The following is a 72,089-nucleotide window of genomic DNA, read 5'->3' as shown; positions in this document are numbered from 1 at the left end:
TTGTTTGGAGGTTTTATAGTTGTAGTTTTTCTTAATATGAAATTTATTGCCACATTGGTTTCCTTTTTCAACATTTCTTTGGCTATTTCGATTCTTTTGCGTTTCCATGCAAATTTTATGATTGCTTGCTCTAGCTCTGTGAAGAATGCTGGTGTTATTTTGATGGGATTGCATTTAATGTGAGGATGGCTTTGGGTAGTACCTACATTTTAACAATATTTGTTCTTCCAACCCATGGACATGGAATAATTTTTCCATTTCCATTATTCCATGGAATAATTCTTCCATTTCCTTCATAAGCTTTCTATAGTTTTCAGTGTACGGGTATTTTACCTTTTTGGCTAGGTTTATTCCTAGGCATCTTATGGTTTTTGGTGAAATTGTAAATGGGATTAATTTTTTGATATCTCTTTCTGCTGCTTCCTAATTGGTGTAAAGATATGGAGCTAATTTCTGTACCTCGATTTTATATCCTGCAACATTGGTGAATTCACATATCAGTTCTTGCAGGTTTTTGGTAGAGTCTTTTGGATTTTCCTATAGAGTATCATGTCATCTGTGAAGAGTGAATGTTTGACTTCTTCCTTGCCAGTTTGCATGCCTTTTCTTTCTTAATTTTGTCTGATTGCTGAGGCTAGGGATCCCAGTACTATGTTGAACAACAGTGGTGAGAGTGGACAGCCCTGTCATGTTCCTGACCTTAGGGGGAAAACTCTCAGCTTTCCCCCATCAAGGATGATATTAGCTGAGGTCTTTCATATATGGCCTCTGTGATGTGGATGTAAGTTCCTTCTATCCCTACTTTCTTAAGGGTTTTTATGAAGAAAGTATGCTGTATTTTGTCCAATGTACTTTTCTGCATCTATTGACGCAATCGTATGGTTCTTATCCTTTCTTTTATTCATGTGGTGTATCACATTAATTGGTTTGTGGATATTGAACCAAACCTGCAGCCCAGGAATAAATATTACTTGATTATGGTGAATAATTCTTTCAATGTATTGTTGAATTCAATTTGCTGGTATCTTGTTGAGAATTTTTGCATACATGTTCATCAGGGATTTTGGTCTATAATTCTCTATTTTAGAGGGGTCTTTGTCTGGTTTTGGAATCAAGGTAATTCTGGCTTCATAGAATGAGTTTGTAAGTTTACCTTCCATTTCTATTTTTTTTAACGGTTTCAAGATAATTGGTATTAATTCTTCTTTAAAATTTTGGTATAATTCCCCTGGGAAGTCATCTGGTCCTGAACTCTTGTTTGTTGGGAGATTTTTGAAAACTGATTCAGTTTCTTTACTGCTTACGGTCTCTTCAAATGTTCTATTTCTTCTTGTTTCAGTTTTCAGTAGTTCATAGATTTCTATGAATTTATCAAAATCCTCCTGATAGCCCAATTGGTTGGCATTTAATTGACCATAATATTCTCTTGTAATTGTTTGTATTTCTTTGGTGTTAGTTGTGATCTCTCCTCTTTCATTCATGACTTTATCTATTTGAGTCTTCTCTCTTTTCTATTTGAGAAGTCTGGCTAGGGATTATCAATTTTGTTCATTATTTCAAAAAATCGTATCTTAGATTTATTGATCTATTCTGTTTCTTTATTCTATGTCATTATTTCTGCTCTAATCTATTTTTCTTCTGCTTCTGGCTTTGGGCTTTATTTGCTGCTTCTTTTCCAGAAACCTAATCTAATATTGTGTACCTATCTTGCTTCTTGAGATAGAGGCCTGAGTTGCAATGTATTTTCCTCTGGAGGACTGCCTTTGCTGCATCCAAGGGGTTTGGACTGTCATTTTCATTTTCATTTGCTACCATGGATTTTTTAAAAATTTTCCTTTAATTTCCTGGCTGACCCATTCATTCTTTAATAGAATTTTCTTTAAACTCGATGTATTTGAGGGATTTCCAATTTTTTTCTTGGGGTTGATTTCAAGTTTTATAGTGTTGTGATCTGAAAATATGCATGATATGATCTCAGTTTTTTTGTTCCAGTTGAAGGCTGATTTGTGATGCAAGATGGGATCTATTCTGTATAATTCCATGTGCACTCAAAAAGAATGTGTATTCTGTTGCTTTAGGATGAAGTGGTCTGAATATATCTGTCAAGTCCCTCTGTCCCAATGTCCCTCTGTCCCTCTGTCCCTTATTCAGATTCACTGTTTTTTTTTTATTGATTATCTCTTAGATGATCTGTCCATTGTTGCAAATGGAGTATTAAAGTCTCCTATAATTATGGTATTATCGTCAACAAGTTTGCTTGTTTTTGATCAATTGATCTATATATTTTGGTTCATATATATGTTGGGGGCATAAATACCTACAATTGTTATCTCTTCTTGATGGATAGACCCCTTAATTATGATATAATGCCCTTATTCATCTCTTGTTACAGTGTGTTTTAATATCTAGTTTGATATAAGTATGGCTACTCTGGCTTTTTTTAGTAGCAGTTAAGCTTAAAAGTTTATTACACTTTATAAAATGCTGATGAATGTTCACATGAATAAAAGACCTCATGGTGTCAAATAAGGAAATTACAACTCTGGCTTTCTTTTGATGTCCATTAGCATTACAGATTATTCTCCATCCCCTCATTCTAAATCTGCAAGTGTCCTCTGGTCTAAATAGAGTCTCAGGTGGGTAGCATATAGATGGATCTTGTCTTTTACCCATTCTCATATCCTGTGTCTTTTGACTGGGGCAGTTAGTCCATTTACATTCAGATATGTATTGGAAGACATGAATTACTGTGTAAGCTGTAGATTTCATTTGTGTGGTATTGTTTCTGGTCCTTTGTATGTTTGCTGCTTTCCACTCGTCGAGTTCCCCCTTAGAATTTCTTGCAGGGCTGGTGTAGTGATCACTATCTCCTTTAGCTTTTGTTTGTCTGGGAGGGTCTTTATCTATTCTTCTATTCTGAATAACAGGCTTATTGGGTAAAGAATTCTTGGCTGCATATTTTTCCTATTCATTACATTGAATATTTCCTGCCACTCCCTTCTGGCCTGCCAAGTTTCAGTGGGCAGGTCTGCTACTAACCTTATGTGTCTATCCTTGCAGGTTAAGGACTGTTTGTCCCTAGCTGCTTTCAGAATTTTCTCTTTGTCCTTGTATTTTGCTAGTTTCACTATGATATATCTTGGTGTTAAGTTGTTTTTGTTGATTTTAAAGGGAGTTCTCTGTGCCTCTTGGACTTTGATGCCTGTTTCCTTCCCTACATTAAGGAAGTTCTCAGGTATAATTTTTTCAAATAAACCTTCTAAGTCTTCCCTCATTATTTGGCTATTTCCTTTTCCTATTTTGTTTTCAGCTCTATTATTTTCCATCATTTTAACTTCTATTGCACCTACTCTATCCTCTACTTCTTCAGTCTTCACTGTCACTGTATCTAGTTTAGTTTCCATCTCACTTATAGTATTTTTGAAATCATCCTAACTAGTTCTTAGGTCTTTGATCTCTGCAACAAGGATTTCTCTGGTGTCTTCTATGCTTTTCTTCAAGCCAAGCTAGTAATCTTTTGACTGTTTTTCTAAATTATGGCTCACATATATTGCTTTTATCCGCTTTGAGTAAATCCTTGGCTGTGATTTCTGCTTGACATATGACAGGGGCAGAAAGGAAGAATGCCTTTGTCCTTGTTACTTTGGCTAGGTTTCTGTGTTTTAAGTGTTTTGAAAGCTTATCTTTCCTGCACCTGAGAATACTACTATATTTAAAAGGGGTCATACACTTCTAGGGCCTGGCACTTCAGGAAGTGTTTCTGGTGTATGCTGTGTGCATTCTGTTGCATTTAGCGGTTCTTACCCTTTTATGAGTCCTCTGTAGGGTTCCTCCTTGTTTGCAGAGGTGGAATGTTTGCACCTTTAACTAGGTCTGCTTTGATTTGTTTGTTGAGTAACCTTAGGGGGAAAAAGGAGGGGGGAAGGCTGATCCCATAAAAAGGGAAAAGGAACGGAAACAAACAAACAAAAAACAGAAAAAATTAAGAGGTTGGTTCCAAGCAAAAAGAAAGTAAAAACGAGAAAAAGGCAGAAGGGAAAAGAAGGAAAAGGAAAAGAATAAAAAAACAGATTTTAAAAAGATAAAAGGAAATGCCAGAAAATAAGCCAGAAACTATGCGCCTAATTCCAAATCAAGAGGAAGAAGAAGGAGGAGGAGTAGGAGAAGGAGAAGAAGGAGAAGCGAAGAAGAAGAAGAAGAAGAAGAAGAAGAAGAAGAAGAAGAAGAAGAAGAAAGAGAGAAAAAGAAAGAAAAAGAAAGAAAGAAAGAAGAAAGAGAAAGAGTTGTTTGTTCATGCCTGGCTGTTGGTGGCTGTGTAGGTCCCGAGGAGAGGCCAGCTGTTTTGGGTCAGTGTCAGTCTTGCCCAAGTAAATAAGCAGTTGCAGGCATGGAGGGGCAGGGTTTGGTGTAAGCAGATCTTGCCTCACTGTGTTGGTGTGTGAGGGGGATAATGGGGAATATTGCCACCCCATTCTCTAGTCCTTTGACTTGGGATCTCATCCCCCACTGAATATTCAATGTGGTAGCCCTCACTGAATACAAGGGAAGTCAGCTTGCCCTGCACTGAAACTGTCTTCTGTATTTTTTCTTTGTTGTGCAGCTGATTCAAAACCCAAAGTCTTGAAACCAGCATTGCTTGGATCCACTCCCCTCCTCCAGAGTAAAGACTCTCCACCTTGCTGATAAAAGCCTTTGGCTGGCAACTGCAGGGTCTTTTGTCCATGGGAGGCAGTAAACCCTCTTCCAAAAGTATTCCAGGAAAGGGACTGTTCTCTCCCAGGGCACCTCAAGATTTCTACACCACAATATGCACTCTGGGACCAGCTGTCTCCTCTCCAGGAACATAAACCACGCCTCTACTCTGAAGAAAGTCAAGTACTTCCAAAACCTCAGTTTGGGCTACAGAAACTGTTTGCAAAAAAAGAACTGGGACACACAGTACTCTCACTCCCCAGTCTTTGGTCCAGAGAGGTTTTTCTCTTGTGCTAACTCAATGCTGCACTTTCTCATCTACTCTCTTTCTCTCCCTTTTGTCTCTCCACAGAAAGGATCCCTCCCCTCTGCATCTCTGCTGTTTTCTCTCCCCCAATTCACATCCACACACCTTGAATTAGCCAAACTGTGTCCTTCTAACTGTGGAGATCCTTCTGCCACTCCACAGATCTATTTCCTGGCTGTTCCAAGTTATCTGACGTTAATACAGCTGTGTTTGAGGATTGAGAAAACCCAGAGTCCCGTTATTCTCCACCATCTTAACTCTTCCCAGCTTTTCTATTTTAAATTTTGTTTCACCACTTGAAGAAAGCCCTCCCACCTGGGTTGAAATTTAGGAAGCTGCTATTTGGTATTATTATTATTATGTTTACTTTTTAAGGGCAGACGAAACTCACTTTACATCAAATATTTCTGAAGAATTAAGGCTAAAATCTTGCATTAAATACCCAGTTGGAATTCTGTCTACTTACCTCATGAGCAGAGTATGGTCACTTACCAAGAAACATAAGTGAGTCTTCATACAGGAACCATGCTTGTAGCCCCGCCCCTGCAAGGCTGGGTGGAGGATGCCCCAGTCGACACTACATCTGTACATCCACCCGGAGAGTGAAAGAAATGAGGCTCCCACTGGCTTTGTTACAGAAGGCATCTTGACTAGGCTCCAGACCCACGGGGTCATGCAGATTCTGGACACACAGCTCTCTGGGAAAAGCCCTGGTTCACAGCATTCACCAATGCCCATGGTGTAAACTTGCCTGCTGTGGCCCCCATGGGGACACAGAGCACAGATTTGACTCAGTCTGACCTCAGTCAACTTGGCATGTCTCCCACCAAGAATATGGCCAGGTAGTGAGACGATAGCCAGGACTCCCAATTGTACTTGTTTCCAAACATACATGCAGGCCTCCGGGCTGAGGTTTGCCAATACAATATTCAAAATATCACATTAAACTATTATTCATCTTGATGACTAAGTCTTTGGTGCTCCATTAGATATTGTGCCTGAGGTAGGTAGACTTCACTTGTCCCACCCTTCTCCCACTCCAGCAGCTGCAGGCCTCCCACCTGCAGGCATCACTACAAACATCAGGGCTGGACCAGCTGTGAGGGTACCAGGAACTCTGGGGCCACATATCCCCCAAGCTCCTCTCAAGCAGAGGTCTGTGCACCCACTGAGTATGGCCACATGGCCACTTCCTCCTGATGACTGCTCCTCCCATGATATATGAGGGGGCAGGAGAATGGACCCTCACCCCAGGCCCTGCCCCTGCTGGACCTGGCTTCCAGAGTGGGAAGATGCCCCTCACCTTTCCCCCAACCATGAGCAGGAGGTATGAACTCACTATACAGCACATCTGCACATGGGAGAAGGCAGTGGGGATGGGAAGGAGAGGGAGGGCAGCCAGTGGTGGCATGGGCTAAAGAAAAGGGCAAGAACTTTTGGGTGGGAGGACCACACCACAGACCCCACTCTGTACCACCATCTATGGAACTGCTGGCCTATTGTTAACCCCTGTGCACCAACCCCATCCCTCATTTCTGCTCAGGGAAAGGGTTAGAGCTAGTTGGGCAGAGAGCATTGCACATATTTCACCCCTCAACAAACATTGTCTTCTTTCCTCTCTCTTCTGCATGCATGGAGGAGGCAGTATCTTACTCCCAGGGATATCTCTGGGGTACATTTTTATGGAGGTCACAGAGGAAATCCCAGCCAGCCTTTGTCTGGAATCACCCCAAAATGGAATCTCTGAACTGTCTACTATTCAGGATTGAATCACTGGAATCAGCCAGGGGAATGAGGCAAGCAGGCTCTCTTGCCTCACCCTCACCCCGATTCCAGAGAAAGCCTACTACCAAGCTCAGGGTTGGAGAGCTATTCTCCTTTGGGATATCAGATGGCAATGGCTGTCACTGAGTGCAGGACAGAGTGGAAACATCCACCTATCCCTTGGTGCCAGCTGAGTGAGTTCCAACTTCTTGGCTCCAAAGAGGAAGGAAAGACACAGTCCCAAGTGCAGTAAGGGGAAAGAAATGGCTGCGGGGGGGGGTGGGGGGTGGGCAAAATTTCTTTGACATTTCCATCCAATGGGAATGTGGTCAATGTGGAGAGGAGATGTTTAACTTCATTTCCCTTCAGCCAGAATATGGGCCACCTGGCTCCTAATCCCTCTGGCTCAGCCTCCACACAAACAGTTCTCTGCTAGATCTCTTCCACTGCCTTAGGGCTCTGGATGTCTATGTAGTTATGAAAGCAAAATATCAGGGGAACGTTGGCTCAACCTATCTCATAGTCATAAGGGCTTGACTAGATTCAACATTTGCAAACAGAGGATATTACTCCAAAACCTGAATTTGTATGCACCCAAGAAAAACCTAGATTGATAATAAAGCAATGCAGTGAAAATGGATACATGGAGGGCCAGAGTTCTTCATTACAGGTGAGAATTTGATAATGTTGATAATAAAGTGACTAGCAGAATGTGTAAGCAAGGTGGTTGGCCCAGGAATAAGAAGAATCTTTCTGGGCTTTGGCTAAGGGAGTCCTCTACAGGCTGTCTCTTGGCTCCCTGTGAGCAAGAGGCCCATATTCTGCCTTAAGAAAGAGAGGAAAACCTTTGGCTTTGGGGGTGTTTCTGCCTATCAGATCAGTAGATAAGGGCATGGGTGATTGAGGGGCATGAAGTATTTGCTTCCATCTGATGACCAGAGTGGTGGGGTTGAGGCCTGGGTTCTCTCTTTCTTCAAAGGGTGATTTGTGCACTGATCGGGTCCTGAGCATACTGTACATACAAAGACTGGCTGTTCTTCCAAATGAGAGTATCTCCATCAGTTATGGGTGGGAGTAAATGTGGCCACATAGTCCCATGATGACTGTATTCTGCTGAGTAATGAGCAATCAGGGAAAGTAGGGTCAGCTGTTCTCTGGGATATCAGACTCTGAGAGCCCTCCATTGGATCAAGAACTGACTGGAATATCTCCACAAATCCTTGGACCCTGGTTGTGTATGTGACAGCCCCCATAGTCTTGGAGTGTGAACTGACACCAAGGTAGAAATGCAAATGGGATAGGAAAGACTATGAGGTGAGTCATAGCTGTGCATTTCAAATTGGCATGGGTCAAATCTAGGAAGGACATATCTATCTTTCCTTTCTCTTGTATCACAGGGGAGGCGGGATCCTCCCCTGACCTCTGACTTAACCTACCCACAAACATTCTCCCTGGGCACTTTCAAATGCCCTAGGATTTTTTTTTTAATTTTTTTTTAATATATGAAATTTACTGTCAAATTGGTTTCCATACAACACCCAGTGCTCATCCCAAAAGGTGCCCTCCTCAATACCCATCACCCACCCTGCCCTCCCTCCCACCCCCCATCAACCCTCAGTTTGTTCTCAGTTTTTAAGAGTCTCTTATGCTTTGGCTCTCTCCCACTCTAACCTCTTTTTTTTTTTAATGCCCTAGGATTTTGGATGGCCACACAGTTCTGAAACCAAATTCAGAAGGGCCAATTGCAAAACCTATATCACCATCACATGGGCAATACCAGACTCCTAAATTAAAACAGGATGAAATTACTCTCAGATACTGGAAAAGGGCTTTTCCTGTTCCAAACCCCTCCTGGTTCTAACTTCTCATGTCCAAACAATCTGCCTCTTAGGTGGAAGCTACTTAGTCCACTAGGTGAGTGAGGAAACCTGGTTCTCCTTCACTTTCTATACTAGAGCAGGCCAAGCACCATGCATTCAGGGACTAAAGGCCATCATTCCTTTGGTTTAGCAGACAGATTGCTCTCACTGAGCGCAGGATCAAGGTGGGAGTTCGTGGCCTACCTCAGAGCACCAGTTGTGTGAGTGAAAGTTCTATGGCTCCTGTGTGTAAAAAAATTTTATTTAGAAACACAGCCATGGGTAGGATATGGTGAGCTGAAGAACCAAAGCTCGACATTTCAAATGGTAATAGGATCAGTCCAAAAGGAGATGTCTCACTTTATTTCCTCTCAGCCCATAAAGAAGGCCAACTCTCTCCAGCAACTTCTGACCCAGCATACATAGAAACATCCTCTACTGGGCATCTTCCAATGACCCAGGCCTCTGGATGTCCATCTTAATTTGGTCCACTTCTGAAATGAAGTGAAGAGGTGGTCGTTTTACAGAAACTATTCATTCTGCAGTCACAAGGTCTCCACCAGACTCTCCTACTGAAAGCAGAGGATATTACTCTGAGAGATTCATTCGGAATGAACCACAGGGAGAAACTCCTTTGAAAATAGAGCAAAGAGGTTCAAGTGATTGTTGGCAGACTAGAGTTCTTCATTAGAGATGTGAATGGAAGACTGTTGTGAACAAAGTTACTAGCACAATCTTTTACAAATTGACTGTCTCAGAAATTAGAAACACCTATGGGTTTTAGAAAGGTACCTGTCTCCAGGCTACCTATGAAGTACTGATGTCATGAGTCCTCTATTATTCCTTCAAGCAGATAGGGAAAGTGCTGGCTTTGCATGTGTTTCCTGCCATCCCATCAGCAGATAAGGACAGCAGAGATATATGCTCTTTGCTGGTGGTCACGTTTTGGTATGTAGCTTTGGTGTGGTCTGCACTAAAGAGGTTGGTAGTGTGCAGAACAGTTCCTATAGCATACTTTGTATACATATACCTTCAGATCTTCAGGGTGAAGGTTTCATAATCAGCTACAGGATGAAGCAAACTGACTTCCCTTTCCTAAGATTATGCTAGTACCAGGGTAAGTACCAGGAGGGCGTGCTTTCCTTTGGACTATCAGACACTGAGTCCTCAAAGGCTCAAGAACTGATAGGTAAGTTGCATCTGATTCTCGTACCATGGCTGTGTAAATGACAGCCCTTTGATTTTGGAATGTGAATGGTGACATAGGAAAATAACAACAGTAGTGGAAGGAGTCCATGGAGGGCCAAGGTTTTGCATTTCTATTTTACGTGGGCTAAATTCAGAAAGGAGATATATACTTTTTCACTTCTTACCCCATGCAGGATGCTGGCTCCCTCCCCAAACCTCTGACTTAGCCTACATACATTCTCCATTGGGCACTGTCAAATGCCCTAGGCCTCTGTATGTCCACATAGTTCTGAAACCAAACTGAGAATCGCCCAGTGCAAAACTTATACCATCAGACTCCCAAGAGGGAGGAAGAGGGAGGAAGACTCCCAAGAGGAAGCAGAGAATATTACTCTGAGACCCTGACTCTGAATGGATTACATACAGAACATCGTTTCCCCAAAAAAGACAACAATGTGCAAAGGGAAACCATGGATGGCCAGAGTTCTTCACTAGAGATGTTAATGGGAGAATGTTGAGAAAGAACTAGCTTTCTAGCTTTATGTCTGTCTCAAGAATAAGAAAAGCCTGTGAACTTAAGCAAAGGGAGCCCTCTACAAGCTACCTTTGGGAGGACTGTCCACAAGAAACCTGTACTCTTCTTGCAGTAGTAGCCTGAAATCCCTGGCTTTGTCTGTATTTCCCACTTGTCCCATCAGTGGATAGAAACAGCAGTGGGTTGAGCTGTAGATGTTGGGTGCTCTTGGCAGTTGTTCAGGTGTCTAGAACCAGGACCTGGTATTGCCTTCCTGGAAAGAACTCTTCTTTCACTCACCAGCTCCTGGAGCATACTCTGCATGTGTGAACTGTCTGCTAGTCAAAATGAGGGCATCTAAATCAACCAGGAGAATGAGGCTCTCCTTCACCTTCCAGAGCACAACTTTCTAAGCACCAAGGCCATCTTCCTTTTTTATATTTGTCACTGGTAGCTCTCACTGACCACAGGACCAAAGTGGGAACTCCCAGCATCTTCCTGGGTGCTGGCTGAATGTGTGAGAGCTCCATGGCTCCTAAGTGTGAACAAAGACCTCATTGGAAAAAACAGTGTTGGGAAGCGAATGGCTCCAAAGAGGGACAATGTTCTACATTTCCAATGGGAATGGAATAAATCTGGAAATAAGATGTCTAACTTCATTCCCACACCCCCGGAATAGAGGCCAGCTCCCTTCCAAAACCTCTGGCTCATTCTGCACACAAACATTCTCCACTGGGCACATTCACATGCCCTAGGCCTCTGGGTGTCCATATTAATCTGAAACTGAATTAAAAGGGAGTACTGTGTAACACCTACCTCTACAAGGACTTGAGCAGACTACCCACTTCCAAACAGAGGATATTCCTTGGAGAACCCGACTCTGAATGAGCCCTAGGGGTAAACTTGTTGGAAAATTGAGCAAAGTGGTGAATACAGAAATATAAAAGAGCAGCATTATTTAGGAGATGAGAATTGGAGAATTTTGAGAATGAAGGGGCTCTCCTAGAAAGCTGGATGTCTCAGGCGTTCCATGAGAGATGCTTAATGTGCAGTGTAGTTTCAGGGAGTTAAGGAAAAACTCTTTCCTAGGGTTATTACAGAGGGAGTTAGAATGTTTTTACAACATTCATCTAAAATGCTCGTTGACCGCTATTTTAAGCCCAGTTTAGTTCAAGGCAGTTAAGTCAAGGCATTTCCCATGTGCCTGGGTGGCACAGTTGTTTAAGAGTCTAACTGTTGGGGTGCCTGGGTGGCTCAGTCAGTTGAGCGTACGACTTTGGCTCAGGTCATGATCTCACAGTTTTGAGTTCGAGCCCCGTGTCGGACTCTGTGCTGACAGCTCAGAGCCTGGAGCCTGCTTCACATTCTGTGTCTCTCTCTCTGCTCCTCCCCTGCTCACATGCTGTCTCTCTCTCAAAAAATAAAGATTTCAAAAAAGAAAGAGTCTAATTGTTGATCCTGATTCAGGTCATCATCTCACAGTTCATGCACTTGATCCCCACATCTGGTTCTGTGTTGATGGCATCAGGCTCTGTTGATGGAGTGTAGCCTGATTGAGATTTTGCCTTTCTTAATGCCCCTGCCCTCTTGTTCATTCTCTCTCTCTCTCTCTCTCTCTCTCTCTCTCTCTCTCAATATAAACAAACTTAAAAAAAAACAGACGGTATTTTCTAATACTTATGGGGTACATTTAAGGAGCACTTTTTATTAAATAATAAGAGGTCTATGCAAGTGCCATGAAAAACAGTATACTTTTAGGCACATACATGGCCATTGTCTATGGCTAACATATAGTGTTTCAAAAAGACTCCTATGAAGGCTAATAAAGAATGAAATACAGTGTAGTTTTAGGCACTTAAACATAAGGCCCTTCCCTATTGCTGATCAAAGTAAGTTTAAGACCATTTGTATTTAGGAGGCATTTGGATGCCTCATTGAGAACACAGGTATTTCAGGTAGCTAAAGAAACATGGGCATTCCCTAGTGCTTCAAGATTGAACCACATTTCTTACTGGATAAATCCAAGAAGCTAACTCAAAAGTGCTTTAAGCACAGGCTTTTGTCCTCAATTAAACACAAGAGCATATCCTAAGGCTAAATAGACAGGGTTTACACAAAAGTTTATACAAGATGTCCATTATAAGTGACACAAAAGATGCATTAACCAGAGTGTACTTTTAGATACGTAAGAGCAAAGGCATTTCCAGAGCTTCTACACCAGAGTCAGACTAGTTATGACTGTGTGTATCCAAAAACCTTTTTGAACTAGGCTTGAAGCACAGCATAGTTAGGCAGAGAAGTACATGGCCTTTCCATTTGCTAACATGGTGTTTCAATGAAAGCTCCTATGAGACTTATGCTAAAGACTACATGAAGAATATCTGAAGCACCAGGTAGTTTTAGGCAGTTAAGAACATGGTCATTTTCTACTGTTAATAGACAGTGTTTCAACAAAAGATCCTATGATATGTATGAGGGCTACAGGAATGATGCTATAAGCACAATGAAATTTCTGACACTTAAGCCCAAGGCCCCTTGCTAGAGTTTACAGAGAGAGAGGTTAAGGACACTTCTTACTACATTCATCTGAAACACTAATTGACATCTGCTTTAAGCACACTGCAATTTCAGGCTCACCGCCATGCTCTAGAACTTACACAGAAGGATGAAGAAGTACTTCTTGTACCAATGCCTAAGTGGAACCTCTGGACCCTTTACAAACAGTGTACTTGGGGGCAGTTAAGCATAAAGTCCTTCCATTCTATTTATATGAAGTTTAGGAGGACTTGCTACTACACGAACCTAAAAGTTAATGAAATCCCTATGGAACGCACAGATCTTTCAAGCAGTTAAGCACAAGGGCATTCCTACTACTTATTCAGAATTACTTAAGCACAGTACTTACTGGAAAAATTGAAGAAGCTAACTCAAATATGCTTCGGGTCCAGTATTGCTTCTGGAAGTTAAGCACGTGGCCTTTCTGTATTATTAACATATATTTTATACAGAAACAGACATGGAGACATAGAGAAAGTGAGAAGACAAATTTATCCCCCATGAAAGAACAGGGCCAGCAATCTAAGTGAAACATATATGAGCAACACACGAAGGGGAAAGAAAGAGAAAAGCCCAGAATTAGACTCTAAACTGTAGAGAACAAACTAATAGTTCCCAGAAGGTAAGGGATGGAGAGATGGGTTAAATAGTTGTTGGGGTGTAAGTAGTGCACTTCTCATGATAAGCACTGGGTGATATATATGGAAGTGTTGAATCACTCTGATTATACACTTGAAACTAATATAACACTGTATTTTTACTAAATGGAATTAAATAAATAATAAAAAAATAAAAAAAAAAACACTTTAAAGAGGGAATTGACAGCCACTTGAAGCACAGTATGTGTTTAGGAGGTAAAGCGCATGGCCATTTATATTGCTAATATATACTGTTTCAATAAATGTTCCGGTGAGATGTATGTGAAAAGCTACATGTAAGACACATTCAGCAAAGTAGTTTTAGAAAATTAAGCAGACCATTCCTTAGTTTGCATACACAGGTGTTAGAACTTCATCCTACATTGACCAAAAAGGCTAACTGAATTTAGGTACACTGCAGATTCAAGGAGCTAAGGCCATATCCATTCTCTAGGGCTTTACTCTAAGCACTTCTTTTCTGTGTAAGAGGCCTATGCAAGCCACTTGACATACATCCTTTACTTTTAGGAAGTTAAACACATTGCCATCAGCCTCTCACAAATATGGAGTATTTAAACAAATGGCCCAACTACATATACGTGAAATCCCACGTGAAAGCCCTACAGAGAACACTGTACTTTTAAGCACTTAAACCCTTGGCCATTTCCTCTTTCTCATATAGAGTGTTCCAATGAGTGTATTTGCATGTATTCAAAGTCATTAACGAGTCTTGAAACAGGGTAGTTTTAAGCCATTAAGTATAGGTGTGTATACAAAGAAACTTGTTATTTCATTTTTTTTAATATTAGAGATTTTACTGAGTGCATGGCTGTTTCAGGCAAAGCACCTGTACAGTCCCTAGTGATTATTCAGAGGATTGAAGCACACTTCTTATTGGATGAATCTAAGAAGCTAACTCAAATTGCCTCAGCCACAATGGTGTTTGTGGCAATTAAGTGCATAGCTATTTGATAATAAAGAAACTTTAAACAAAATACCCAACTAGATGCAAATTAAACACCAAATTAAAGATGTATTAAGCACATTGTAGTTAGGTAGTTAAATATAAGTCCCTTCCGTAGCATTCATAAAAACAAGTTTAAGAACACTTGTAGTTATATGTAATGAAAAGGAATTTGAAATCCTCATTTAGAACACAGCTATTTCAGGTAGTTCAGTACATGGGCCTTCCCTAGTTCTTATACAGATGGATGAAGGCAAACTTCTTACTGGATATTTATGAGAAGCTAATTCACAAATGCTTTAAGAAAAGCATTTTTTGGGGTGCCTGGGTGGCTCAGTCGTCTGAGCGACCAACTTCGGCTCAGGTCATGATCTCACAGTTTGTGAATTCGAGCCCCGTGTCGGGCTCTGTGCTGACAGCTCAGAGCCTGGAGCCTGCTTCTGATTCCATGTCTCCCTCTCTCTCTGCCCCTCCCCTGCTCATGCTCTGTCTCTCTCTGTCTCAGAAATAAACATTAAAACAAAATTTTAAAAAAGAAGAAAAAGAAAAGCATTTTTTTCTGGGAACAAAAAACATGGACATTCCCTCATGCAAATACAGAGGGTTTAAACAATATTTCCTACTATATATACACTTAACGCTGTGTGAAGAATGCATTATCACACTGTACCTTTAGGCACCTAAAGCTAGGCCATTTCCTAGTACTTCTACACATGGGTTTAAGAATACTTTTGACTACATATCCCCAAGAAGCTTTCAAAACCCTTTGGGAACAAAGGGTACTTTTCAGCAGTAAAGCATAAGTGTTTACACAGAGATGTTGTGGGGAAAGTGTTACTATATATGTCTATGAGGGACAAGAATGTCACTTGAACCACATCTTCTTTATCCATTCATCAGTTGATGGGCATTTAGGCTCTTTCCATAATTTGGCTATTGTTGAAAGTGCTGCTATAAACAATGGAATACTACTTGTCAATGGGAAAAAAAGAAATATTGCCATTTGCAGCAGCATGGATGGAACTGGAGGGTATTATTCTAAGTGAAATAAGTCAGTCAGAGAAAGACAGATACCATATGTTTTCATTCATATGATGATCTTGAGAAACTTAACAGAAGACCATGGGGGAGGGGAAGGGGAAGGAGAAAAAAGTTACAGAGAGGGAGGGAGGCAAACCATAAGAGACTTTTAAATACAGAGAACAAACTGAGGGTTGATGGGGGGTGGGGGAGAGGGGCAAAATGGATGATGGGCATTGGGGAGGGCACTTGTTGGGATGAGCACTGGGTGTTGTATGGAAGTCAGTTTGACAATACATTATATTTTTTAAAAAAGAGTGTCACTTGAAGCACAGTGATTCTTTAGGCACTTCAGCACAGGACCTTTCTCTATGGCTAATATAGAATTTTTTAAAAAGTTTTTATTTAAATTCTAGTTAGTTAACATACAGTGTAATATGAATTTCAGGGGTATAATTCAATAATTCCACCCTTCCATACAATACCCAGTGCACATTACAAAGTGCACTCTTTATATCTATTTGTATCTATATCTATATCTGTTCCATTTTAGCTATTGTTCATCATGCAGCTAAAAACATCGTATCTCTTCAAGTTGTTATTTTTGTAAACTATGGGTAAATATCTAGAAGTGCAATTGCTGGATAATAGGATAGTTCTTTTTAAAGGGCGATTTTCAAAGTAATTAGTTTATTTGAGAAAGAAGTGGGGAGGGGCAGAGAGAGAGAGGAAGAGAGACTCTCAGGCAAGATCCACAATGTCAGTGCAGCACCCAAAGAGGGCTCAATCCCATGACCCTGAGATCCTGACTTGAGTGGATAGCAAGAGTCAGATGCATAACTGATTGAGACACCCAGGTGCACTAGGGTAGTCCTATTTTTAACAGTTTATGAAACTTCTTACTGTGTTCCAGAGTCATTGTACCAGTTTGCATTCCCACCAACAGTGTCAGAGGGTTTCCCTTTCTCCACATCCTTGTCAACACCTGTTGTTTCTTGTGTTGTTAATTTTAGTCCTTCTAACAGATGTGAGGTGGTATCTCATTGCAGTTTGGATATGTATTTCCCTGATGAGGAGTGATGTTGATCAAATTTTCACGTATTTCACAGGGGAAATACTCACCTTGTGTGTTCCCCTGTGTGCTCCTTTCTCTGTCACCCTTTTCCCCAATGCAGGCTACATCTCCTCTGCAGCACCCTTTATCTGTTTCTCCCCCAAACCACCTCTCTGCACTTCCTACCTTCGTTGATGTGGCTTCTTCTCTCCATGTAGTTGCGGACTTTGTTCCGTCAGTCTTCAGGTTGATTTCTTGAGTATTAGAATGATGTGCTAGCTATCAAGCTATCTCATATCAAGGGATGAGATACACTTCTGCCATATTAGCTCTCCCAACACACACTAATAAAGAATGTTTCAACAACCTTCCTATGAGATGAATGTGAAAGACACTTGAAAAGTGTAGTTTCAGACATTTAATCACAAGGTGTGTGCGGTGTCTTGGTATGAGTCAGGAGGTACATGTGTGGTATGTTTGGTATATGTTTGGAATGGTTGTAGTTGAGAACATTTGTCTGTTCTGCATTTATGGTATGTGTTGTGTATATGTGGTTTGTGTCTGTGTATGGCATTTGGCATGTGTGGTGTGTGTATGGGGTGTTAGTGGTTTATAGGTGCTGTAAGTGTCTTTATGTGTTCTGTAAGTATGGTGTATATGTTGTGATTGTGGTATTCGTGTCCACGTGTAATGTAGATTTCTGCATGGCACATGTGTTGTGTCATTGGTGCATGTATGGTTTTGTGGTGTGGCATATGGGAGTTTGTGTAATATAATTGTGATGTGTGTGGTGCGTGTATGGTATGTATGTGCTATATACGTGGAGTGTGTTTGTGTGTTACATGTTTGGGATTGTGTGTGTGTTATATGTATATTATGTGTAGTAAATTGTGGAAGATATTTGTGTGGTGTATGTGTGGTTTATGTATGATGTGGTTGTGTGTGATAATCTTGTGTTACGTGATGTATGTGTTTGTACAAAGTGTGGGCTGTGTTCAGAATAGGTGTGGTGTAGGGGTGTGTATTGTGTCATGTTTGTATCTATATATGCAGTGTGTGTGGTATATGTAGTATATGTGCAAAGGAAGTGGCATGTGTCTTCTGTATATGTGGTGTAAGCTTGGGGTGGGTAGTGTATATGTGAAGTGTGTTTCTGTGGTATGTGTGTGGTGGTTTCTCTGATAATTGGAAAATAGCTCGAAAGGGGCCCACCTACTAAAGCAGATAAAAGAACACTTTGGGTCCCATGACCAGCACCGAATTATGCAACGAGGGAAACAGGAGATGGCCATGACATTTCCAGGGTCAGAAGAGAGTTGCAGAAGGGGATTCAGTGACAAAACTTAAGCCTGGGACACACAATTATCTGTCACCTTCCCACAAATGCTAAGGGTATCCCACACCCTAACAGTACCTGACACTCATCCTTCCAGGGAGATCCCTTAAATGGTGACATTTCAGGCCCCAGCACCTCCAAAGACCTAACCATAACCCTACCCCAGGCTTTTTCCTCAGGGGTCCCACCCCTTATGTCTGAAGGAAGAACACATTTGGGGCCATGACCAGCGCAGGTTAATCCCGAGGGAACAAATAATGGCCATGACATTTCCAAGGAGGGATGGAGTTGCACCAAGGGGAAAGTGAGGCCTTGCCCACACCCTACCACACGCCTTCAACTCAACCCTCTGGGGAGATCACTGCACGGCTGCAGTCTTAGCATCTGGCACTTCCCAGGACCTAACCCTAACCGTAGGCAGGCCTTTGGCCCTAAGGGGGCCTACCATAGAGGTCTGAGAAAAGAATGGATTTGGGGCCAATGGCCAATATGGACTCTTTCAGGGTAGAAGCCAGAATGTCACCATAACATTTCCATGGCTGGGATGGAGTTGCAGGAGGGGATTGTAGGACCTAACCTAACCCTGGCCCACCCAATCTTCTGGCTTCTGAATCCAACTCTAAGCCTGATCCACACCCGACCATGCACCCTCAACTCAGCCCTCCACTGAGATCACTGTACTGTGGGTGGTTCTGCCCTTGGCACTTCCTGGTTGCCAAATCTAAGCCTAGCCATGGGCTAGGTGGGCTCGAACAGGGCCCACCTCCTAGGTCTGAGATTTAAAAAAAGACTAAGGATCAATGCAAGGCATCAAACTGTTTAGCAAAAAACTCAGGAGTTCACCATAATATTTCCAGGGCCTGAATGGAAGATAAGAAGGAGACCTAGTGTCAAATCTAAACCTGGGATACAAAATCAGGCGTCCACTGCAACCAAACCCTATGCCTGTCTTGCATCCTAAAAGTTGCCCTCAACTCACCCTTCCAAGGAGGTCATCGGAATGATGTTCATTCAGCCCCTGAAATATCCTGGAACCTAACCCTAACCCCTAGCCAAGGCTCGTTCCCTTTGGAGGGCCAATTCTTAGGTCCGAGAACAGAACGGATTTGCAGCCCATAACTGATGCAGGATTCTTCACCATGGAACTTGGAAAGTGGCCATGCTATTTCTAAAGCAGGAATGGAGCTGCACAAAGAAGATCCTGAGACCAAACCTAAGCTTGGCTCCCCCCTATAGGCCGGCCCTTGAATCCAAAGACTAAGCCTGACCCACATCCAAAACTCCGCCCTCAACTCTGCCTTCTGGTAGCCCATATGCTGCCTGGGTTCAGACCTGTCACATCCTAGGACCTAACAGTGACCCAGGACCTAACCATGATATTTTCACGGCCTGCATGGAGCTTCAGAATGGGATCTGAAGCCAAAATATAAATGGGGAGCACACAATCAGGCATCCACTGCACCAAAACCTTATATCTGTTCTGCACCCTGACAGGCATCCTCAACACAACGCTCCAGGGATGTCAATGTACTGGTGTTGGTTTAGCCGCTGACATCTCCTGGGACATAACCTTCACCCTAGCCAAGGCCCTTTCCCCGTGGAGGCCCAATTCCTAGGTCTGAGAACAGAACAGATTTGGAGCCCCTATCTGGGGCAGAATTATTCAGCATGGAACTTGGAAAGTCACTGTGCCATTTCCAAAGTAGGGGTACAGCTGTACTAGGGGGATTCTGAAGCCAAACCCAACCTTGGCCAACACCATGGCTGGCTCTTAAACCCAAACACTAAGCCTGACCTTCAGGCTAAATTGAAGCCGTCCAAGGAGACCACTGTGCTGCTAGAGTTCCAAACTTGTCAACTCCTGGGACCTAACCGTAACCCTACCTTGGGCCCTGGCCCTAAGAGGGGCCCACAGTTGAGGTCTGGGGAAAAATGGACTTAGGACAAAAGACAAACAGACTGTGTTGGCTACTTCATTCTCAACACTCTCCAAATCTCATGTGTGATGAACTCTGTCAGTGTGTGTCTCCATTTCCACCAATGAGACATTAAAAAAAAAAAAAAAGGATCTTCATGGAATCTGCTCAGTGCCAATGTCATAGAGTACCATCCTCATCTTTTTCCTTGGGAGTCTGGTAGTGTCCTTGTGATGGTGGTATACGTATTGCATTGGGCCCTTCTCAATTTGATTTCAGAATTCTGTGGCCATCCCCAAACTTAGGGTGTGTGAATGTACACAAGGAGAATGCTTGTGTGTGGGATAAGCCAGAATTTTGGTAGGATCCCACCTCCTGTGTGCGGAAGAGGAAAGGAAGATAGATATCTCCTTCCTTGACTGGACCCGTGCCCATTTGAATGCAGAACTTTCACTCACCTTGTAATCCTTTCCCATTGCTGTGTTTCTAACAAGGTTTCAGGTACACGCCAAATCCATGGGGTCTGGTACACAACCTAGTCCAAGGATTGAAGGTAAGTCTCCAGGCATTTCCCGAGCCAATGGAGGGCTCTAAGAGTCTCCTATTCCAGAAGACAGCTAGACCTCCTGTCCTTGAGCCCTCAGTGCTTAGAAGGCTGCAGTAATCAAGAGAATGGGTAGCCACATGGAATCCCACCCCTAATTGTAAGACATACCCTCATTTTGAAGAACAACTAGTCTGTGCATATGCAGTATGCTCCATGACCTGAGCAGCACACAAAAAGCCCTTTGAATAAATCGTGCACAAATTCCTCGTTTCCATCTCTTGATCCTCACTTGGAAGTACATTCCTCATATCTCAGTCACTGCTGCCCTTGTTACTGAAACAATGGGCAGAAGCACTGCAAAAGCCAAAGTTTCACTCTTTTCCTTGAAGGTAGAATGTCGGTCTCTTGCTCTCAAATGGCATCCTTTGGAGTACTCCTGTTGTGAAAGCTGACAAGAGGTTCTTCTGGTTCCCCACCAAGTGAGCTTGCTAATATATGATGCTAGTCAGTTCATTCTCAATATTATCCAGTTTTCATCCTTAATGAATTACTTTGGCCCTCTGTGTATCAATTTTCACCATATATCTTTTTTATCCAAGGATCCTCTTGGGATACATAAAAATTCAGTATTTCAGGGTAGTATCTTCAGCTTGCACATGTCCAATCTGGAACAGCCCTTGTGACTGCAGAACAGGTTGAGTCAAAAGGGCCATGACATTTTGGTTTCATGTCCCTTCTCTCCCTGAGCACAAGGTGTTGCTTAGCTGGCAAGGTATGCACACATATGGGTATCCAGTTCGACTCCCTCCCCTTACTAATGGAGATCCCTTCTTTTTGACAAAACGCACGTTTCTTATAGGTAGATTGTTCCAGGATCTGGTCAGCACAGAAAGTACCTTTGGGTGGAATCCTGCACCAAGACCTGCTTCCAAACATTTGCCCATCAGCCAGGAGCACATCTTGGCTACAGCTATATCACTGCTGCCCTGTGTACTGTTGGCAATGGCAGGACACTTAGCATCAGTTCTTTCCCTCTGCTTCTGAAGGAAGAATCTGGGCAGGGTTCTTGGTGATGGAGCTTTCAGGTGGAACGTGGGGACATCACTGTTTGACTAATCCCACAGGTGTTTGTCCTTCCTGAGTGAATCAAAGAACTGTGGAAGACTGTGCTAGTCACATCACATCTTTATCCCTGATGCTGAACTCTGACACACCCTCTAGCCATTTTCACCCCTTTGTTCTATTTTAACTCTGAGTCCTCCCTGCAGTCCATTCTATGTGATTGTCTTACAGTCATATCCTGGGTCCTCAACCGGGGATTCTGGTCTAGTCATTGTGACTTTGACACATGCTTGGCCAAGGGACCCCTGGCTCTTCACCAGGATAGTTTCCCTTGTATGCTTGTTCATCTCTGCATGAGTGGCACAGAACTCAGGTTTCTGGCCACGCAGGCCTGTTTTTGTGTTTGTTTTGCCACGGACAGATCCTCAGATCCTGTCAAGTTTTCAAGCATCTTGAAAAGACATGAATAACTATAAAATGGGAGGTTGTTACAGTATCTAAATGATTTTCAGGACAAGATCTATGTATTTTCCATGAGTGCTACCCTAACAATATATGACTAGAAAAGCCAACCAGCTGTAGTATACCACTCTGCCTTTCCAACAGGGAACTAGTCATAACTCCGTGACTAAAATCAGAAAATCCTCCTAGATTATGTCTGTGAATGTCCCCTAATGAAATCCTCACTAATGAAAGAGCAAGGGAATCTGAAGGGATGCACCAAGGTCCAAACTTCTTCATCTCAGAGGAAAATTGTAGAAAGCTTCACATGAGCACACTAGCACTTTTCCCGAGGCAAAGTCAGTGTCCTCACCAACATAAGTCAGCCAGATCTAAGGGGAGCATCCTTTAGCTGCTCTTAAGAGTCTTGTGTGCAAAAGGGCTTTCACTCTTTTCCATTCCTTTCCTTCAGTGATAGAACAATGTTGGTTTAGGGACTCTTGTCTAGCTCCTGGCTCACACCCAGGAAATGCACTCTGGTCTTTTACTTATTGAGTTGACTTTTTTCTATCCTTATCTCTGCAAGGTATGGACTTTGCACTGACAAACCATTAGTATCTCAGGATGAAGGAAGTTCAGGTATTTCAGGAGGTGAGTAGAGAGCAGGCAGTGACCATCTGGGTCAACACAGTCCTGCCAGGCACTGAGTTCTCAGTAACAGAAGAACCTTTCTTCCCCAACATCAAAAACTACTTGCTGTGTGGCAGCACACCACCAGAGTGGGAACTTGCCTAGGGTTTCTTATCACTGAGGACAGGCCAGTCGTTCCTGATTCTGACCGCTGCTCTCAGTCTGGCTGGAGGGGAGATGAACAAAGGTATGAAAACAAGATATTTGAAAAAAATGGCAAGATCTGTAATCATGAAAACAATGAGTGTGCTGTTAGGACACAATGAGTAGGGAGACACTGGAAGGTATGACAGGCCTCACTGAGGTGACATTTGCTTAGGTAAGAATGACAAGAGGGAGCCACACTGCACATGCCCACAGTGTGTCAGGAAACAATATTGCTGGTGTAGAGAATAGGAGACAGAATTGAGTTTGTCCATTAGAAACATTCGAAAGGTTGAAAATGTGTCTGTGGGATCCTGGGAGGGGAGAGGAAGGAAGGAGGCAAAGAATAGACCAGAGCTGGGACCTAGTAGACTGTTAGTTATGCATTCCTCTGTAACAATATTATCCAAATACCTTGAATATTAAAGCTACAAATATTTAATAGCTGCAGATTTTTATGAGAGAGCAATCCAGGTACAGCACAGCTGCATGACACTGACTCAAAGTCTCTATGAAGCCAGGACTGTGTTGTCAATGGACACTCAACGGACTGATAATTTAACCCAAGCTCACTCACACGAGCAATGTCACAATTCAGTTTGAACTGAAAGCATGTTTCAATCTTTTGACCTGGGAACTTGTTTCTTTCTCTCCTGTATAGGGGTCTCATACAGTAGTCCCAAGTAGTGCGTGATCCCCCATTTTAGGGGTAGAGGAGAGAGAAAGCAATTGAGGACAGAGAGCAGATGGAGGGAGGGAGAGAGAGAGAGAGAAGAGACAGACAGAGATGGAGAAAACACAAGACTAAGAAGAAAGTGGCAGAATTTATCCCATGAAATCTTGAAACGGATCACTCCAACTGTGTTCTGTTGGCTAGAAGGAAGTCACTAACAGTTTAGTGGTTTCACAAGGAGTGAAGTTTGGTGACTAGACATGGATCACTGTCTTTGTCCCCTGGGGAAGTCGAGGAGAGTGTGTTCAGTAGGATCACCCAGAAGTGATAACAGTGGCTACATTTTGGAAATGGCTGTAAGTGATAAACATCCAGCCTCACTCATCATTAGAAAAATGAACATAGGACAATGGATTTGTTGTAATTTCTCACCCAGCCAAAATATTTCACCAAACTCCTGAAACTAGACCCCTTGTTGGGCATTAGAGATAAGGGCATGCATGTTTCAGTAGTGAGAGGGACCTCAACTCTCTTACTGGAGGGTCATTGTTGCCATGATTTCAGTTGCCATCACCTTTGATTCTGATGGTGAGCTGTCTGCTTCTAGAAACCAAAGACAGTGGTTGGAGATTTGCACAAGTAATTCATGTAGGCATGTGTTATCTCTACTTTGACATTAAGTGCCCTGAATGGCACACCTCCTCAGAGAGGATCCAAAACCTCTGGGAGCAGGACCATGATATACCCCTTAAAAATGATGGTGTCAAAACCCTTTAATGGACCATGACAAAATGAGTGGCTATTAATACATTTCCTCTTTTTTTTATTTAAATGTTAGTTAGTTAACATGTTGGTTTCAGAATTAGAATTCAGTGTTTCATCACTTACATATAACACTCAGTGCTCATCACAAGTGCCCTCTTTAATACCCATAACTCATCCACCCAATCTCTCCCACCTCCCTCTATCAACCCCCAGTTTGTTCTCTATCATTAAGCTCTATCATTTCTTCTCTTCCTCTCCTTCACATTTGTTAAATTCCACATATGAGTGAAGTCATATTATCCTTGTCTTTCTCAGATGGACTCATTTCGCTTAGTGTGATACATTCTAGTTCTACCCACATAGTTATAAGTGGCAAGAATCCATGCTTTTTGGTGACTGAGTAATACTCTCATGAAGACCAAAAGCTTCTGCACAGTGAAGGAAACACTGAAAAAAACTCAAAGCAGCCTACCAAATCGGAGAAGACCTCTGCAATCATCATATCTGATAAAGGGTTAAGATCCCAAATGTAGAAATGACTTATCAAACACAACACCCAAAAAACAAACCACCCAGATATGAAATGGGCAGAAGACACGAAGAGACACTTTTGCAAAGAAGACTTCCAGATGGCTAATAGACACATGAAAAGACGCTCAAACACTCATCATTAGGGAATGCAAAGCAAAACCATAATGCGATACCACCTTACACCTGTTAGAATGGCTATAATTAACAACATAAGAAACAACAGTTGTTGGTGAGATATGGAGAAATGAGAACACTCTTGCACTGCGGATTGAAATACAAACTGGTGCCACCATGCTCTCATGATTTTTTGAAGGAAGAATTTAGAGAGCACTCCTTCAATAGTTACTTGTTGTCATTTCTTTGTATTATTTAGGGCATTATGAGCCGGTGAAATTTATTCCCTATGAGAAGTAGAGGAAAAAAATTTGAACACCAATATGAATGGATATTTAAAGATATGGAGTAGGATTTACTCAGTTAAAATGAAAATAAAATAAAAACAAAAACAAAACAGTTTACCCAACCAAATAACCAAATTCACATTGATTCCACTCTGTGGAAAAAAATGCTCCAATGTCGAAAAATAGTACAGGCTGTGACTAGCTTTGAATGCCAGGATTTTAGTTTCTTCATTTTCCTTATGTTGTCTTTCCAAATGATACAGAAAGCCACTGGCAACTGTAACCTGGATTTGCTTAAGCTGCTTCATAAACAAAGAAGGGGAAGTCTATAAGGAAGATGACACAATGGAAGTTTCCAAAGAGAATGATTTCATTGTCACAGGATTAGAGAAGCTGTTGGAAAAATTAAAGAGGCCTAGAAGTTTTCTGCCAACATGCTATAATTTGGTGAGACAAATTGCCAGAGAGTACCCAGTCCATTCCGGTTTAATTTTTTGTTCTAGGAGTAAATACACTGGTGACATTATCACACAGCTTTTGTTCAATATATATATACTTTTCCAAAAGCTCTACTTCATTCCTTTTACAAGACCTATGTGCTACATTTTCCTTTTGGGAGAAGTTTTCTTTGAAGTGCAGGTCTCTATTTTAAATGACCCTTTGCTATTGTCTACCATCCCTCCTAACCCCATGGACGCCCCCTTTCACTTCTGTCTTCCTCATTGGAAGTTATCTCCACATGGCACAGGTCACATTTTGTCATGGTCAGTAATAAAGATATAGTGGTGGGCACAGAGCAAGGATGGGTGGTAAAGAAATTCATACAAAATGAACCTGTATTTGAGTTGGGTCAAGAGCGTCACAAGTACAGGCCCACGATGGCAAGCATGGATTATTTCCCACTGTTATTCACTGCAAAGCCTCCTATATCTATCCGTAGATTATTTTCATCCTGGTTTTTCTTCAATGCTTGCACAATTACAGCTAAATATTTCTATATGCAAGGGAGCAGGAGGAGGCCACATGAGGAGGAGTCTCTGTGCTCTGTGCCTTAGAGGACACTGTAACTTCCTCCAAGGTAGCTCTTAACCCACTGCAGGAATGGCAAGAGTGCCATAACTCAGTTCTCATGTAATTCACCTAGTAAATGAATGGATAGGTCCTCATTTAATTTTATTTTTTTTTCAGTGTATTTTCTTTTTTTTCTACAAATCCAGTCAGTTAATGTGCAGAGCTATATTTGTTTCAGGTCTACAATATCACCCTGTGCTCATTATGACAAGTACACCTCTTAATCCCCATGACCAATTTCACCAACCTCCCACCATCCACCTCTAGTACTGTCAGATTGTTCTCTATTGTTAATAATTTGTTTCCTAGCTGTTGCTCTCTTTCTCTCTCTTATTTTTTTCCTTTGCTTGTGTATGTCTTCAATTCCACATATGAGTGAAATTATTTTATGGTATTTGTCTTTTTTTTTGATTTATTTCACTTAGCATCATACTCTGTAGCTCCATCCATGTCTTTGAAAATGGAAAGATTTCATTCCTTCTTGTGGCTGAATACTATTCCATTATATATATGGAATATATATATATAATCCATTCATTGATGGCTACTTGGGCTGCTTCCGTATCTCCACTATTTCAAATCATGCAATATATACACAGGTGCATATATCCTTTTGAATCAGTGTTCTTTTATAGCTTGGGTAAATACCCAGTAGTGCTACTGTTGGATCATAAGGTAGTTGTATTTTTAGCTTTTAGAGGAGCTTCCATATTGTTTTCCACAGTGGCCACTTTGCATTCCCAAGAATAGTTCCTTTTCTCCACATCCTTGTCAACACTGCTTCTTTTGTTGTTGAATTTTGCCATACTGACAGGTGTGAGGTAGTATCTCACTTTGGTTTTGATTTGCATTTCCCTGATGATAAATAAGCATTTCTCATGTGCCTGTTGGCCATCTGCATATCTTCTTTGGAGAAATGTCTGTTCATGTCTTCTGCCCAGGTTGTAACTGGATTATTTTGGGGGGAGGGACGGTGTTTGTTTTATGTCAGTTCTTTACACATTTGGGATATCAGCAACTTATTAGATATGTCCTTTGCAAATACCTTCTCCCATTTCATAAGTTGCTTTTTAGTGTTGATTGTTTCCTTCACTGTGAAGAAGCTCTTTATTTGATATAGTCCCAAGAGTTTATTTTTGCTCTGGTTTCTCTTTCCGCAGGAGACATATCTTGAAAGAAGTTGCTGTGGCTGATGTCAAAGAAGTTACTACATGTGTTCTGTTGCAGGATTTCTCTGGTTTCAGGTCTCACATTTAGGGTTTTCATCCATTTTGTGCTTATTTATGTGTATGGTGTAAGGAAGTGGTTAACTTTCATTCTTTTGCATGATGCTGTCCCCTTTTCCCAGCACCATGAAAAGATATTGGATATTCCTTCCTGCTTACTTGAAGACTAATAGAACATTATTTGTGTGTGCATCTGTTTTTCTATTCTGCTCTATCTCTTAAACCTCATTTAGTTAAATTGAAGTTGATTAGCTAACAGTGTAATTTTGGTTTCAGGAGGAGAACCCAGTGACTCATCACTTACACATAACACTAGGAGCTCAGCCCAACAAATGTCCTCCTTAATGCCCATCACCCATTTGCCCATCCCCTCTCCCAACACCCTTCAGCAACCTTCAGTTTGTTCTCCATATTTAAGAGTCTCTTTTGGTTTGCCCCACCTCTGTATTTTTATCTTATGTTTTCCTTCCCTTCCTCTATGTTCATCTGTTGTGTTTCTTAAATTCCACATGAGTAAATTCATATATACTTGTCTTTCTCTGACTGACTTGTTTCACTTAACATAATATACTCTGGTTCCATCCATGCTGTTGCAAATGGCAAGATTTCCTTCTTTTTCATCACCTAGAAGTATTCCAGTGTGTGTGTGTGTACCACAGCTTCTTTATCCACTCATCAGTAAATGGACATTTGGGCTCTTTCCATACTTTGGTTATTGTTAATAAGGCTGCTATAAATTTGGAGTGCACGTGCCCCTTTGAAGCAGCACTCCTGTATCCTTTGGAGACATACCTAGTAGTGCAATTGTTTGGTCATAGGGTGGTTTTATTTTTAATTTTTTTTAGGAACCTCCATACTGTTCTCCAGAGTGGCTGCACCAGTTTGTATTCCTACCAACAGTGTTAAAGGGTTCCCCTTCCTTTTTTTATTGTTTTTATTTATTTTTGAGAGGGGGAGAGGGGGAAGGGCAGAGAGAGAGGGAGACACAGAATCCTCAGCAGGCTCCAGGCTCTGAACTGTCAGCACCAAGCCTCACAAAGGGTTCGAACCCTAAACAGCAAGATCATGACCTGAGCCAAAGTTGGACGCTTAAGGAACCTAACCACCTAGGTGCAAGGGTTCTCCTTTCATCACATCCTCGCCAACATCTGTTTTTGCCTGTGTTATTAATTTTATCCCTTCTGCCAGGTGTGAGTTCGTATCTCATTGTGTGGTTTCCTTTGTATTTCCCTGATGATGAGTGATGTTGAGTATCTTTTCGTGTGTCTGTTAGTCATTTGGATGTCTTCTGTTCCCTCGATCTGTGTGTCTATTTTTGTGCCAGTAATACAATTTGAAGTCTGCAATTGCCATGCATCCAGCTTTGATTTTCTCTTTCAGGAGTGTTTGGCTGTTCGTGGTCTCTTATGGTTCCATAGAAATTTTACGATTGTTCTAGTTCTGTGAAAAATGATAGGAATTGCATTAAATGAGTAGATTGCCCTGGGGACTATAGACATTACAAACATATTTGTTCTTCTGATCTATGAGCTCAAATGTCTTTCTATCTCTTTGTGTAATCTTGGAACGCCTGGGTGGCTCAGTTGGTTAAGCATCTGACTTCAGCTCAGGTCATGATCTCATGGTTTGTGGGTTAGATCCCCGCTTCAGGTTCTGTGCTGACAGCTCTGAGCCAAGAGCCTGTTGAGGATTCTCTGTCCCCCTCTCTCTCTGCCCCTCCCCCACTCATGCTCTTTCTCTGTCTCAAAAAAAAACATTAAAAAAAAAATCTCTTTGTGCCATCTTGAATTTCTTTCATCAGTGTTTTATGGTTTTCAGGGAAAGGTCTTTCTTCTGTTTGGTTATTTATTCTTGGAATGTTATTCTTTTGAGCACAACTGTAAATCAGATTGTTTTCTTAATTTCTCTTTTTGTGGCTTCATTTTTAATCTTGGGAAATACAACAAATTTCTGTACATTGATTTTGGATCCTGAGACTTCACTGAATTCACATATAGGTCTGAACCATTTTTATTGTGGAGGCTTTAGGGTTTGGTATATGTTATCCTGGAAACATGAGAGATTTATTTCTTCCACACTTCATTGGATTTCTTTTTATTTCTTTTTGTTGTCTGATTTCTTTGGCTATGTATTTAAGTCCTACATTGAGTGCAGGTGGTGAGAGTGGACATCCTTGTGTTTTTCCTGCCTTATGGGAAAAGCCCTCAGTATTTGCTTATTAAGGATGATGTTAGCTATGTTTTTCATAGATAGCCTTTAGTATGTTGAGTTATGTATGCTCCCTCTAAACATACTTTGCTGAAGGGCTTTTTTTAATATAGTGAATGGATGGTGTACATTGCCAAATGCTTTTTCTGCATCTATTGAAATGATCTTATGGTTCCTTACCTCTTATTGATATCATGTATCACAGTGATTGGCTTCTGAGTATTGAACCACACTTGTGACCCAGGAATAAATTCCAGTTGACCTTGGTTAATGATTTTTTAATGCATTGTTGCATGATGTTTGCTATTCTTGTATTGAGATTTTTTGCATGTAGGTCCATCAGGGATATTGGCCTATAATTCTCTTTTGTAATGGTGTCTTTACCTGGTTTTGGTAACAGGGTAATTCTGGCCTCAGAGAATGAATTCAGAGTTTTCTTTCCTTTTCTATTTTTGGGAATAGTTTAAGAAGAATGGGTGTTAAGTCTTCTTTAAGGGTTTGGTGTAATCTGTCTGTGAAGCCATCTTGTTCTGGATATTGCATGTTGGAACTTTATCAATACTGACTTGATTTCTTTACTGGGTACCAGTCTGTTCCAATTTTCTGTTTCCTCCTGTTTCAGTTTTGGTCCTTTATATGTTTCTAGGAGTTTAATAATTTCTTCTAGGTTGGCAATTCACTGGCACGTAGTTTTTCATAATATCCCCTCACGAGATTGTATTTCTGTGGTGTTGGTTGTTATTTGTCCTTACTCATTTGTTATTTTATGTTATTTTAGTGTTTTCTTTTTTTCTGTGATAAGTCTAGAAAGAGTTTTTGATTTTTGATTTTGATTTTTTTTCAAAGAGCCAGCTTCTCCTTTCTTTCATCCCTTTTATTGTTTTTGTCTTCTTTCTTTTTTTTTCTCTTTTTTCTTTCATTTCTCTATCATTTATACCTGCTCCAATCTTCATGATTTCATTCTTTCTGCTGGTTCTAGGTTTTATGGTTGTCCTTTGCTAGCTCCTTTGAATTCCAGATTAGGTTGCTTACCTGACATTTCTCTTGCACCTAGAAGTAGACATGTATTGCTAAAACTTCACCTTAGAATTTGTTTTGCTGCATCCAGCAGTTTTGGACCATTATGTTTTCATTCTAATATTTTCCCATGAACTTTTTAAAAATTTAAATTCAAGCTAGTTAACATAGAGTAAAATAATGATTTCAATAATAGAATTGTGATTCATCACTTACATATAACTCCCAAGGCTCATCGCAACTAGTGTCCCCTTATAGCTTATCACCCATTTAGCATATCCCCCATTCAAACCCCATGAGCAAACCTCAGTTTGTTTACGTTAAGAGTCACTTATGCTGTGTCTCACTCTGTTTTTATCTTATTTTTGCTTCCCTTCCCCTAATTTCAACTGTTATGTTTCTTAATTCCACATGAGTGAAACCATGCTATATTTGTCTTTCTCTGAATGACTCACTTCATTTAGCATTATACACTCTAGTTCCATCCACCTTGTTGCAAATGGCAATATTTCATTCTTTTTCATCACCGAGTAATATTACATTTTACATATATACCACATCTTCTTTATCCATTCATCAGTCGGAGGATATTTGGGCTCCTTCCATACGTTGGCTATTGTCCATAAGGCTGCTATAAACTTTGAGGTGTTTGTGCCCCTTCAAATCACCACTCCTGTACCCTTTGGATTACTTGCAGTGCCATTGCTGAGTCATAGGGTACTTCCATTTTTAACTCTTTGCAGAACCTCCATACTCTTCTCCAGGGTGGCTGCACCATTATGCATTCCGACCAGAAGTGCAAAAGGATCCCTCTTTCTCTGCATCCTTGCTAACATCTGCAGTTGCCAAGTTATTAATTTTAGCCATTCAAACAGGGTGGTATGTCATTGTGGTTTTGGTTTCCCTGGTGATGAGTGATGCAAAGCATCTCTTCATGTGTCTGTTACTATGTGAATGTCTTCTTTGGAAAAGTCTGTATGTGTTTCTTTTGCCCATTTCTTCATTGGATTATTTGTTTTGAGGGTGCTGAGTTTGATAAGTTCTTTATAGTTTTAGATCTTTCCACGCAGTTTTAAACTTTCTTCTCCTCGTCCTCCTCCCTCTCTTCATCCTTCATTTCCTCCTCTCCCTTTCCCTCCGACTCTCCTCCTCCTCCCTCCTCCTCCTCCTCCTTCTTCTTCTTCTTCTTCTTCTTCTTCTTCTTCTTCTTCCCCCACTGTAAGGTACATCTGTCTTCTGTATATGTGGTTTAGGTTTGGTGTGTGTGGTGTGTATGTGGAGTGTGTTTGAGTGGTATATGAGAGGTGGTTCATTTGGAAATTGTGTGCTGTACTTATCACCTTAACACTGAACATTACCCATAAGCCTGAACTTCTCCCTAACACTTGTCCTCTGAGACCTTTGTGGAGTGCAATGTACCATTGCTGGGCATGCTGCTACCATCTCCCAGTGCCTAAAGTTAACAGTAGTCATGGATCTGACTCTTTCCAAGCCTGAATCTCAGGTTGGAGGTAACAACAGAAATGGAACACATGACTGATGTAAGGTTATTCAGCCCCAAGCAGAGAAAAAACAATCATGCCATTTGCAACAACCAGGATGGAACAAGGGAGTTTTAGTCTGAGGGAGAATCTTACCCTAACTCACACTATTAGCATAGCCCCTGAACAGAACCTTAAGTATAACTATCCCCCTAAAACTCACCCTCACCTCAGCCCCCTAAGGAAGGCTCTACACTGCTGGCAGATAGTCCCCATCATTTAATAGGCCCTAACCCTAGCCTTAGCCATGGCTCTGCCCTACCTGGTTCCAAATTCCAGATGTGGGGAAACCATGATTTGGGGACACAGAACTGATGCGAGATTACTTGACCATGTACGTACTAGGAATTTATGCCTTTTCCAATAACTGGACCAAGGTTTCAGAGTGAAACCTTTACCATAATCCACAACAGCTTAGCCCTTGAATGTAAACCTGAAGACTGACCTTCACCTTGGCCATCGCCCTCTACTCAGTCCTCCAGGTAGGGCTTTTCCCTGCCAGCAGATAGGCCCCTACCATTTCCTGAGTCCTTACCCTATTTCTAGCATTGGCACTGGTTCTAACCTGGCCCAAATCCTATGTCTGAGGAAAATCCCGATTTGGGATACATAACCAATGCAAGATTATTCAGCCAGGAACACAGAAGGAATCCATGCCTCTGGCCATGACTGGTATGGAAAAAAGAATATGATTCCAACAGAAAATCTAACTTGGCTGCACACCAGCAGCCCAGTCCCTGCACCCTAGGCTGCACCGAGGTTGATCCTCACCATAACCCTTGTCCTCAAAAGACCTCTACAGTGAGGGCATTGTGCCTTGCTGGCAGATAGGGCTCTATTGTCTCCTGAGTCTTAAATCTAACCTTTCCCATGGATGTGGTCTTCCAAGCCCACATTTCAAGACTTAGGAAACAATGGATTGGAGACAAATGACCAACTCAAATGGCTCAACCAGACGCATAAGAAATGGTGCTGTTGCAAAGATCAGACCTGAAGCAGAACCTAATGCTGACCCTCACACTGACACTTAACATCAGCTGAGCCTTCTGTGTATCTTCCCACTGCAAGAAGTAAACCTTTATCATTTTCCTCGCCCTAACCATAACCTTAGCCAAAGCCTTGACCCCATATGGCACTGAATGCTAGGTCTGACAAAACTACAGATGTGGAACACATGACTGGGTCTGGGTAGGGATAGTCATGACTAGGGTTAGGGTTAAGGCCCAGCAGTTTGTAGGCGTCAATCCAGAAACCTCGGCAGTGCAGAAACCTCCCTGGAGGGTTGCTTTGAGGGCAAAATTCAGGAATTAGTCTGACACAAGTTGCTCAGCCAAGTCCATAAGAGGAAATTTTGCCATTTGCAAAGACCACGATGGACCCAGATGTATGATTCTTGGTGACAAACATAATGTAGACCACAAAATCAGCCTAGCCCTTTACTCCAAACCAAACCCTGATGGACACCTGGACACTCAGGCTCAACTGATCACTCCATGTAGGTCTTTGCATTGCCAGCATATAGACCTTTATAATTTTCAACAGCCTCACCCTAATCCTAGCCATCACCCTGGCCCTACTTGGGCCTGAGTGCTAGTTCCAAAGACACAACTGAATTGAAACACATGAATGATACAAGGTGACTTAGCTAGAAAGAAAGGATAGTGTGCCATTTGTAAAGACTGGAATGCAAGGACTGGCATGCAGCCTTGAGAGCAGGATTCTGAGCACAATCCTAACTCTAGACCACACAATGAGCTTAGCCCTTGAATTGAGACTAATTCCTGAATTTTGCCCTCAAAGCAACCCTCCAGGGAGGTTTCTGTACTGCTGAGGTTTCTGGATTGACGCCTACAAACTGCTGGGCCTTAACCCTAACCCTAGTCATGACTATCCCTACCCAGACCCAGGTCTCAGGTCTTACCAAATAAGGAATTTGGAACACAAGACTGATGAAAGATTACTCAGTCAGGAATAGAAAAGGCAGTTGTGTTCTTTGCAACTAGGATGGAACTGGAGTGAAGGACTGTGGACAATACCCAACCCTAAACCTCACCATCACCTCAGAGGCCTAGGAACACAATCCATAAGCCTCATCCTCACCTAACACTCATCCTCAACTCAACCCTTCGGGGGGTTCTCTACACTACTGGCAAAGAGGTCACTACCATCTCATGGTCCCTAATGCTAACAGTTGCAAACTAGTTTCTCCTGAGGTGTAATTCAGAGTAAATGTGTCAGACAAATATCCTTTCCATTATGTAGGGGACTCTGGCCAAGTCGGGAGTTCTCTGGCATAGTTTGAGGCACAGGACCCATCATTATTTGCTTTTCAGAAGTATGCTGACAATGGGAGGCATAGGGTCCTTGAAGGTGCCCAGCAGAGTATCCAGGTGTAGGCAATGCCAGGGTTTCGAAGGGAGCTGGCCTTACTTCCGTTTGATGGAGAAACTATGTTAGACACTTCATTCCCAGCTTTATTCTAATCTCCTCATTAATGTAGAAGCTTGGCCTTCCTTATAGCCCTTTCCATCCATTTTTTGTTTCTTAACTAGGTCAGGTCACAACCAGGTGGAACTGGTCTGTCAGCCACACAGCCACTTCATGGATTTTTGATGAACTACCACTCTGGTCCTGTGCTATGTGAGAGCAATCAGTTACTTTATCTCAAAGAATAATGACTCTCTTGTCCATGAGAACTTGTTGCTTGTCTGGCCATGGAAATCTCCATGGTGGGTAGCCAGCTTTCCTCCCTCCCCTGGCTGATTGAAATGTCTTCATCCTCTAAGGCTGGTGGATCAGGCATGCACAGTAGACTACAGGACAATTCAGCCCCACAAAGCCCTTATAAGGAATACTGCACCATGACTTGGTTACAATACCTAAAGCACCAATGGGACCACTAACCTGCTACCGCTGAATCACTGCCCTTTCTATGCCCTTAGGTGTAGGCCATACAAAGGAGCCAAGGTCAGGAGCCTTCCTTCTCTTTCTGAAAGAAAGGTGCAAGCCTTGTGCCAAATGGGCACCCAGGTGTAGGTAATGAATGTTTCCCTTTGTCCCTGCAGACAGGTGTTTCTTACTATAGACAGCAGTTAGCTTCTCAGGAGATTTTGCTAGGCATGTCCTTCTCAGCTTCATTCTGCTCTCCTTGGTAATGTGCACTTTAGCCCTCTATTTATTTCCATCCTTTTGCTCTTTTCTTCAAACTAACATCTCGCTGGAGTCTATTCAGAGTCAGTGTCTCAGAGCAATATCCTCCACTTTGTACTGGGGCCTCTGGCTGAGTCCCGGTGAGTCTGGTATAAATTGGCAACAGGACCTCTTGTAACTTCCTATTACACCTCTTTTCACAATGAGAAGCCTAGGGCATATGAAGGTGCCAAGTTGGATGTAGATAGATGTGAGTAGGCAGTGTCAGAGCTTTGGGAAGGGATTGACCTTACACATGGAGCAAGGAGAAATGAAAGTAGATATACATGGCCAACATATTTCATTCCCATTAGTAATGTAGAGCTTTGGCTTCCCTTGTAGCCATTCCCACCAGTTTGCTATTTATTTTCTAAGTCCTGGGTCACTTCCAGAGACCATTGAGCTGTCACTCACTTCACACAAGTACAACCCAAAGACTGGTGCTAAACTCCCACTGTGGTCTGTTGTTATGGGAGAACAAACTAACTTCAAATCAAAGGAAGGATGGCCTTGTTGTTCCTGAGTGCTTGGTTCTTGACCAGCTCTGGTTAAGTGCAGTCAAGGGCAGACATGCCTTCATTCTGTGTGAAACATGATTCCCTTATGCAAACTATCCTTCAGACCTGGTCAGCACAGAAAAGGCCCTTTGAAGAACTACTGTATCAGGTTCAGGTCCAAACACTTCACCACCAGCTGGGAGCAGGAAACCCTTGCCTCTACATCTATGGTGCTTTCATTTCCTGATAGGAAGAACAGGAAAAATAGCCAAATACAACTTTTCCTGTTTTGTAAGGAAAATACAGAACTCCTGCAGATTTTCACTCTTATGAGTAGGCAATGGAGGTTTCCTTTTCCATAAGCTGTCAGGTGTTGCTTACTCCCCGGACAGCCAGCCTGCCAGGAGATAGGGGTAGGCACTTAATTCTAATTTTATCCCATTCTCTTCTGTAATGAAGGGCTTTGGTCTTCCGGGTGCCTATTTCCATTTTATTGCTCTTTTCTCAAACTAGGTTTTTCCTGGGAGTGATTCAAAGCAAGGGCTTCAGAAGAATGTACTCTGTTTACGTTGAAAATTCCAGGCTGCATGGGGCTGTGTTCCAGGTCCAAATATTGGTGTGCAGTTCCCAGTCAGTTCCTGAGGCAATTTATGCCTCTCAGTGTTTGGTATCGCAGAGGAAAGGAAGTCCCTCTGCCCCTGAGGGCTTGGTGCTTAGTCACCTAGAGTCAGTGCAGGGATGTATAATGAGCTGGCCTCCCTCCCCTGGCTGAAAGAGGTGCCTTCATCCTGAAAAATAGATGGTTCATTGATGTGCACTCTGCTTCAAGGCACTGGTCAGTGCACAAAGGGATGTTGAAGGAAATACTGCACCCAGGCTGGGATCTAACCACTTTACCATCCTGAGAGAGACCCAAACACCCACAGCTGAATCACTGCGACTCCTGTCTACTAATGGGAAAGGCAGGAAACACTTTCAAAGCCAGGGCTTTCCATCTTTTTCTGAAGGAAGAATGCAGACCCCTTGCTTACAGTGCTCCTGTGTGTAACCTCTACGGGGTTCCCTTCACCAAACCCCACAAATCTTCCTTATTCCTGAGACAGCCAGCTTGCAAAGGAGATGGCAATAGGCGCTTCATTCTCCACATCATCCCATTCTCATTCCTAGTGAAGGACTCTGGCCTTCTGGGAATCTATTTTCATCTCTTTGCTTTATTTGCAATCCAGGTCCTCACTGGGGTGTTTGATGCAGTCTCTCAAAGGAATAATCATGGTGTTCAGGTGGGATTCCTACTCTGTTCCATGTGAATGTGTGATAGGTTTGGCCACAGGGTCTGGGCAAGGTTTTATCAAAACCATGCAGGCATTCATAGACCTAAGGCTTTGGAAGGGCCCAGATTAGAACATTTGCACTCAGTCTGGGTCAGAGGACTGGGAAGGGAGTTGGCCTTCTTTCTTGACTGAGGGGACATGAAGTTACACGGTGCCTTTCCAGATTGGTCCTATTCCCATTGAAAATATGGCACTTTCGCCCTACGTAATGACTCTCCCTTCCATGGCTCTATGTCTAACTATGTCCCCATTTAGACTTAGGAGCCATGGAGCTGTCACTCACTAACCCATGACCAGGGATAGATTTTAACACTAGCATGTGCATGTTGGAGGTGGGCCCCAAGCAAAGCAGCCCAGCCCCTGCTAATGGCAGTACTTTCACTTGTTCAGACTTGGATTCACCTTCCACCTGGGGCACAGAGGGACCTGTAGGACCACAGGCATGGGTGGTGGGTGCAGGTCACCACCACAAGGAGGTTTCTGGGCCAGGTGCCAAGGCATGAATAGCCCTGTGCATCAAGGCAGTGTGGCCCAGAAAAGCCATTCTGTGCTCACAGTGTGACAACCATGGCATTGGTCTGTGCAGTGCTGTCTTCCTTCATCATGCTCAACAGTAGCAATAGGGACAGTTCTTCCTGGCAGGACTAGTTCCAAAACAGTCCAAAGGTCCGTGGTAGATGGCAAGGCTGGAAGATAAGGTGGAACCCAGTAGAGCAGCACCTGGTGTTTTCCTCCTTATCGGTTCACTTCTCCCAGACTATGTTTGGAGGATTAAAGTGCTCTCACATGTGTACCCTCACAAGAAATCGATAAGCATGATGTGATGTGTTGCAGAAGGCCAGGGATAACCTATAATGAGGATGTACTGAGTCAAGATGCTGGCTAGTATGCAATACACCTGGAAGAAAAGCAGACTGGTGTACTACAGCAGGGTTGTCTTGACTAGTCATATATTATTAAGGTTTCATTGGTTGAAAATAGACATTGCCCTGAACATCATTCAGATACTGTAACAACCTCCCATTTTACAGTTATTCCTGTTTTTCAAGATGCTTGAAAACCTGAAAGGATCTGAGAATCTGTGGCAAAACAAACACAAAAACACAGGACTACATGGCCAGAAACCTGAGCTCTGTGACACTCAAACACAGATGCACAAGCATATAGGGAAAACTATCCTGGTGAAGAGCCAGGGGCCGTTTGGCCAAACATGTGTCACAGTCAACAATCACTAGACCAGAAACCCCGGTTGAGGACCCAGGATATGACTGTAAGACAATTACATGGAATGGACTGCAGGGAAGACTCAGAGTTAAAGTAGAGCAAAGGGGTGAAAATGGCTGGATGGAGTGTCAGAGTTCAGCATCAAGGATAAAGATGTGATGTGACTAGCACAGTCTTCTGCAGCTTGTTGATTGACTCAGGACGGACAAACACCTGTGGGGTTTGTCAAACAGTGCTGTCCCTAAGTTCCACCTGAAAGTTCTGTCACCAAGAAGCCTGCCCAGATTCTTCCTTCAGAAGTAGAAGGAAAGACCTGGTTCTGGGCATGTGTTCTGCCCTTGCCAACAGTACACAGGGCAGCAGTGATATAGCTGTAGCAGAGATGTGCCCCTGGCTGATGGGCAATTGTTTAGAAGCATGTCTTGGTGCAGGATTCCACCCAAAGGTACTTTCTGTGCTGACAAGATCCTGGAACAACCTGCCAACATGAAAACGTGCCTTTTGTCAAAAGAAAGGATCTCCATTAGTGAGGAGAGTAGTCCAACTGGATACCTATGTGTGTGAGTACCTGGGCCAGCTAAGTAACACCATGTACTAAGAGAGGGAAGGGCCAGGTTTCCTCTGGGATATTAGACCAATATACCTTTAATTTCCTCAGGAGCTGACTGGGAAACTGGCAACATACATACAGCCATGGCTCCTGGACATGAGCGGAGACCTAGCTAGAAAAGCAGCAATGGGTTGTGCATGAGTATAAGCAGTACCAAAGTTCTGCATCTTCTAAAGGGAATGATATACACCAGCGAAAAAATATATTTCTTAATCAAGTCTCGTTCCAGACAGAAGGCCAGCTTTTTTCCTAAAGCTTCTGGCTTAGCTTACACACAAACATTCTCAACTGGGCACTTGTAGATAATCTAGGATTGGTGATGTCCACAAATTCTGGTACCCAAACTGCAAGGCCCATTTGGCCACTCACTAGGATGGTACCCAACTCAGATCTTAATAGGAAAGGATATGACTTTGAGACAAGGACTCTGAAACGATTCCAGGGAAACCCTTGTTCCCAAGAAGAGAAATTATTTACTATTCTTATAATAAACTACTAAAAACAATAGCTCAGGGACATGAGCATCAATTGCCCTCTGGGACATCAGACACTCAGAACCCTTGTGGCTCAGGAACTGTCTGGAAACTCACTTCCCATCCTTGTGACTCTGTTGTGTGTGGGACTGTCACATGGACTCTGTGTAAATTGAGAACAAGAAAGAAAATTAAAATGGGGGAGGAATGACTAATGGGGAGTCAGTGCTTTGCTTTCAAATGGGCCTGAGGGAAATCAAGGGAAGTTGACCCCGACTTTCCCTTCCACATGTCCCACACAGGAGGTGGGATCCACTCTAAACTAGGCTTAGGGTACCCCTGGGTACCTTCACACACCCTGAATTTTGGGAGAGCCACATCATTCTGAAACCAAATTGGGTAGGGCTCAATAGAATACCTCTATCACCACCACAGCACATAACCAAACTTCCAAGCTGAAACAAGAGGATATTGTTCTGAGACACTGTCCATGAATAATGTCCATGTAAACCCTCTTTCAACACTGCCAGAGACACACACTGCCACAGATCTTCTCCACACAAGAGATTTGGAGAAATTTGAGAAAAAAGTACCCAGCAGAGTCTCCTATCAATCAGGTTGTATCTAGAATAAGAAAGGCCTTTGGGATTAGGCCAAGCGGTTACTATGAAGGACTACAGCTGGGAGCCCTGTCAGCAAGAAACCTGCCTTCTTAGGAGCCAGGGATTTCTGACTTGGTCTATCCCTGCCACGTGTCCCATAAGTTGAGGGGGGCAGCACTGTTTGAGCTGTAGCTATGGGGTTCTGAGGGATCTTGCTCAGGAATCTGCAACAAGGACAAGGTTCCCTAATTCCTGGCAAGGGCTCTTCCAATGCTCACCACCTCCTGGTTCACACTGCCCAAGTCCACTTCATATTCGCTTCTCAGAATGAAGGCAACTCGGTTATCCCGGCCACAGAGGCAAGCTGACTCCCCTTCACCTTCCATAGCACAGTAGGACAGGCATCAAGCATGCAGGGACTCAAAGCCTACTTTCCATTGGTAGAGCAGAGCCTGCTAGGTCTCACTGAGCACAGGAGCAGAGTGGGAGATTGCAGCCTAAGCAGTTGTGCCAGCTGAATGAGTGATGGCTCCATGGCTCCTAAAGGAGAAAAACAATTGTCATAAATACAGCCAGGGGAGGAAATGGGTGCCAGGTGGGCTGAAGTTCAACACTTCCAGTGGAATTGGGATCCACTTGAAACAAGATGTCTTGCTTCATTTCCTCTTTTCTCAGAAGTAGGACTGCTCCCTGTCCAAATTTCTGGCCCAGACTATGCATCAAACATCCTCTGCTGACCCCTTCAAATGTCCTGGGCCATGGAATGGCTGTATACTTCTGAAATCTAGTGAATGAGGAACATTGTGGCAAAATCTCTTTTCCTGTCACAAGGACTGGGTCAGAATCCCAGTTGCACAGAAGAGGATAGGACTCTTGGGCACTGATTCTGAAAATACTGTGGGAAAAATCTAGTTTCAACAAGAGATCAACGATGTGTGAAAGTGGACGAGGAGGACCACAGCTCTGCAGAACTTGGAAGGGGAATTCCATGGACAAGGAAGTGCCCAAAACCAGCTCCTGCTAATCTGGCTATAAGAGGCTGAAGAAACACCAGAGGGCTTAGGCAAATGTGCCATCTAGTGTCTCCATCTTAGAAGCCGTGTCAGCACCAGGCCTGCCTTCTTCCTTCAGAAGGATCTAGAGAGCCCTGGGACTTGGTTGGGTGTGTTGTTTATGCATCATTGAGTGGAATGAGCAGTGACAGTGCTGTAGCTGGGAGGTGTTGCCAGCTGTGTTTCCAAAGTATGGAGAAGGGCATTGATGCCCTCTTATTCTAAAGAGCTCTTTCTCTGGTGACCAGTTTCTGGAGCCTACTGCTCCTGTGTCAGTTGTCTCTTTTTCAAAGGAAGTCACCTCAATCAGGCAGAGCAAAAAAGTGAGGTGGCTCCACTCCCCCCCACCACGTACTACAAACAGACAAGCACCAAGCTCAAGAATAGGAGGACTATTCTCCTTTGAGGTATTTAATGGTGATGGCTATGATGAGTTAGGGACACAGTAGGAACATTCTCCTGGCCCTGGGTGCCTGCTGAGTGAGTGCCTGATCCATGACTCCTGAGGGTGAATGAAGGACATTCAGGAACACAGGATGGGAGAGGGGATGGCTACACCCAGGACCAAAGGGCTCTCAATATTTCCATCCAGTGTAAATGTGATCAATGTGGAATGGAGATGTTTAACTTCATTTCCAACAGGCTCAGCAAGGGGGACAGCTTCCAGCTAATACATTTGGCCCAGCATCCCCACAAATAACTCTTGCTGGATGCCTTCCATTTTTCTATGTCTCTGAATGTCCATTTACACCTGAAACCAAAAGACCAAGGCTACATTGGCTCTGCCTGTCCCACAGTCATAAGGGCTGGTCCCATTGGACGTCTGCAAGCCAGAGATAGTACTCCGAAAGACTGAATTTGTATGGATCCCAAGACAAAACTTGATGGATGATAAAGCAATGTCATGAAACTGGAGTCACCAAGTGTCAGACTTCTTCATGTTTAGGAGAACCTGACTAGCCCAATGCATTCACAAGCTGGCTTGCTCAGGAATCACAAGTACCTTTCATGGACTTTGGCTCCAGGCGCCCTGAAAGGTTGCCCTTTGGAGCCCTGAAAGCAGGATACCCACACTCTCCCTTAAGAAATAGATGGGAACACTGGCTTCTGGTGTGCTTCTACCCATCATATCTTTCCAGAGGGCAACAGGGGCACCGAGATATTAAGAATGTGCTTCCATGTGATGATTAAGAGGTGGGAACAAGGCCTTGGTGAACTATTTATTCACAAGGTTTTTGTGTGCTGATCAGGTGGTGGGGCATGCTGCACATGCACAGAATGTTTGTTCTTTGGATTGAGGGTGGCTCCATTCATTAGGGGTGGGGATCCAGGTGGCTACCCATTCCCATCATACTATAACCTGCCCACCACCAAGGGCTCAGGTACAGGGGGGATAGCTGTCATATTGAACATCAGACTCTGAGAGCCCTGCATTGGTTCAGGAAAGGCTTGGAAAGTCACCCCCAAACTGGCTACCTCAGTCTGTAGGGGACGGACACAGGGTCTCTCTATGTGAACTGAGAACAATTTAGGAAAGCAGCAATGGGAGAAGAATGACTCCAAGGGTAGTCAAAGCTGTGCATTCAAACGGGTATTGGGGCAACTGACGAAAGTGAACCTGAATTTCCCTCCCCCATTTCCTTCCCCCCCCACACACAGGAGGTGGGATCCACCCCCAAACTTGGGCTTAACCTACCAATGAGCATTATCTCTGGGCACCTTCACCCACCCTGGGTATGGGTAGAGCCACATCAACTGAAATCAAATTAAGAAGGGTCCAATGCAATGCCTCTATTACCATCACAGGCACACCACCAAACTCCCAAGCAGAAACAAGAGGATATTACTCTGGAATACTGTCCCAGAATAGCGTCCATGCAAACCCTCTTTCATAAAAAATGCTGAGGAGTGTTAATGGACACACACACTACCAGAGTTCTTCACCACATATGAGATTTGGGGAACGTTGAGAATGAAGTACCCAGCAGTCTCCTATCCTGACTTTCTCAAGGGTTTTTATTAAGAAAGGATGCTGGATTTTGTCAAATGCTTTTTCTGCAACTGACAGGATCATATGGTTCTTTTCTTTTATTAATGTGATGTATCACCTTGATAGATTTGCAAGTATTGGAAAAGCCCTGCAGCCCAGGAGTGAATCCTACTTGATCATGGTGAATAATTCTTTTCATATGCTGTTGAATTCGATTTCCTAGTATCTTGTTGAGAATTTTTGCATCCATATTCATCAGGGATATTGGCCTATAGTTCCTTTTTTGCTGGGTCTCTGGTTTAGGAATCAAATTAAAGCTGACTTCATAGAATGAGTCTGTAAGTTTTCCTTCTCTTTCTATTTTTTGGAACAGCTTGAGAAGTATAAGTATTATCTCTGCTTTAAATGTCTGGTAGGATTCCCCAGGGATGCCATCTGGTCCCAGACTCTTATTTTTGGGGAGATTTTTGATAACTGATTCAATTTCTTCACTAGTTATGGGTCTGTTCAAAATTTCTATTTCTTCCCGTTTGAGTTTTGGAAGTGTGTGGGTTTTTAGGAAATTGTCCATTTCTTCCTGGTTGTCCAGTTTGTTGGCATATAATTTTTCATAGTATTCCCTGATAATTGCTTGTATTTCTGAGGAATTGGTTGTAATAATTCCATTTTCATTCATGATTTTATCTATTTGGGTCTTCTCTTTTCTTTTTTGAGAAGACTGGCTAGAAGTTTATCAATTTTGTTTATTTTTCAAAAAACCAACTCTTGGTTTCATTTATCTGCTCTACTGTTTTTTTTAGATTCTGTATTGTTTATTTCTGCTCTGGTCTTTATTATTTCTCTTCTTCTGCTGGGTTTTGGGTGTCTTTGCTCTTCTGCTTCTATTTCCTTTAAGTATGCTATTAGATTTTGTATTTGGAATTTTTCTTGTTTCTTGAGATAGGCCAGGATTGTAATGTATTTTCCTCTTAGGGCTGCCTTTCCTGCACCCCAAAGCATTTGGATTGTTGTATTCTCATTTTCATTTGTTTCCATATTTTTTTAAATTTCTTCTCTAATTGTCTGGTTGACTAATTCATTCTTTAGCAGCATGTTCTTTGACCTCCATGCTTTTGGAGGCTTTCCAGACTTTTTCCCATGGTTGATTTCAAATTTCATAGAATTATGATCTGAAAGTGTGCATGGTATCTCAATTGTTTTATATTTATTAAGGGCTGTTGTGTGACCCAGTATGTGATATATCTTGGAGAATGTTCCATGTGCACTAGAGAAGAAAGTATATTCTGTTGCTGATGCAGAGTTCTAAATGTATCTGCCAACTCCATCTGGTCCAATGTATCATTCAGGGCCATAGTTTCATTACTGATTATCTGTCTTGATGATCTATCCATTGCTGTAAGTGGAGTGCAGTTACCACATTCTTATCAATAAGGTTGCTTATGTCTGTGATTAATTGTTTTATATATTTGGATGCTCTCGAATTTGGTGCATAGACATTTATAATTGTTAGCTCTTCCTGATGGATAGATCATGTAATTATGATATAATGCCCTTCTTCATCTCTTGTTACAGACTTTAAGTTATAGTCTAGTTAGTGTAAGTATGGTTACTCCAACTTTCTTTTGATTTCCACTAGCATGATAGATAGTTCTCCACCCCCTCACTTTCAATCTGAAGGTGTCCTCTGGTCTAAAATGAGTCTCTTGTAGACATAAAATAGATGGGTCTTTTTTTTTTAATCCAATCTGATACCCTATATCTTTTGGTTGGAGCATTCAGTCCATTTATTTTCAGTGTTATTATTGAAAGATATGGGTTTAGAGTCATTGTGATATCTGTAGGTTTCATGCCTGTGGTGATGTCTCTGATACTTTGTGGTCCTTGCAACATTTCACCTACAGAGTCCCCTTAGGATCTCTTGTAGGGCTGGTTTAGTGGTGATTAACTCCTTCAGTTTTTGTTTGTTTGGGAAAACCTTTATCTCTCCTATTCTGAATGACAGATTTGCTGGATAAAGGATTCTTTGCTGCATATTTTTCCTGTTCATCACATTGAATATTTGCTGCCATTCCTTTCTGGCCTGCCAAGTTTCAGTAGATAGGTCTGCTCCTACCCTTATGTATCTACCTTTGTATGTTAAGGCTCGTTTATTCCTTGCTGCTTTCAGAATTCTTTTATCCTTGTATTTTGCCAGCTTCACTATGATATGTCATGCAGAAGGTTGATTCCAGTTGTCTAAGGGAGAATGCCTGTTTCCTTCCCCAGATTGGGGAAGTTCTCAGCTATGATTTGTTCAAGTACACCTTCATCACCTTTCTCTGTCTTCTTCTTCTGTAATTTCTATGATATGGATATTGTTCTGTTTGATTGCATCACTTGGTTCTCAAGTCTTCCCAGCTTTCTCAGCTTCCTTTTTCCATAATTTCATCTTCTAATTCACCTATTCTCCCCTCTCCTCTTCAAGCCATGCTGTGGCCAACTCCATTTTATTTTGCACCTCATTTATAGCATTTTTAAATTCATTATGACTACTTTTTATTCCCTTGATTTCTGTAGCAATAGATTCGCTGCTGTCCCCTATGCTTTTTTCAAGGCCAGCAATTAACTTCATGAGTATTATTCTAATCAATTCATTAGGTGTCGCTACTTCCTGGAATTTTTTTTTTTTTGAGAATTCTTTAATTTCATCATTTTGGCTAGTTTTGTGTCCCTTATGCATTTAAAACATTGTTGTGTGCTCTGCACCTGCGAGCACTGCAATATTAAAGGAGCGTCATACACTGTCCAGGGCCTGGACTTTCAGAAGGTGTTTTTTTGGAGATGGTTACCTGCTCTCTGTTGTTGACTTTGGTTATTACCCAACTCGTAGTGATATTTTGGACCCTCCACCAGGTGTGCTTTGATTTGTTCTTTGAAGTAGCCTTGTAAAGGAAAACAAACAAACTGACAAACAGGAGACAAAAACAGGCAAACACACAAACAGATAACACAAACAAATAAAAACTAAAAACTAAAAACCCCGAAATACTGATTACAAGTAAAGAACAGGGTGAAGGTGGTGCTGATGGAAGAGAACATACAAAGAGAGAAATGACAGGAGCAGGGAAAAGGAAAAAATAAATAATGACTAGGCAGAGAGACTAAAAGGCTTAATCCAGAGAGAAAGAAAGGAAAATAAAGAAGGGCAGGAAAAAGAAATGAAGATAACATTACCCAGAGAGAGAAACTATACGGCTTGATTATTCCAGAGAGAGAGAAAGGAATGTAAAGAAGGAGGTGTAGAACATTTATCAAGAGAATGGATTAAATATTTCCATTTAGACAAACCAATAACCAGAGTAACCAGCCTAGAGGACAGAAGAGATAAGGAGAGAGATAATGGGCGACAGAATATATTTATATATCCAAAATTGACCTAGAGTTATACCAGGCAATGCTGCAGTGCTGGTCTGGGGGAGCTGTCTGCAGGGTCTGTCCAGCTCCAGTAAATATACAGTTACCTGGTGCGAAGGGGCATGGTTTGGTGTAGTCTGGACCCACCTCCATTATGGCCCTGGGACTGATCCCTGAGGCTCTGCCTTGATGGTAGTGGTGGTAGGGAAATGGTGATCCCATAGTCTCCTCTCCATGGACGGGACCCGGCGGACTCCATTTCAGTTGTCCTCACTGTGCCATGGGCACAGACGGGATGGTCCTTCTCGCTCTGCCAGCTCCCCTGACTTTTCGCTTGGCTAGGATTCAATGTCCCACTCTGTGCACTCTGGCACTGGGAAGCACCTCTCAGTGTGGCCCGATATGTGGTCCCAGCTAGCTTTGTGCCACTGCCCTTTAGGGAGGGCTGCCTTCTCCTACTGCAGACTGTACCACTGACCTCGCCGTCGAGACCCCAGGGGTGGCGGATGCAGGGAGACTCAGGAGGTGCTGGAAGCCGAGCTATCCCAGCCTGAGTGGCAGGGCCTGGGCTGTGGACGGACTGGTGACTGCAGGGCGGCCCACCAACAATGAAGCTTCTTGTACTCCCGCTTTTAGGTAATTTGGTCTTATTAAAGTACCTGGGGTATTGTCTGGTGGGGAATTGTCCTCAGAAGGCTCCCTGGGCAAAGAACCATTGGGGAAGAAAAAAGGCTCTGCAAGAAATTGTGTGGCCTTACATTTAGCCCTTGCCATCCTCTATGGAGATTCCTCTTCTTACAGGAAGGATAGCCTCATACCTTTGCCAGCAAAGAGGGCCTGTAAAGGAGAGACATATGGATTTGAAAGCCTCATTCTGACAACTAAGGAGTGTATCTCTGTACACAGGTGACTTCAACCCCTAGGCCCACCTGGCCTCCCAGAGGCATTCCAGATGATGACTGAACCTAGTCAGTTAAGCTACAGAGTGGTTCATTGGTTCCTAGGTGCATTGTCTCTCTGAGAATGTATGAGGCATGGGTTTCTAAGGCTTTTTCAGCCCCTTTCTGGCACCTCAGACCGAGTCAAACATGTTCTTCTGGCCTCATGTGGTTAGGAGGTCATGTCCCTCTAACTGTTCCACTTGAGGTGTTGAGAAATGGATGCCCTTTCACGAGAACAGCAAAGCAAATGCTTTGTAGATTATAAAGGCGGATGCATAATGGAATAATGTAAGAAATTAATCTATAATCAAAGGGTATGTGGTAAAGTTAGGGGAAAATCACCATGTTATTTCTTACAGGTTGTTTATACATAGGAACGTTTTCAAAATTAGGTAATGTTAGAAAAATATAGATGATGTATGCTACAAGGAAATCACTAGCATATATAATGCCAAGTTTACTATAATAAATTTGCCAGATCAACACACTGCTGTTGTCTGTGTCCATTTTTATTTTTTGTTTTTATCTTAGTTTTTTATTTTCTAGTTTTTTATTTTAGTTTTGTTTTATTTTCACCAATGCTGTTCTTCCTTTGGGAACGCCTGGTTGCTAGAGCTGGTCTCCAGCAGAGAGGCTTTGTCTTTCCCGCAGCACTCCAGGGAGGGGGACGCTTTCTCCTACTGTGGACTGAGCCCTCGATCCAGCCACTGAGCCCAGGGGTGGCAGACGAAGGCAGTCTTTGTACTATCACACAGCCCTCAAAGGAGGGGACCACTTTCTCCCACTTCAGACTGTGCCCCTGACTTACCATTGAACCCAGAGTTGGCTCCCCTCCTCCCCAAGTATGCGAACAGGGAGCCAGCCCCAGTCTGAAGAAAACCTGCAGTTAGAGAGAGGATCCCTCTCAGTCCCAGGCTGAGGTCTATCTCCTGTCCAGGTATAGTCCTACACTTCCCCAGGCGTCCTTTCTCTTCCTTTTCTCTCTCCGTGGAAGGAGATCCCTCCCCTCCAATTCCTATGTGGCCTTTTTTTTAATCTCCCCAGTTTACAGTCAACCACCTATCTTTTCTCCAATTGTTCCTTTTTCTTCCTGGTATATTCAGTCTCTTTCCTAACAGACTCTGTGGTTCAAAGTCCTTTGGCTTCAGCACTTCTTTGAGAGATGCGGGAAGTATGGATGGCCCTACTTCTCTTCCATGTTGGCCCCCTCAAGAGTCCTATAGTCTGCCTTGCCCCTGAGAGTCTGGGCCAGTCCTTGTGACTCTGGGAGAATTTTTGCCACAAGGCCCCTTCTTCATTAAATCGCTGGATTCCAGCAGTATGCATCCATTCTGAGGCCAGGGCATTTGAAGGGACCAAGCAGAGGATGTTTGGTGTGTTTGCTGGTGGGAGACTTGGTCAGGAAGCTGGCCTTCTTCTGGGCTGAGGACAAATGAAGGAAAAAATCTTCTTTCCAAGTGGATCCCCATTCCCAATTGAAATGGTGACTTTGCACCACCTGGAGCCCACTTCTTTCCCCTTGCTGTGTTTTTGAGAATGTATTTTTTTCTCCATTAGGCGTTATGGAACCATCACTCACTCAGCTGGCACAACTTGGTAAGCCGCAATCTCCCACTCTGTTCCTGTGCTCATTGAGAGCTATCAGTCTCTTCTTTAGCAAAGGAAAGAAGGACTTTAGTCCCTGTGTATGTGGTGCTTGGCTTGCTGTGCTATGAAGAGTAAAGGAGAGCCAGCTTGCTTCACTGTCCTGGATGACTGAGTTGCCTTCATTCTGAGAAGCAGACAGTTTGCACCTGGGCAGTATGAATGAGGAAGGGGTCAACATTGGAAGAGCCCTTGAAGATATGAGGTAACCAAGTCCTTTTTGCAGATTCCTGAGCAAGAGCACTCAGAACCCCATAGCTACAGTTCAAACACTGCTTCTTCCCCCAACTGATGGGAAAAATGGCATGGATAGACCAAGCTAGAAATCACTGCCTGCTAAAGAAAGAAGGCAGGCTTCTTGCTGACAGGGCTCCCTGTTGTAGGCCTATAGATGGCCCCCTTTGCCTAAGTCCACAGGCCTTTCTTATTCTGGATACAACCTGGTTGATAGGAGACTGCGCTGAGTACTTCATTCTCAACTTTGTCCAAATCTCATGTGTGGTGAAGAACTCTGGCAGTGTGTCTCCTTTGTCACTCCTGAAGATGTTTGATGAAAGAGGGTTTGCGAGGGCACTATTCTGGGACAGTGTTCCAGAGTAACATCCCCTAGTTTCTGCTTGGGGGTTTGGTGGTGTGCTTGTGATGGTGATTGATGTATTGCATTGGGTCCTTCTCAATTTGGTTTCAGAGTGATGTGGCCCTGCCCATACCCAGGGTATGTGAAGGTTCCCAGGGAGAATGCTCATGGGTAGGCAAAGCCCGTGGTTGTGGGTGGATCCAGGCTCCTGTGTGGGACAAGGGGAAAGGAAAGTCATTGTCTCTTTCCTCAGTTTCCCCCATGCCCATTTGAATGAACATGTTGGCTCACTTTGTAGTCATTTCTCTCCCATAGCTGCTTTCCTAACTTGGTCTCAGTTCACACACAGTTACCCTACCCTGAGCCTGTCACCTACAACCGAGGTCTCCAGTTTAGGGGTAAGTTTCCAAGCCTTTCCTAACCCAATGCATGGCTCCCAGAGATGATGTCCCAGAAGACAGCTGGCCCCCCTGTCCCTGAGCCCCCGGTGGTGGGAAGGCTACACTATCGTGCAAATGTGTAGCCACATGGAACACTGACCCTAATGGAGGGTCCTCCATCTGGCCCTCCATCAAAAGAACAGTTTGTGCATGTGCACCATGATCCTGGACCTGATCAGCACACAAAAATGCTTTTGAATACATAGAGGACCAAAGCCTCGTTCCCACATCTGATCATCACATGGAAGCTCATTCTTCATATGTCACAGCCAATGCTACCCCTCTCCACTAATATGATGGGTAGAAGCACACCAGAAGCCAAAGTTCCCCTCTATTTCCTTAAAAAAATTTTTTTGTACATTCATTTATTTTTTGAGAGATAGACTGAGACAGAGCACAAGCGGGGGAGGGGCAGAGAGAGAAGGAGACACAGAATCCGAAGCAGTCTCCAGGCTCAGAGCAAGCATTCAGCACAGAGTCCGATGCGGGGCTCAAACCCACAAACCATGAGATCATGACCTGAGACAAAGTCGGTCACCCACCAACTGAGCTGCCCAGGTGCAACCCCCCTGTATTTCTTAAGGGAGAATGTGGGCTTCTTGCTCATGGGGCTCCAAAGGGCTCCTGTGGAGAATTCCTGTAGCCAAAGGTCCCAAAGGTTCTTGTGATTCCTGACCAAGGTATATTACTAATTCATTGTGCTGATCAGGTTCTTCTGAACATGAAGAACTCTGGCCCTCAGTGCATCCACTTTCAAGACATTGTTTTATCATCCATCAAGGTACATCTCTAGCTCCATAAAATCTCACTCTTTCAGAGTACTATATCCAGCTGCAGATGTCAAATGGGGCCATCCCTTGTGACTTTGGGACAGGTGGAGCCAAAGCGTCCCTGGCCATTTGGTTTCAGGACTACATGGACATCCAGAGCACTAAGGATTTGGAAGGGGCCCGGTCAATAGCTGTTTGTGTGGAGGCTGGGCCAGACATATTAGCGGGAAGCTGGCCCCTTTGGAGGTCCTAGGGGAAATGAAGATAAACATCCCCTTCCACATGATTGCATTCACATTTGATGGAAATATGGAATGCCCTTTGAATGTGGCTGCAGCCATACCTTCTCCATTCCTGTGTTTCTCGCTTCCTCTTCATTCACTCTTAGGAGCCTTGGAGCTGGCACTCACTAAGCAGGCACCCAGGGACAGGCGTCAGCTTCCCACTGGGTCCCGTGCTCAGTACCAGCCATGAGCATCAGATATTGCAAAGGAGAATAGCCCTCCTATCACTGAGTTTGGTGCTTGGCTGTTTGTAGCCAAGGGTAGGGGGTGGAGGAGCCAGCTTACCTCCTACCTGCCTGATTGAGATGCAGAAAAGCATCTGAAAATTCTGAAAAGCAGACATTTCACACAAGAGCAGTAGGCTACAGAGGTTGGTCAGCACAGGAGGAGCTTTGTACTGAAGAGGCACCAATGCCCCTCTTCAAACTTTGGAGCCACAGCTCTGGGAACCTCCAAGCTACAACACTGTCACTGTTCACTCCATTCAATGATGGGAAAGCAACAAAATCAAACCAAGACCCAGGGTTCTATAGGTCCTTCTGAAGGAAGAAAGTAGTCATGTTGCTGCCAGAGCTTCCAGAAGGAAACTCTGGAGGGTCTTTGCCTAAGCCCTCTGCTGTTTCTTCTTCTTCTCACAGCCAGCCAGGTTGCCAGGAGTTGGTTCTGGGCACTCCCTTCTCCATAGAATTTTCCTTCCTAGCTCTGGAGATCTCTGGCCCCACTTATCCACAGTGACACATCTTTTTTCTCTTGTAGAAACAAGGCTCTTCCTGCAATCCATTCAGAATCAGTGTCTCAAGAGTCTATCCACTGTCTTCCACCTAGGAGTCTGATCCAATTCTTGTGACTGCAGAAGAGAAATTACCACAGGGTTACTACTCCATTACTTCTGGGGCTTTCAGAAGTATGCAGCCATTCAGAGCTCAGGGATTAGAAGGGAACCAGTGGAAGATGTCTGGTGTTTAGGCTAGGCTGGGGCTTTGGGCACAGATCAGGCCTCCTTCTGGGCAGAGGCAAATGAAGAAAGCCATATTTCCAACTGGATCCTCATTCCCACCGTAAATGTTGACCTTTGGCCCACCAGGCACTCGTTTTCTTTCCCTTACTGTGTTTCTGAAATTGTATTTTTTTTCTCCCCTAGGCTCCATGGAGCCATCACTCACTCAGATGGCAATCATGGCTAGGCCACAATCTCCCAATCTTCTGTGCTTGGTGAGAGGTACTAGGCTCAGCTCTACCAAAGGAAAGAAGGTCTTGAGTGCCGGGGTGCTTGGTGTTTGGCCTCCTGTACTATGGAGGGTGAAGGGGAGCCAGCTTGCCTCACTGTCCTGGATGACTGAGCTGCCTTTATTCTGAGAAGCAGACAGTTTGCACATGGGCAGTAGGAATGAGGAGGGGGTCAGCATTGGAAGAGCCCTTGCCAGGAATTAGGGAACCAAGTTTTTGTTGCACATTCCTGACCAAGAGCCCTCAGAACCCCATGGCTACAGCTCAAATACTGCAGTCTCCCACAACTGATGGGAAACGTGGCAGGATAGACCAAGCCAGAAATCCCTGGCTCCTTAAGAAAGAAGGCAGGCTTCTTGCTGACAGGGCTCCCAGGAGTAGTCCTTCAGAGGACCCCTTTGGCCTAATCCCACAGGCCTTTCTTATTCTGGATACAACGGGCTTGATAGGAGACTGTGCTGGGTAAGTACCCATTCTCAACTTTCTCCAAATCTCAAATGTGGTGAAGAATTCTGGCCGTGTGTGTCTCCATTTCCACTCCTGAACCTTTATGATGAAAGTGTGTTTACATGGACACTCTTCTGGGATAGTGTCTCAGAGTAATATCCTCTTGTTTCAGCTTGGGTGTTGGTGGTGTGCTTGTGATGGTGATAGAGGTATTGCATTGGGCCCTTCTCAATTTGGTTTCAGAATGATGTGGCCCTGCTTATACCCAGGGTGTGTGAAGGTGCCCAGGGAGAATGATAATTTCTAGGCTAAGCCCATGGTTAGGGTGGATTCCGCCTCCTGTGTGGGTTGAGGGGAAAGGAAAGTCAGGGTCTCTCTCCTTGGTTTCCCCCATGCCCATCTGAATTCACAGCTTTGACTACCCTTGGAGTCATTCCTCTCCCACTGCTGCTTTCCTAACTTGTTCTCAGTTCACACAGAGAGACCCTGTGTCTGTCTCCTACAGCGACTAAGATTGCTGGTTTGGGGGTGACTTTCTAAGCCTTTTCTGAACCAAAGCAGGGCTCTCAGGGCCTGATGTCCAAGAGGACAGCTCTACCCCTTGTCCCTGAGCCCTTGGTGGTGGGCAGGTTATAGTATCATGGGAATGGGTGGCCACCTGGACCCCTGCCCCTAGTGGATGGAGATACCCTCAATCCAAAGAACAGACATTCTGTGCATGTGCAGCATGCTCCATGACCTGATCAGCACACAAAAAGCCTTGTGAATAAATAGTTCACCAAGGCCTCATTCCCACCTCTTGATCACTACATGGAAGCACATTCTTCATATCTAGAGCTCCTGCTGTCCCTCTTGTAGGACACTATGGGTAGAAGCACACCAGAAGCCAATGTTCCCCTCTATTTCATAAGGGAAAAGTGGGTCTCTGGCTCACAGGGCTCCAAAGGGCAACCATTGCAGGACTTCTGGAGCCAAAGCCCACAGCCCACAGGTTGTGATTCCTGAGCAAGCCAGCTTGCGAATACATTGTACTAGTAAGGTTCTTATAAACATGAAGAAGTCTGGCCCTTGGTGTATCCAGTTTCATGACATTGCTTTATCATCCATCAAGATTTGTCTTGGGATCCATACAAATTCAGTCTTTCAGAGTACTGTCTCTGGCTTGCAGATGTCCAACAGGGACCAGCCCTTGTGACTGTGCAACAGGTGGAGCCAATGTGGCCTTGGCCTTTTGGTTTCAGGTCTACATGGACATCCAGAGACCTAGAAAAAATGTAAGGCATCCAGCAGAGCGTTGTTTGTGGGGATGCTGGGCCAGATGTATTAGCTGGGAGCTGTCCCCCTTGCTGAGCCTGTTGAAAATGAAGATAAACATCTCCATTCCAAATTGATCGCATTCCCACTTGTTGGAAATATTGAAAGCTTTGGTCCTGGCTGCAGCCATATCCTCTCCCTTTTTGTGATTCTGACTGCCTCTTCATTCATCCTTAGGAGCCATGAAGTTGGCCTCAGTCAGCAAGCACCCAGAGATGGGTGTTGGATTTGCACTCGTTCTGTGCTCAGTTACAGCCATTAACATCTGATAGCCAACCCAAAGGAGAATGGGCCTCCATACCTAGACTTTGGTGCTTGGCTGTTTGTCGCAAGGGTTGGGGGGTGAAGTCAGCCTGCCCCTTTTCTCTGCCTGATTGATGTGCCTTCCTTCAGTAAAGCAGACATTTCACACAGCAGCCAAAGGCTCCAGAAGCTGGTCAGCACAGAAAGAGCCTCTTACAATAAGAGGGCACCAGTGCCCCTCTCCACTCTGGAGCCACAGCTGGGGGAACCTCCCAGCTATAGCACTGTCACTCCTCACTCCATTCAATGATGCGAAAAGCAACAAAAGCCAGCCAGGCCTCCAGGTGCCGTAGGTCCTTCTGAAGGAAGAAGGCAGGTCTGGTGCTGTCATGGCTCCCAGATGGAGACACTAGATGGTGTTGTTGCATAAGCTCTCTAGTGTTTCTTCTTCTTCTAGCCAGGTTGCCAGGAGCTGGTGCAGGGCATTCCTTCTCCATAGAATACCCCTTCCAAGCTCTGGAGAGCTCTGGCCCTCCTCATCCACCTTGATGCATCCTTGCTTTCTTGTAGAAACAAGGTTCTTCTCACAATGTGTTCAGAATCGGTGTCTCAAGAGTCCTATCTTCTGCCTTGCCCCTGAGAGTCTGGTCCAGTCCTTGTTGGAGAGGACTTGTTGGAGACTGTTGGAGAGTTTTTGCCACAAGGCCCCTTGTTCATTAAATCACTGGGTCTCAGAAGTATGCGTCCATTCAAAGGCCCAAGGCATGTGAAGGGACCTAACAGAGGAAGTTTGGTGTGTATGCTGGCGGGAGATTTGGGCAGGGAGCTAGTCTCCTTCTGGGCTGAGGGAAAATCAAACAAAACTTCTTTCCAAGTCGATCCCCATTCCCACCTGAAATGTTGAGCTTTGGCCCACCTGGCACCCATTTCTGTTCCCTTGCTGTGTTTTTGAGAATGTATTTTTTTTCTCTATTAGGTGCCATAGAGGCATCCCTCAATCACTTGGCACCCCTGGGTAGGCCAAAATTCTCACTCTGCTCCTGTGCTCAATGAGAGGTGCCAGGCTCTGCTCTACCAAAGGAAAGGAGGCCTTGAGTGTCTGGGCACTTGGTGCTTGGCCTGTTGTGCTATGGAACATAAAGGAGAGCCAGCATGTCTCACTGACCTGGATGACAGAGGTGCCTTCATTCTGAGAAGCAGACAGTTTGCACATGGGCAGAAGGAACGAGGAGGGGGTCACCATTGGAAGAGACCTTGCCAGCAATTAGGGAACCAAGTCCTTGTTGTAGATTCCTGATAGCTACAGCTCAAACACTGCTGCCTCTCTCAACTGATAGGGAAAATGGCGGGGTTTGACCAAGTGTGAAATCTCTGGCTCCTTAAGAAGAAGGCAGGCTTCTTGCTGACAGGGCTCCCAGGTGTAATCCTTCAGAATGCTCCCTTGCCCTAACAGGCCTTTCTAGTTCTGGATACAGAAGTGTTTTATGGGAGACCACGCTGGTACTTCATTCTCTAGTTTCTCCAAACCATGTTTGATTAAGAACTCTGGCAGTGTGTGTCTCCATTGCCACTCCCGAGCCCTTTTAATGAAAGACAGTTTGCATGGATGTTATTTTGAGACTGTGTCTCAGAGTAATATCCTCTTGTTTCAGCTTGAGGGTTTGGTGGTGTCTTTGTGATGATGATGGAAGTGTTGCTTTGGGGCTTTCTCAATTGGCTTCAGAATGATGTGACCCTCCCCAAATCCAGGATGTGTTCAGGTGCCCAGGGAGAATGCCTTGTGGGTAGACCAAGCCAGAGGTTGGAGGTGGATCCTGCCCCCTATGTGGGACAAGGAGAAGGGAGTGTCAGGGTCTCCTTCCTCGATTTCCCCCATGCACATTTGAATTCACAGCTTTTACTCATCTTGTTGTCATTCCTTTCCCATTGCTGCATTCCTAACTGGGTCTCAGTTCACACACGGAGACCCTGTGTCTGTCCTGTACACCACACAAGATTCCTGGTGATGTGAGTTTCCAAGCCTTTCCTGAGCCAATGCATGGCTTTCAGAGTCTGATATCCCAGAGGACAGCTAGTACCCCTGTCCCTGAGCTCTTGATTCTGGACAGGCTACAGTATCATGTGAATGGATAGCCACATGGACCCCCTGCCCTAATGGATGGAACTACCCTCGTTTGGAAGAAAAGTCTGTTCATGTGCAGCACACTCCAAGACGTGATTGGCACACAAAATGCCTTTTGAATAAATAGTGCACCAAAACTTCATTCCCACCTCTTCATCATCACATGGAAGTACATTCTTCATACCTCAAAGCCACTGCTGCCACTCTTGATGGATACAATGGTCAGAAGCACCTATACTTTTTGAGGAAGAATGTGGGCCTCTTGTTCACAGGGCTCCAACAGGCATCCTTTTGAACACTCCTATAGCCAAAGCCCCCAAATGGTTCTTGTGATTCCTGACTCAACCATCTTGTGAATATATGTGTTAGTCAGGTCCTTCTAAACATAATCCAATTCTCATCCTTCATGAAGAACTATGGCCCTCAGTATATCCAGTTTCATGACATAACGTTATTATCCATCAAGGTTCATCTCAGGGTCTGTACAAAACCAGTCTTTCAGAGTACTATCTCTGAGTTGCAATGTACGATGGGGAACAGCCCCTGTGACTGTGAGTTAGGTGGAGACAAAGGGGTTCTGGCATTTTTGTTTCAGGACTACATGGACATCCAGAGACCTAGGGCACCAGGAGGGGTCCAGCAGTGAGGTGTGTTTTGAGGCTGGGCCTGAAGTATTAGCAGTGAGCTGGCCTCTTTCCTAGGCCAGGGGAAATGAAGATAAACATCTCCATTCCACATCGATCACATTCACATTGGATGGAAATATCGAACACACTTTTGTCATGGCCGCAGCCATTTTGACTCCCTGTGTTCTTGACTGCCTCTTCATTCACACTTAGAATCCATTGAGCTGGCACTCACTCAGTAGGCACACAGGGATGGGTGTCAGGTTCCCACTGCGTCCCATGCTCAGTAACAGCCATAAGGAATAGATATCCCAAAAGAGAATATCCCTCCTTTTCGTGAGCTTGGTACTTGGCTGTTTGTAGCAAAAGGTGGGGGGAGGGGAGCCTGCTTATCTCACTGTTCTGCTTGATTGAGGTGCCTTCCTTCTGAAAAGCAGACAGTTCATACAGGAGCAGTAGACTCCAGAATTTAGACACACAGAAAGAGCCCTTTACAGAAAGATGGTACCAATGCCCCTCTTCACTTTGGAGCCACAGCTGGGAGCACCTCCCAGCCATAGGACTGTCACTGGTCACTCCATTCCATGATGGGAAAAGCAAGAAAAGCAGACCAAGTCCCAGGGCTCTCTAGGTGTTTCTGAAGAAGGAAAGCAGGCCTGTTGCTGAGAGGGCTGCCAGATGGAGACTCTAGGGTGCTATTGCCTAAGCCCTCTGTTGTTTCTACCTTTCACAGTCAGCCAAGTTGCCAGGAGCTGGTGCCAGCACCCTCTTCTCCAAAGAAACCACCTTGCAATCACGGAAGAGGTCTTTCTCTCCTTATCCAACATGACACATCTTTCCTCTCTTGTAGAAATAAAGTTCTGCCCGCAATCCATTCAGAGTCAGTATCTCAAGAGTTCTATCCTTTGCCTTCTGCCCAGGAGCCTGGTCCAGTCCTTGTGACTCAGGAGAGGTTTTGCCACAGGGCTCCTTCTTCATTAATTCACTGAGTTTCAGCAGTTTTATTTTTAAACATTTATTTATTATTGAGAGACAGAGTGTGAGCAAGGGAGGGGCAGAGAGAGAGACACAGAATCTGAAGCAGGCTCTAGGCTCTGAGCTGTCAGCACAGAACCCGACATGTGGCTCAAATTCACAAACTCTGAGATCATGACCTGAGTCAAAGTCAGATGCTTAACCATATGAGCCACCAAGTCGCCCCTAATTCACTGGGTGTCAGAAGTAATCAGCCATTCAGAGGTCCAGGGTATTTAAAGGGACTTAACAGTGGATGTTTGGTGTGCAGGCTTGGCCAGACATTTGGGCGGGGAGCTGACCTCCTCTGGGTCAAGGGCAAATGAAGCAAAACATCTTCTTTCCAAGTGGATCCCCATTCCCACTGGAAATATAGAGCTTTGGCCCACTTGGCACCCATTTCTATCCCTTGCTGTATTTATGACAATTTATTTTTTTCTCCTGTAGGAGCCATGGAGCCATTATTCAGCTGGCACCCCTGGGTAAGCCGCAAACTCCCACTTGGCTCCTGTGCTCAGTGATGGCTATCAGGCTCTGCTCTACCAAAGGAAAGAAGGCCTTGATTCCCTGGGTGCTTTGTGCTTGGCCTGCTGTGCTATGGAGGATGAAGGGGAGCCAGCTTGCCTCACTGACCTGGATGATTCTTTTGCCTTCTTTCTGAGAGCCAGACAGAATCAGCAGGTGGTCAGCACTGGAAGAGCCCTTGCCAGGAATTATGCAACAAAGTCCTTGTTGCAGATTCCTAAGTAAGAACCTTCAGAACCCAATAGCTACAGCTCAAGCACTGCTGCCTCTATCAACTCATGTATAGAATAGCAGGGATAGACCAGAAATTCCTGGCTACTTAAGAAAGAAAGCAGGCTTCTTGCTGACAGGGCTCCCAGGTGTAGTCCTTCACTGGGCTCTGTTGGCCTAAGCCCACAGGCCTTTCTTATTCTGGATATAACCTGGGTGATAGGAGACTGCACTGGGTACTTCCTTCTCAACTTTCTACAAATCCTGTGTGATGAAGAACTCTGGCAGAGTGTGTCTCCATTGCCACACCTTAGACATTTTGATGAGAGATGGTTTGCATGGAAACTATTCCAAGACAGTGTCTCAGAGTAATATCTTCTTTCAGCTTGGGGGCTTGGTGGAGCTTTTGTGATGGTGATAGAGGTGTTGCTTTGGTCCCTTCTGAATTTGGTATCAGAATGATGTGGCCCTCCCCATACCCAGAGTGTGTGCAGATGCACAGAGAGAATGCTTTCATGTAGGCTAAGCCAGAGATTGGGGGTGGATCTTGCCTCCTGTGTGGGACATGGGGAAGTGAGGTTGGGGTCTCCTTCTTTCAGTGCCCCCCATCTTGTTTGAATACACAGCTTTGACTAACCTTGTTGCCATTCCTCTCCCATTTCTGCTTTCACAAGTATATCTAAGTTCACACATGGAGACGCTGCAACTGTCCTCTACAACAAACAAAATCCCTGGTGTGGAGGTGAGTTTCCATAGTTTTCCTGAGCCAATGCAGTGCTCTCAGAGTCTGATATCTCAAAGGACAGCTCTACCCCCAATCCCTGAGCCTTTGGTGCTGGACCGGCTACAGTATCATGGAAATGGGTAGCCACATGGATCCCCCCACCCCAATAGATGGAGCTACCCTCATTCAGAAAAAGATAGTGCATATTCAGCATGCTCCATGACCTGTTCAGCGCACAAATAGCCTTTTGAATATACACTGCACCAAGGCCTTGTTCCTGCCTCTTGATCATTACATTGAGGCACCTTCTTCACAACTCAGAAACTCTGTTGCCCCTCTTGATGGATACAAGGGGCAGAAGCACACCAGAAGCCAATGTTTCCCTCTGTTTCTTAAGGGTGAAAGTGGGCCTTTTGTTCACAGGGCTCCAGTGAGCATCCTTTGTAGCACTCCTGTAGTGAATGCCCACAAAAGGTTCTTGTGAGTCCTGAACAAGCCAGCTTCTAAATACATCGTGCTAGTCAGGTTCTTCTAAACATGAAGTCCTCTGGTCTTCATTGTTTCCAGTTTCATGACATTGACTGATCGTCATCAGGGTTTGTCTTGGTATCCATACAAATTCAGTCTTTCAGAGTACTATCTCTGGCTTGCAGATGTCCAACGGGGACCAGCCCTTATGACTGTGGGACAGTTGGAGCTAAAGGATCCCAGGCCTTTTGGTTTCAGGACTACATGGACATCCAGAGCCCTGGGCATCAGAAGGGGACAAGCTGAGAACTGTTTGTGGGGAGGATGGGTCAGACGTATTAGCAGGAGCTGACCTCCTTGCTGGGCCTAGGGGAAATGAAGGTAAGCATTTCTATTCCACACTGATCACATTCCCATTGGATGGAAATATTCAATGCCTTTTGGTCCTGGATGAAGCCATTCCTGTGTTTCTGACTGCTTCTTCATTCAACTTTAGGAACTATGGAGCTGGCACTAACTCAGCAGGCAGCCAGGGATGGCTCTTGGCTTCCCACTGGTTCCTGTGCTCAATAACAACTATGAGCTTAGGATATCCCAAAGCAGAATAGCCCACCTATTCCTGAGCATGGTGCTTGGCTGTGGGGGTGGGGTGGGGGGATTGGAGCCAGATCGCCTCCTTGGTCTGCCTGATTGAGGTGTTTTCCTTCTGAAAAGCATACAGTTCACACAGGAGCAGTAGGCTCCAGAAGCTAGTCAGCACAGAAAGAGCCCTCACAAGAAGAGGGCACAAATGCCCCTCTCCACACTTTTGCACCACAGCTGGGGGAAGCTCCCAGCTACAGCACTGTTACTGCTCACTCCATTCCACAATGGGTAAAACAAGAAAAGCAGACCAAGTCCCAGGGTTCTCTGGGTCCTTCTGAAGGAGGAAGGCAGGCCTGTAGCTGACAGGGCTCCCAAATGGAGACACTAGAGGGCACCTTTGCCTGAGCCCTCTGGTGTTCTTCTCTGGAACAGATTGCCAGGAGCTGGTGCTGGGCACTCCCTTCTCCCTAGAATTCCCCATCCAAGTTCTGCAGAACTCTAGCCCTCCTTATTCACCTTGACACATCTTTGCCCTCTTGTAATAAACAAGATTCTTCTCATGATCAGTTCAGAGTCAGGGTCTCAAAAGTCTTATCCTCTGCCTTCCACTTGGGAGTCTGGTCCAGTCCTTGTGACTGGGGAGAGATTTTGCCACAGGGCTTCCTCTTCGTTAATTCACTGGGTTTCAAATGTATGTGGTCATTGAGAGGTCCAGGGAATTTGAAGTGGACCAGCAGAGAATGTTTGGTATGTAGGCTGGGCCAGAGATTTGGGCAGGGATCTGGCTTCCTTCTGGGCCGAGGGCAAATGAAGCAAAACATCTTCTGATGTTTTGAGATTTAGACTATCTCGTGCTCAGTTTTTTTTCCCTTGTATTTCTGACGATTTATTTTTTTTCACCTGTAGTGGCCATGGAGCCATCGCTCACTCAGCTGGTACTCCTGGGTTGGCTGCAAACTCTCACTCTGCTCCTGTACTCAGTGAGAGCTACCAAAGAAAAGAAGGTCTTTAGTCCCTATGTGCTTAGTGCTTGGCATGCTGTGCTAGGGAGGGTGAAGGGGAGTCAGCTTGCCCCACTGACCTGATGATTGACTTGCCTTCATTCTGAGAAGCCAACAGTTTTCACATGGGAAGTATGAATGAGGAGGGTATCAGCATTAGAAGAGCCCTTGCCAGGAATTAGGGAACCAAGTCCTTGTTTGCAGATTCCTGAGCAAGAGCTCTCAGAACCCAATAGCTACAGCTCAAGCAGTGCTACCTCCCTCAACTGATGGGAAATGTGGCAGGGATAGATAATCCAGAAATCACTGGCTCCCAAAGAAAGAATGCAGGCTTCTTGCTGACAAGGCTGTCAGGTGTAGTTGTTCATGGAGCTCCCATGGCTAAACCCACAGGGCTTTCTTATTCCAGATACAACCCAGTTGATAGGAAACTGTTCTGGGTATTTCATTCTCAACATTCTCCAAATCTCATGCCTGATGAACAACTCTGGTAGTGTGTGTCTCCACTGCCACCCCTTAGCCCTTTTAATGAGAGGGTTTGCACGGAGACTATTCCAAACAGAGTCTTAGAGTAATGTCCTCTTTTTTCAGTTTGCAGGTTTTGTGGTGTCCTTGTGATAGTAACAGATATATTACATTGGGTCCTTCTCAATTTGGTTTCAGAATGATGTGGCCTTCCCTAAACCTAAGGTGTGTGAAGGTGCCCAGGGAGAATGTTTGTGGGTAGGCTAAGTCAGAGGTTATTGATGGATCCTGCCTTCTTTGTGGGACAAAAGGAAAGGAAAGTAGAGGTCTCCTTCCTCGAGTTCCCCCGTGCTGATTTGAATGGATAGCTTTGACTCACCTTGTAGTCATTCCTCTCCCATTGCTGATTTTCTAATTTGGTCTCATTTCAGACACTGAGACCATGTGACTTTCCCATACACAACTAAGTTACAAGGATTGTGAGTTTCCACTCAGTTCCTGAGCCAGTGGTGGGCTCTGAGTGTGTGATGTCCCAGAGGACAATTGATTCTCATGTCCCTGAGCTCTTGTTGCTTAGTAGGTTTTTATAGCTGTAGTAAATAATTTTCTTTCTTTGGAAAAAAGAATCTTCCTGGAATTGTTTCAGAGCCCTTGTCTCAGAGCCATGTATTTCCATTTAAGCTGGGAGTCTGATGCAATCCTGGTGAGTGTGCAGTAGGTTTGGCCACAGGCATCCTGCGGTTGGGTTTCATAATTTGTGGACATCACCAGGCCTAGATCATCTGTAGGTGCCCAATGCAGAATGCTTGTGTATAGGCTAAGCCAGGGGTTTTAGGAATGGAGCTAGCCTCCTGTCTGGATCGAGAGTTGATTAAGAAAGATATATTTTTCATTGATGGATGCCAGCCCTTTGGAGATGCAGAACTTGCCACTGCTTGTACTCATGCAAATCCCAAGCTGCTTTCCTAGCTAGGTCTCTGTTCATGTTCCAGGAGCCATGGCTGTATGAATTGTGCCAGTTTCCCCGTCAGTTCCTGAGGAAATTGAAGGAATATGGGTCTATTATCCCAGATGAAACCTGGCCCTTCTCTCCCTGAGCGTGTGGTGTTGCTTAGCTGGCTAGTGTATGCATGAGCATGGGTATCCAGTTGGCCTCCCTCCCCTGACTAATGGAGATCCCTTCATTTTGAAGAACACTAAGTTTTCATGTGGGCAGAATGGTCCAGGATCTTCTCAGCACAGAAAGTACCTTTGGATGGAATCCTGCAACAAGACCTGCTTCCAAACATTTCCATCATCATGGAACACATACCTCCTACATCTGTATCACTGCTACCACTATGTACCAATGACAAGGGCAGAATACATACACAGAGCCAGGTCTGTGGATTCTGAAGGAAGAATCTGGGCAGTCTTCTTGTGGATGAGGCGTACAAGTAGAACTTATGGATGCCACCATTTGCCAAATCCCACAGGTGTTTCTCCTTCCTGAGTCAGTCAGTGAGCTGGAGAAGACAGTGCCAGTTACGTCACTTCATTATCCCTGATACATAGTTCTGGCCCTCCCTCTATCCATTTTCAGCCCTTTGCTCTATTTTAACTCTTACAATAATATCCTGGGCCATGACGTGGGTATTCTGGTCCAGTCATTGTGACTGTGGCAGATGTTTGGCCAAGGGGCCCCTGGCTCTTCAGCAGGATAGTTTTCCCTGTATGATGGTTCATCTCTGCATGAGTCACACAGAACTCAGATTTCTGGCCAAGTAGCGCTGTGGTTTTGTTTTTGTTTTGCCATGGAAGATCCTCCGAGCCTCTTGGGTTTCAAGCATCTTGAAAAGACAAGAATAACTATAAAATTGGAATTTGTTACAGTAGCTGAATGATGCTCAGGGCAAGCAGTCTTTATTTTAAACCCGTGCAACCCTAATGATATATGAATAGTCAAGGCAACCCTGCTCTAGTGCCACTCTCTGCATTTCTTCCAGGCATATTGCACACTGACCAGCATCTTGACTCAAAACATCCTCATTATAGGGTATCCCTGGCTTTCTTCACCACATCCTATCATCCTTATCCATTTTATATGAGGGTACACATGTGAGAGCACTTTAATCCTCCAAACGTGGGCTGGGAGAAGTGAACTGGTAAGGAGGCAAACACCAGGAGCTGCTCGAATGGGTTCCACCCTATGTGCCAGTCTCTTCCTTCTGCTATAGTCCTTGGGGCTGTTTTGGGCCTAGTCCTGCTAGCCAGGACTGTTGAGTATGCTGAAGGAGGACAGCATTGCACAGGCCAATGCCATGGTTGCCACACCATGAACACAGGTGGTTTTGCTGGGCCACTGAGACTGCTATGGTACAGAGTTGTTCCTGCCTTTGCCCCTGACCCAAAAATCTCATTTGATGGTGACCTTCACACAATAATGATACCCGTGGTCCCCTGGCACATCTTTGCTCCAGATGGAAAGTAAATCCAAGACCAAGTGCAAATGCTGTCATTAGTAGTGGTTGGGCTGCCTTGCTTGGGCCCCACCTCCAACATGCACAGGCTTGTGTGAAAATCTCTCCCTGGGCACAGGTTGAGTGAGTGACAGCTCTATGGCTCCTGACTCTAAATAGGGAAATAGTTAGACAAATAACCATGGGAAAGGAGTGTCCATAAGGAGGGCCAAAGTTCCAAATAGCCAATGGGAATGGGAACATTTTGGAAAGGGACTGTGTAACTTCATGTCCCCTCATCCAAGAAAGGAGTCTAGCTCCTTTTCCAGTCCTCTGGCCCAGCCTATGTGCAAATGTTCTAACCTGGGCCCTTCCAATGCCCTAGGCCTCTGAATGCATGCATGGTTTTTACATCAACTTGCCAGGGTCCTGTGGCCAAACCCATCACACAGTTTGATGAGGGTGTCCAGCTGAACACCAAAGATATTCCACTGAGAGACTACATGGAATGGACCTCAGAGAGGACCTAGTGTGAAAATAGAGAAAAAAGGTGAGAATGGATCCACGGAGGGTCAGAGTTCCTCACTAAGAATGAGAATGGGATCATATGGAGAATGAAGTGACTAGTGCCATCTCCTCACAAGCTGGCTCTCTCAGGAATATGCAGAACCTGTGGACTTTGGTGAAAGGACCCCCCTACAGGCTACACCTGGGAGCCCTGTCAGCAAAGGATCTGCATTCTTTCTTCACAAAAAGAGGGAGAACCCTGTCTTTGGGTCTGTTTCTCACCATTAGAGGACAGGGGCGGCAGTGATTCAGCTCTGCTTGTTTGGGGCTTCTGGCTGATGGTCAAGTGGTTAGAACTTGGTCTGGGTCCAACATTCACTTCAAAGTCCCTTTGGGCACTAACCATGGCCTGAAGCACAGTGCACATGCATGAACCATCTAATCTGCAGGATGAAGGCACTTCTGTTAGCAAGGGGAGGGAAGCCAGCTGGCTACCCATCCCTTCACTGACTCTAGCTGACTAAGCACCAAGCCCCCAGGGATCAGAGGGGCTTGCTTTACTTTGGGATGCCAGACACTGAGAGCTGTCAATTTGCTCAGAAACTGGGAACTCCACACCCATGTTTGGACCTGGGCTGTGTACCTGACACAGACCCATGGATCCTGCAATGTTCTAGTTTAAACCGAGTACATTCTCCTGAGGCTCTTGCTCTGACTGGCTCCCAGGTAGAACCTAGTTTGAGACAAAGAGCCATAAAATGCAAATAGGCAACCTGAGGACCAAAGGTCTTCATTAAGAAAGAGACTGGGCTAAGTTAGAATTCAGTGCCTACTTCTATCTCCTGTCAGGCTGGCTGTCTGGGGAGTAAGAAAGACCTGAGTATTAGTGTTAAAGAAAACTCCATTGGCTACACCCAAGAGTGAAATTCTACAGGAGGTCTATATTGTTCACTAAAAATCAGGAAAAGCTGGATTTTGTGGGTTTTTTCTGTCCTTCATCAGGAAATAGAAGCACCATTTATTTGGAGGAAGGGGTTCCTGCACCTAGCTTGTGATCAAGTGTTTGAGTCTGGACCTGACACAGTTCTTTAAAGGGCCCTTTTGGTCCTGACCAAATCCTGAAGCATAGTGTGCATATGGGAATCATGTCTGACTCAGAATGAAGGCATGTCTATCCTTCACTGCACTTACCAGAGCTGGCCAAGCACCAAGCACTCAGGGAGGAGAAAGCCATCCTTCCTTTGATTTGAAGTTACTGTTTGCACTCACATAGCAAAGGACCAGAGTGGGAGTTTAGCACCAATCTTTCACTCTGCTTGTGTGAAGTGATTCGAAGCCCAATCATCCCTGAATGTGACCAAGGACTTAGAAAATAGCAAATTTGTGGGAATGGCTACAAAGGAGGCCAGGATCTACAATACAGATGGGAATGGAGTGGAATATATGCTGGACATATATTTATACCTTAATTTCTCTTTGCTGCATGTGTAGGGCCAGTCCCTCCCCAAACATCTGGGACCTCCTACACACATCCACCCATACCCAACTTGGCACCTTCATATGTCCTAGGCTTCTCATTGTGAACAGAGTTCTCATGGGAAGTTACAAGAGGTCCTGTTGCCAATCTATGCCAGACTCACCAGGACTCAGCCAGAGTCCCCAGTTTAAAGTAGAAGATATTGCTCTGAGACACTGATTCTGAATGGACTCCAGCAAGATCTTAGTTTGAAAAAAAAGAGCAAACGGATGGAAATAGAGGGCCAAAGTGCTTCATCACAAAGGAGAGCAGAATGAAGCTGACAAGGACATGCATAACACAAACTCTGGAGAAGCTGTTGTCTATAGTAAGAAACACCTGTGGGCAGGGACAAGGAAACATCCATTGCCTACTCCTGGGTGCCCATTTGGCAAAAGGCTTGAACTTTTTTTTCAGAAAGGGAGGAAGGCTTCTGACCTTGCTCTTTTGTATGCCCTAACCTTCAGGGAAGTGATTCACTGGTAACAGTTAATGTTCCCTAGGGTGCTGTAGGTTATTTAACCAAGTCATGGTGCAGTATTCCTTGTGAGGCTCTTTTGGGCAGAATTGTCCTGCAGTCTACTATGGATGCTGCATCCATCTGCCTTAGAGAATGGAGACCACTCAATCAGCCAGGAGAGGGAGGCAGGCTGGCTACCCATCACACAGATTAAGTAGGCCAGTCAAGCAACAGCTGCTCATGGACAGGACCGTCATTCTTTGGGATAAAGGAACTGATTGCTCTCACATACTACAGGACCAGAGTGGTATTTCATCACAAATCCAGGATATTGGGTATGTGGCTGACAGACCAATTCCACTTGGTTGTGACCCACGACCTAGTTAAGAAAACAGAAAATGGATGGGAAGAGCTATAGGGAAGGCCAATTTTCTACATTACAGAGAAGATTAGGGTAAAGTTGGGAATGAAATGTCTAACATAGTTTCTCCTTCAACCAGAAAGAAGGCCAGCACCCTCCCAAACCTTGGCATTGCCTACACATGGACACTCTGCTGGACACCTTCAAGGCCCTATTCCTCCCATTGTCCACACACTTCTGAAAGGCACATAATGAGGGGTCCTCTGTCCCAACAATGACAAAGACATAAGGACTTGGCCAGAATCCCCAACGTAAAGGAAAGGATATATCTCTGAGACACTGGTAGTGAATGGCACCCAGGGAGAAATGACTTTGCAAACAGAAAGAAGTATTCATTGAAATGGAAATATGGAAGGACAAAGTGCTTTATCATTGATGAGAATGGAACAAAGATTAGAATGAAGTATCTAGAATGACAATTTCCTGGCAAGGTTCTGTCTAAGGAGTAAGAAACCCCTGTAGCCAGAGAAAAACTAAACCTCTAAAGGGAAACTTCCTGAAAGCCCAGTCTGCAAGATGTCTGCATATTTCCTTCTGAAAGAGAGGGGAAGCTTCTGGCCTTGGCTGTTTTCCCTGTCCTCCCCTACAGGAGATAGGGGCAGCAGAGATTCAGGGTTAGTGGGCCCATGTTCCAGGCTGTTGCTCAAGTATTTGTAACTGTTCCTGTGGTGCATTAAGTTTTGAAGGGCCACTATCTGTACTGACTCGGTCCTGAACATACCTCATATGTATGCATTATGTGCTCTTCAGAAACTTAGGCCAAACACTAAGTGCTCTCTGACAGCAGGGCAATCTTTCCTGTGGGATGTCAGAAACTACTCTTGGTTAGCACAGACACAGTGTGAGAACTCACCATCACTCCCTGCGAGCTCACTGTGTGATTGACAGCCTCACTGGCCCGCACAGCCTGCAAACAAAGTCCCAGTTAGCAAATAGCAATGGGATGGGAATGGCTCTATGGACAGCCAAAGTTTCATATTAGATGAGAATGGAAGAAAGCTGAGAGGGAAATGTCTGCTTCCATTTGCCCTTGCCCCAGAAGTGAGGTCAGCTGCCTCCCAACACCTTTGGCCCTAGATACACACAGCTATTCTATGCTGGGTATTTTCCACTGACCTACATTGAATGTTGTCAGTATAGATCTAGAAGGCATGTTGCAGGACTCCTATGCCCCAACATATTCTACTCATCCAGAATCCTCAATTAAAATCAGAGGGAATTGCTCTGAATCATGGACCCTAATTGGTCCATGACAGATTCTAGTTTGAAAAAGAGTAAAAGGGGGCACCTGGGTGACTCAGTCACTTAAGCCTCTGACTCATGGTTTCAGCTCAGGTCAGGATCTTGCAGTTCATCAGTATGAGTCCAACGTCGGGCTTTGTGCTGAGAGCTCGGAGTCTGGAGCCTGCCTCAGATTCTGTGTCTCCCAATCTCTCTCATCCCTTCCCCCTGTGCTCTCTCTCTCTATTACCCTCAAAACTAAATAAATATTTTTAAAAATTTGAAGACAAAAAGGATGGGGTCCTAGGTGGCTTAGTGGGTTAGCCATCGGTTTATCGCTAAGGTCATGATCTCATGGTTTGCAAGCTCAACCCCCACATCAGTTTCTCTCCTGTCACCATGGAGCCTGCTTGGGATAATCTTTGTCTCCCTCTCTACCCCTCACCACATGCTCTCTTGCTCTCTCTCTCTCTCCCTCTTTTTCTCTCAAAAATGGAAATAAACACAGAGAGGAAAAGGGTGGAAATCAATACACAGAGGGACAGTGTTCCTATGAAAGATAAGAATGAGATAAGTCTGAGGATGAAATGACTAGTACAACTCCTGGCAAGCTGTGTCAGGAATAAGAAACACATATGGGCTAGGGCAAAGGGAAACCTCCACTGTTTACAATGGGAGCCCCTCATGGCAAGATGCCTGTATTCTTACTTGAGAAAGAGAAAGAAAGCCTTGGAGTTCACTGTTTTTCCTTCCCATCCTATGAGTGGATAGAGGCAGCAGTGATTCAAGTGTAGGGGGTTTGAGTTCAAGTGTTTAGAACTGGACTGTGGTGCAATAGTTCTTGAATGATCTCCTTCAGTGCTAAGCACATCCTCGAGAATACTGCCCATGGGTGAACCAGCTGCTCTTCAGACAGAAAGCATCTGTAACAGCCAGGGAGAGACACAGGTTGTCTAACCCTCATCTCTTTTATGAGCCAGCCAAACACCAAGTACTCTCAGGAAGGCAATCTTTCCTTTGGGATATCAGAAACTGCTCTTGGTTAGCACAGCCCAGAGTCAGAGCTCATTGGGAATGGCTGGGCATTCACTATGTGGGGGACAGCCTCATCAGCCTTGCTTGGGACCCAAGACATAATTATCAATACAGCCAGGGAATTGGAATGGCTACACACAGGACCAAAGGTTTTCATTTCAGCTGAGAATGGGATAACGCTGAGAATGAATAGTCTAGCTCCATGTTCCTCTTGTCCCAGAAGTGAGGATAGCTCCCTCCTGATACCTCTGACCCTGACTACACACAAGTTTCCTGCTGGGCACCTTGAAATGCCCTGGGCTTGTCTTTGTCAACAGAGTTCTGAAAGGCCATTTTTTAGGGACCCTGTGGTCCAGCGTATTCCAGAGTGGCAAGAACTTGGCCAGACTCCCTAGTGAAAAGTAGAGGAAATGCCTCTGTGACACTGTACCTGAATGGACAACAAGGAGAACTGAGTTTGAAAAAGAGCCACAGGGTGGAGGAGAAAACACAGAAGGCCAAAATTCTTTATTAAGAGAAGACAATGGGATATAGCAAAAAAAAAAAAAAAAAAAAAAAAAATGAAACGACTAGCACAATCTCCTGGCAAGATGGTTTTTGCAGGAGTAAGAACACTGTGTGAGCGTGAACAAACAGAAACCTCCTGCGTTGTTCCTTCATAAGGAGATGGAAAGTTTCTGGCATTTTATTTTTTTTTTTTTGCCCTGTCCTCTGAGGTAGTCATGCTACACAGTTAGACTTTTCTGGCTTGTGACTGACCCTCAAGTATTTGCAAAGTGGCTCTGTTGCACTGGTCCTTGAATGGGCAGTTTCTGCACGTTCTGCAGGCCCTGAAGAAGACTACAAATGGGTGGCCTGTCTGCTCTTCAGAATGAAGGCATCTGTAGCAGCAGTTGATGTTCTGCTAACTATTCCCATACCAACTCCAACCTTTCAAGCACCAAGTCAGTGATGGGGGTCAGTGTATCCTTCTGTGTATCAGAAACTGAATGCTTTCAGATCGCATGGGAGCATCATGGAAACTTTCCACCAATGCCTGGTTTTTCACTGAGTTATTGGCAGGCTCACTGTGCCTAGTGGGAAGCAAGATATAATTAAACAAAGCACAAGGGATAGGGCACCTGGGTGGCTCAGTCAGTTCAGTGACTGACTCTTGATTTCAGCTCAGGCCATGATCTCATGGTTGTGAGGTCAAGCCCCACACCAGGCTTTGTGCTCACAGCATGGGGCCTGCTTTGGATCCTTTCTCCTTCTTTCTGCCCCTACCCTACTCATGCTCTCTCTCTCCCTTTCACTCTTACTCACTCAAAAATGAGCAATGTTTAAAACAGTTTTCAAAAAAAAAAACAAAGAAAAGCAATAATGAAATGGGAAAGGACACATGGAGGGCCAAAGTTCATCCTTTCCAATGAGAAAGGGATCAAGCAGAGAATAGAGTGACTAGTATAATCTATTTGCAGCTGGCTGTCTTCAGAATAGGAAGCACCTCTGCACTGGGGAAAGGGAAAAACACCACTGGTTTTACCTGGAAGCCCAGTCCAGAGGAAACCTTCAGCTGGAATTCAAATGAGAATGGGATACAACTGAAAATGTATGGTGTGGCTCAGTGTTTTCTTGTTGCAGGAGCAGGACTGTTTTTCTCCTAACTCCTCTGGGCCTCCCTACATGCAAACATTCCATGCTGGGCCCCCTCAAATGCGCTAGGTGTCCTGATGTACTCATGGTTCTAAAACACACGTGGTGACAGGCCCCATAGGCCAAAGTATCCCAGAGTCCAGAAAACTTGACCAAAGTCTTCAGTTAAAATGAGACTGAATTGGTCTTAATATTTGGCCCCAAATGCCTACCAGAGGAGACCCAGTGTGAACAAAAGACAAAAATGGACTTGGATAGATACACAGAGGGCCAAAGTTCTTTCTTCCAGAGGAGAATAGGATAAATCAAAGAATGAAGCGACTAACATAATCTCAAGTGTAAGACACACCAATGGTTTAGGTCCAGGGAAATGTCCATTGACTACACCTGACGCCCCTACTGCAAGAAATGTTCATCCAGAAGGTAGGTAAGCCAGGAATTCTTCTGGCCATTGCCTTTTCTCCTGCCCTTTCCATCAAGTATAGATGCAATAGTCCTTCAGTGATTCAAGGTGAGTCTCCCTGCAGACCTTCAAGTCTTTGGAACCAGGCTCTGGAATCTTTGCCTGGCTCTTTGCCTGTAACCAGGCAGGAATCTTTGCCTGGGCTCTTTCTTCATTGACCCATGTCTGGGAGCAAACTGCCCATTTGAGAGCCTTCTGCTTTTCAGAATGAAGGCAGCTCAATGAGCCTGGTGAGCGTCACAATCGGGGTAAACATCCCAATGCCACCTGCAGCCTGTCA

This window comes from Panthera tigris, chromosome A3, assembly GCF_018350195.1.
Source record: "Panthera tigris isolate Pti1 chromosome A3, P.tigris_Pti1_mat1.1, whole genome shotgun sequence".
In the NCBI taxonomy this organism is placed as follows: Eukaryota; Metazoa; Chordata; class Mammalia; order Carnivora; family Felidae; genus Panthera; species Panthera tigris.
The sequence above is the reverse complement of the archived record's forward strand: the minus strand, read 5'-3'. Positions refer to the sequence as shown.